Source organism: Spea bombifrons, chromosome 3, assembly GCF_027358695.1.
Source record: "Spea bombifrons isolate aSpeBom1 chromosome 3, aSpeBom1.2.pri, whole genome shotgun sequence".
In the NCBI taxonomy this organism is placed as follows: Eukaryota; Metazoa; Chordata; class Amphibia; order Anura; family Pelobatidae; genus Spea; species Spea bombifrons.
In genome coordinates, this window is record NC_071089.1 from 66,715,172 (window position 1) to 66,778,351 (window position 63,180).

The following is a 63,180-nucleotide window of genomic DNA, read 5'->3' on the forward strand; positions in this document are numbered from 1 at the left end:
ACCTGGGGCCTTCCCTTGCGGGACGTGGCCAGGACTACACAATGATGTCGGTGGGCGGCCCCGCTGATGTCGGGGGGTTCCCGCTGATGTCAGGGGAACACCCCCATGTAAAGGAAAAAAATGGGCGGGGAGCGGGATGTGTCAAGACCCCGCTCCTGTGACCCGTAGTATTCGGGTCTTGACCCGGAGAACCAGCGCTCACCCGGCAATCTCCGGGTCAAACCCGGAGAGCTCCCAGGTATGGTTATTAAGCATTAGTGACTATTCAAAATGAAAGGGCATTCCTTACTCACTTTACACTGGAATGTTTCTGTGATTACAAGCCCTTTAGTACTAACAGAACTGCCTTGTAAGACTCTCTGGCCTAACATATGCAAATGCAGTGTTATACATGCAATAACTATATGACTACATCAGATACACAACATAGTCCGGAATCTATGGCACAGTGATATTTATCACATAGTTTCACAAGGATTATCACATGCAAACAAATGTTCTTGTGGAATTCATTCCCAGTCAGGAACCCCAACACAAAAGTTCTTTAAGACTGTTCCCATGCATGCACGGACAGATAGTTATTGATTTGTTATTCAACGCAGATCTGTATTTCAGCAAATTAAATTATAATGAAAAATATTATAATGAAAAATGTCTCGGTTGATGTGACATTATCCTTTTGTTCCCACGCTTATTTTTTCCGAAAGAGTTGATGCTAGCTATCTTTCTGCAATTTTGTTCTTAGCTTCATTAATTCTTCTTCTAAGCTTTGTATGTGTTCCTGCAAGGCATCCTTATCTTCCTGAGCCTTCTGATTGGCTTGTGATCTGGCTTCTTCTATTTTCCTCTCATACCACTTTTCCATCTGAGTGGATACAGCCTCAAAAAAATATTGAGTAATTTCCAGAGCTTGTGATGTGTCTCTGGTATTTGATACTCCCTGCTCTCCAATACTGGAAGGAGGCTGATGGTGTTGGGCAGGGATTTGAACTCGCTGTTTCCCTTGACCATTTTTTGCACATTTCCTTGTCTGAGTGCCTCGATCCATGAGATTCCTGTTTAGTTTTTCAGCTTTCTTGGTTTCTGTTGAGGGCTTCAGGGTGAAGGCTGCTTTAGGATGCTTCTGTTTTGAACCTGGCTGGTTGCATGCAGACAGACGCTGCTGTAGTTGGCAAACATGAGGGCAGCTCAATATTTTTTCCTTGGGTCTCACTACTGGAGGGGCAGCAGCTACAGAGTGCTGTTCCATGGCTAAGGAGAAATGATGTAGACAGAAACTCTGAGATTATCTAATGCATTTCAGCTTGGTAGGACATTAGTAGGGTCTACAATTTTGTTAATGTCCAATGGAAGTAAAACCTTCTGCAGGGCAATGAAACAACGTACATAATACATTCATAACTTATACTTTGCCTCTTAAAATATGGGTGCTGCATATTGATTTTTGAGGATTCCATTCCATTAGGGAATACAGGTCCTCAAAAGTTTAGACTACGGATGACTAAGTGTCTCTGACACTTTAAGGCCAGTGGCACACTACTGGAACCATTGGCTGGGCTGGCAGTATCATAAGTATGCGGCTAAATCAGCCATCGGTCCACCAGGCATTTGACAGTGTGCCATATAGACAGTCCTGTTATCCTAACCAACAGGAGCTTTGAGGATTAGATTTATAGGTTGTAAGAATGGAAGAGAATGCAACTCCCATGCAATTTGTATTATGTGTAATATGAAATTAACACTGGCCCCACTTACTTGTACATGGATTTGATTCAGGTTGGGAAATCTTTTGGCTGCTGTCTTCTATGGAACTGACTGGCTCCTTTCCCGCTTCATCAAATAAGCTGCTCTGGGTGGCATAGGAAAGTTGCGTAGAGGACTGAGGAAGGACTGATGCTTCAGTGCTGTTACAATCTTTATTACTGCAATGACTTTCAGAAACAGGGTTATCTACTGACTCACAGGTTGACTGAGATGATTTTGCCTTGAGTTGTCTAGATTCTCCAGAAAGTTTCATCTCCAAAGTCTGAATTTTTAGCATACACCACGTTTTCAGTTCATTCACAACAGAAACCTGCAGAGAATGTTCAAATTGGCCATATTTGTCAGCAATGTGTTGTGAATAAAAACAGTAATCAGTAAAATGTCGTCTAAAATATTAATACATTCATGCAAATCCACATTGAAATGGGTATTGAAAATATTAAGAAAGGCCTGACATTAGCAGGTTTCAAATCTTGTTGAAATATGGACAGTATTTGATGCGAGAGTAATTTTTATTTACCTGACGTTTTTCAGTTTCGTTTTTCTGTACATCTGTATGCTGTTGAAGACGGCAAATACAGTCAGCCCTTTCTGCGGACATCCTTTCAATCATCAGCTTGTCTAGAACCCGAAGCTACAGTTTAAAAAACAAAAGTATCAAATGTGTTAATGACAGCACATGCCAAACAAATTGGTGAAACCGTCATGTAGCTTAAAAAAGGGGCTCTTTAGGTGAGTGACTAGTTTTCTAGATCATAGCATTGTTAAGCACCCCAGGTCTGCTGTATGCAGATCTGTCACTTTTCCAAAACCCTACACTATTCATTTCCTGACACTGAATACAAATACTAAGTACTGGTGTTCATGTATCAAAATAACTAATATATACATAATAGAATCTCACCTTATGGGACATCAGTTATTTTAATTCCCTGTTCTCAGGATGTACATGCTTACTCCACAACATTAGGTTATCTCTCCCCTATTAAGTTACTGCCCTGCTGTAGCACAATCTGATTGTCACAGCCTTTTCAAGGGTGTTGGGAAGAGAAGAAAAAATAAGTCAAGAACCACTTGATATAGTTTTCATACATTGTGTTATTCTAAAAAAGTTCACAGTAACTGCTCCACTTAAAGTCTTACTTGTAACAGTATGTACTTTCCTTTGGCAGTTATAAACCCAGTGTCTTTGCTTGTTTCTCAAAAATGCACCAACATTATCAGAAGGGATAGTTGAAGACCTACTTTATGGCTCCTACTTTATGTATTCTCAGTTTGTTTAACAATAAGTGATTTTCTGGAGTCATAAACATACAAAACAAAACTGATTTGTTACTAAACATGCAATTAAATGGATACTGTCACCAATATTTAATTACCTGACAGCCTAGTTGCCAGAACTCCAACTAGTGGAAAGATGGCATTTGTCAGGGAAAATACTGTTTCTAAAAGGCAACCTGCTTTTCCTTCTAATTTGCGGGTTTCAAAGTTCCCACTGAAATCACTTTCTAGATTTTACCTCCACTGTGTATATTAAATGTAAGGAATATCTGTTGCTCTTAGTAGAGGAAAATAACACGTCAGCTGATCATTTTGAAGACTTGTGCAGCAGAGGTATAGGACACACAGCACAAAAGGTGTGATTTAAGAGGTTTTCAGGGACAAAATATCCCCCTAAATCAAATTCCTTTTTATATGCAGCCATTCGCAAAAGCAAAAAAAATTAGTTTCTCTTTACAGCAAATAAATATATATTTTGTTATTTAAATTCAGTGCCCTGATTACCTATTTAGTATACAAAGTTTTCTGATTGTCCTTGTTTAGATATAAACCCCTAAAAATTGCATGCTGTGGGTCTAAGCAAATGCTAGAAGCTTCAGTTTCATGACCTCAGGGTGAATCGCATTGTAATGCACCTGGTGCTGGGTTTTGCCATCCATTTGTCCTAGTTTTGCATTCACTTGATCCTGCACTGTAACAATCTCGGCTTTTATCTCCTCTTTGGTGGCTTCCAATTGATTCTCCAGCTTATTAATGAGTGGTTCACAGCGACATCCATTGATTGGGGCCTAAGGGAAATAGACTGGGATATATTATCTTAACCAAAAAAACAAAACAATTTGAAGCCTTAATACTGAAGCATGGATATTATCATTAAAATGTACTTTTTCATCTAGCAAGAAATTGGATAATCAGATAATCCTTACTAAAGCATGTTCAAGGAATAGTAATAGTTTTAAATTAAAAATTATTCAGTGTTTTTATTGAAAAACTTTGTTCCTTGTAATAGTGAATATAAGATACAAATTGCTTGTGTTGAGCCCTAATGCCCATTACTCCCTCTTGATGTTTTACTGAATGTCATTACATAAAAAAATATTTTATAGCTAATCAAGCCACAAGGGTAATTCACCAGCAAGGAAACCGTATACAAGATTTTGATACTTACCTCAATCTGCCATATAAGTATTCGTGTTGTGCATTTAATTACAACTTTTATCTTGCCTATAGAATATATTCACTAATGTGGGGGTGTATGGTTCAGGTACCTGATATCACTGTGTATTATGTAGGCTCAGCCCTACTTACAAGTACATGAAGATGTTAATAAATATACTAATAAATATATTTTTTTTGCTATCCCCTTGATTATGATTATAAAAGCTAGTGCTGCAAAGACCATACATCTCTCCAAGACAACTACATAAGAAAATATTGGTGCCAACACTGTGTGGAGGAAAAGACAAGTGAACGGTAAAGGGTTAACTCGACTGACCATACTCAACTAAAGATTCTTGCCCTTGCATGATAACTGTTGCAAAACAAAAAGGGAACTTTTTATATACCGTATTGGCTCGGATATAGGCCGCCCCCGTATATAGGCCGCACCCTAAAAGTTTGGTGCTTTTTTAAAGAAAAAGTTTTTTTTCTTTAAAAAAGCACCAAAAAAAACATGCTGCCACTGTCCTCCCCCCCCGAGATATGCTGCCACTGTCCTCCCTCCCCGAGATCCGCTGCCGCTGTCCTCCCTCCCCGCGATACGCTGCCGCTGTCCTCCCTCCCCGCGATACGCTGCCGCTGTCCTCCCTCCCCGCGATCCGCTGCCCTCCCTCCCCGCGATCCGCTGCCCTCCCTCCCCGAGATCCGCTGCCCTCCCTCCCCGAGATCCGCTGCCCTCCCTCCCCGAGATCCGCTGCCCTCCCTCCCCGAGATCCGCTGCCGCTGTCCTCCTCTGCCCCCCCTCCTCGACTTACCGGAGCAGACTCCCGGGTGTCTTCAGGGCCGGCGAGGGACATCTACGCAATACGCGTATGCAACTTCCGGTACCGTTACCGGAAGTTGCATTTGCGTATTTCGTAAATGTCTCCCGCCGGCCCCGCAAGACACCCGGGAGTCTGCTCCGGTAAGTCGGGGGTGGGCAGAGGTAAAACGCTTAGATAACCTCCCGTGCCAGCACCCCCCCCCCCCGTGGGAAGTGCTGGCAGGGGAGGCTGTCTGAGCGTATCGGGGAGAAGGATGCAGGTCCCCTGCACCGCTGCGGGGGATCTGTATCTTAACCCCGCTGCCTGCCCGGCGCCCGGGACTGCATGTCCCGGGCGTCGGGCGCTAGACCCCGAATATAGGCCGCACCCCCACTTTAAAAACTTAAAGTGGGGGAAAAAAGTGCGGCCTATATTCGAGCCAATACGGTATAAGTACATTTTTGACAGATAAGTCTGGATAGGCAAACAATTTATTTATGCATACAGGAATGGAAGCACACTCTAATAAGCATTCACATTCATATTCCCAGGGGTTGTACATATTGGTCATTTTAGCAGCAACCCAGGAATCTGAATGTGTATGCTATGTCGGGTGTGATCCCCTTTCTGTATAACCGAACCTTACGGTTGAGCAGCCTCTACTGTCTTGCAGGTTCCTCATTAATGGTGTCCAGAGGGAGCTTTAAATTGCTTGAGAGTCTCAGGGGGTTAAAAGGCAGTGCAGTTGCATAGATTCAGCTCCATGGTAAGCAATATAGCTATGAAACATTAGATAGGACTTCCCAAGGGGCACTTTGGCATAGTGGTGGGTTAAGCAATATATGTCCATATATTGCTGACAGGATCCCCAATATTTATGCCTCAGATATGTGCTTCTAAATGGTATTTACTGGGTGTGTATTGATTTCTTGCTCAACTAAGGAATATGCGGCTCATTCTGTCAGTTTCAATATTTCAAACTTAACGTTAAAGACAACAGCTTAGAACTGGTTGAATGTACCTTGGCCATTTGACTTGACTCATAGTGGTCTCCAATAACGTTACCTGCATGACTTTGCCATCTTTCCCCCTGTATAAAGTGTAAAGTTGGTATGCCCTGGCCTCATGAGGAGGTAAAGTTGGAGAAGAAGCTCTGTGTTTGCTCCTTCGTCTATGATTATGACTGGCCAACTGGACACTGGAGAGGGGCTGTTGGTCTGCTGGAGATGTAGGGTCTGAAAGAGCAGAGACCTGCAAAGGATGAAATGGACAGGAAAAGACTCATAAATCTAGAGTAGCAGGGTTTGAATCCTGGATCATCTATGAAACTAGACATCTAAACTAGATTCTCTTGGTCAGCTTTGTATGACTTATTTTTTAAAATATAAACACTTTGGATACAGTTTTTTTTTAAAATTCCACAGGGATACCCAGCATTGCTGCCTGTGAGGTAAGCACCAAAGCATGCTTTCAGGGAAAGGCTGCTTGCCTACTGCACTGAGAACTGTTTTTATTCACATTTATCAGCATTCTAACATGCTAAATATGGCAAAAGCAGTGGCGGAACTACCGGGGTCGCGACTGCGACCGGGCCCTGGAGTTCTGCCAGTCAGGGGGGCCCAAGGGGTGCCGAGCGGTCGTTTTCAGCAACCGCTCGGCACCCCTTGGGCCCCCCTGACTGACAGAAATCCAGGATGCCTCTGCTCGCTTCCGCCGCCGCTGCTGCCGCCGTCGCCGCCGCCTGCCTCAGCGCTTCCCAGAGTGCAGTGTTGGGAGCGTGAGGCATTTGTCTCGGGTGCCGGCGCTTCACACTAAGCGCCGGCATATGACGTCATATGCCGGCGCTCAGCAGTGAAGCGCCGGCACCCGAGACAAATGCCTCACGCTCTCAACACAGGAGTTGACGGGAAGTGACCTACAAAGGGGGGGGGGGTTGGGAGGGAGTGGGTAGATCGTGAGAAAGGGGGGTAGGGAGGGAGTGGGTAGATCATGAGAAGGAGGGGTAGGGAGGGAGTGGGTAGATTGTGAGAAGGGGGGGTAGGGAGGGAGTGGGTAGATCGTGAGAAGGGGGTAGGGAGGGAGTGGGTAGATCGTGAGAAGGGGGGTAGGGAGGGAGAGGGTAGATTGTGAGAAGGGGGGGTAGGGAGGGAGAGGGGAGACTGTGAGAAGGGGGGGTAGGGAGGGAGAGGGGAGACTGTGAGAAGGGGGTAGGGAGGGAGAGGGTAGATTGTGAGAAGGGGGGTTAGGGAGGGAGAGGGGAGATAGTGAGAAAGGGATAGATGGGTTGGGGGTGGGGGGCCCTTAACAGATTCTCGCACCGGGGCCCTGAGGTTTCTAGTTACGCCCCTGGGCAAAGGCAACACACCATGATCTATTCATAGCTATATATGTAAGAATTTGATCTACACTAATTCAGTTTTTTTTTTAAATTCCACAGGGATACCCAGCATTGCTGCCTGTGAGGTAAGCACCAAAGCATGCTTTCAGGGAAAGGCTGCTTGCCTACTGCACTGAGAACTGTTTTTATTCACATTTATCAGCATTCTAACATGCTAAATATGGCAAAAGCAGTGGCGGAACTACCGGGGTCGCGACTGCGACCGGGCCCTGGAGTTCTGCCAGTCAGGGGGGCCCAAGGGGTGCCGAGCGGTCGTTTTCAGCAACCGCTCGGCACCCCTTGGGCCCCCCTGACTGACAGAAATCCAGGATGCCTCTGCTCGCTTCCGCCGCCGCTGCTGCCGCCGTCGCCGCCGCCTGCCTCAGCGCTTCCCAGAGTGCAGTGTTGGGAGCGTGAGGCATTTGTCTCGGGTGCCGGCGCTTCACACTAAGCGCCGGCATATGACGTCATATGCCGGCGCTCAGCAGTGAAGCGCCGGCACCCGAGACAAATGCCTCACGCTCTCAACACAGGAGTTGACGGGAAGTGACCTACAAAGGGGGGGGGGTTGGGAGGGAGTGGGTAGATCGTGAGAAAGGGGGGTAGGGAGGGAGTGGGTAGATCATGAGAAGGAGGGGTAGGGAGGGAGTGGGTAGATTGTGAGAAGGGGGGGTAGGGAGGGAGTGGGTAGATCGTGAGAAGGGGGGTAGGGAGGGAGTGGGTAGATCGTGAGAAGGGGGGTAGGGAGGGAGAGGGTAGATTGTGAGAAGGGGGGGTAGGGAGGGAGAGGGGAGACTGTGAGAAGGGGGGGTAGGGAGGGAGAGGGGAGACTGTGAGAAGGGGGTAGGGAGGGAGAGGGTAGATTGTGAGAAGGGGGGTTAGGGAGGGAGAGGGGAGATAGTGAGAAAGGGATAGATGGGTTGGGGGTGGGGGGCCCTTAACAGATTCTCGCACCGGGGCACTGAGGTTTCTAGTTACGCCCCTGGGCAAAGGCAACACACCATGATCTATTCATAGCTATATATGTAAGAATTTGATCTACACTAATTCACTGCAATGCAGCACATGTTACCACTCTCAGAACTCTCAGTATATGCCATTGGCTGTTAACACTAAACCCATTGGATTAGGGGGGGGGGTGGCAGCCTAAAGCCTGGTGGAGCAAGTCTAGTCAAGTGGCCCATTGCACCATTGAATCAGCCCACCATCCATGTCCATCTTTTCCAGATTTTCTAACGCATATTGATGTAATGTGATGGGAAGTACATCAGTACACTAAAAAAAGTCATCATACATGGGATGCCTGAAGCCACAATTTAGTGCCACTAATCCCTTTTAATAAAATATGGAGATTGAAATAAAGTAAATAACACAAACCCTAGAAAGTTTTGTCCTCTTAAGTGACTACAAATTCAGGAGGGGTTTTTTATCTCTGGATAAGTAAAAATTAAATAGTTCAATTTATTCCTACAGAAAGTAAAGTGCCAGAAAACAGATGACCAAATACATACACCAGGACAGGCTCTGCCACACCAACACCCAAACACACAGACCAGGACAGGCTCTGCCACACCGACACCCAAACACACACACCAGCACAGGCTTTGTCACACTGACACACACATCCAGACGGGCTAAGCTACAACGATAAAAAAAATAAATGTTTTCCACACTGCTTTGTCATTGACCCCACCTTTTGTGTTTTTTGCCCACTTGTGTATCGCCCCCTGCCAACACTATATGTATTTATGCCCCCAGCCTGCCCCTTGCTTTAGTATTTATTTATGTAATGGCCCCAGCTGCCCCCTTGTGTATTGATGCCGCCAGCCCAGATAAAATGCTACCCTGCAGTATCGAAGATGTATATCTGACTAGACTCATAGAATGAACCAGATATACATCCCCCTTACTGTATGGCAGCACGTTATCTGGGCTGCTCAGCAATATGTAAAAGTTAAGTGTCTTGGAAAACATGGCTCATGTGGCCACCCAAATGCACCCACACCCTTGTGTATTGCCCCCAGCTAGCCCCACATTGTATATTTATCCCAGACCCCCCTTTAGTACTGATTTATGTGATGCCCCCAGCCAGCACTCCCTTGTGAATTAATGCCCCCCATTTAGTATCATGTCGGACCTGGCACCCTGATTGCATTCACAGGATGTGACCAATACCCAGATTGGAAGCATAAGGCTTGCCACCTTTCCCCCCAAACAGCCTGCCTGTGGCATCCTAGCCTCAAACTGCCTCCATGTAGCATCCTAGCCTCAAACAGCCTCCCTGTGCCATGCTTTCCCCCCACTTACACATCCATGCTATCCATTCACTCATTCATATACTCATTTACAGATACTCATTCATTCCCTCAATCACGCATACTGGTCCAAAACCCTCCTCCACCCCCTTACCTGAACTGCAGATCTCGGTGCCGCACGCAGACCTCCGCAGACTGCCCCTACTTCCCTCTGTGCGAACAACTTCTCTTCCCAGGGGAAGCAGGAATAGAGCAGGGTCATGTGACGTGAGATACATTAACACGACTCCGCTGGGTTTTTGCTTCCCCTGGGCGGAAAAAGAGACATTGCTCACACAGTGTGTATGTGCAACATACAGGTAAGCAGCAGGCCCCTTGCAGAAGTCATGGTTGCGACCTCTGCAATCACGGTCGCTGCAGGCTTTTGACCGGCATTAAAGACGGCCATGGCGGACATGCAGCCGCATCGGCCACCTTAGTGTGCGGCTACACGGCCATTTTGTTTATATTAAGTGCAGCCCTGGGGGGCAATTACCCCTGCATTGGGTGCATCTTGTGGCTTTATTAGGGATCCACATTGGGACCCATAATCACAGATATTGTTCTTATTATATATAAAAATACAGATATTAACACCGTCTATTTTCAATACTTAATATTTTATTAGAAACCAGGATATATGCATAGCAGGGAAGTAGAAAAAACACATAGCACATAATAGACTTCACCAGGGGCTAAATTAAATGCTATATCACAGATAAAGCATTGAATTTAGCCCCTGAAGAAATTGGTTAACCCCATGGAACATGTAGGGCGTTGACAATATGTCTTGATTTTACGTGCGTGAGTTCCGGTTAAGGACACAATATATTCCCTCTGACAATGCAAGCGGGGTCTCTGATACACACTTTTTCTTCTGCTGGGAAAGATTTAAAGGTGTTCAAAACATTGATATCCTTTGCTTAAGTGACAGTGTACTGGTAACCTGCACTTGAACTGGATCTTATGTTATTTGTGAGTGTATTTGGAATAAAAATCATCTTGCTACCGTACTTCTGTACTATACAGTGCTGTGCTATGATTATTTTTCTCCTCCTATGCATATATCCTGGTATCTGATCAGATATTATGTCTTGGAACTAGACGGTGATAATCTCTGTATTTTTTTCCTTATAAGGAGTATATTTTGCCTCTGGTTTTCGTTTAGTCTAGCCCAGTTTATGTTAAATATTTTTATTAGCCATATTACAAAAGGTCTTAATGGTAAGGTCTGCAACAGGCTACAGTGGGTCAAAAAAGTATTTAGTCAGCCACCAATTGTGCAAGTTCTCCCACTTACAAAGATGAGAGAGTCCTGTAATTTTCACCATAGGTACACTTCAACTATGAGAGACAGAATGAGACAACAAAGTCCATAAATCACATTGTCTGATTTTTAAAGAATTTATTTGCAGATTATGGTGGAAAATAAGTATTTGGTCAATTACAAAAGTTCATATCAATACTTTGTTATATATCCTTTGTTGGCAATGACAGAGGTCAGACGTTTTCTGTAAGTCTTCACAATGTTTTCACACACTGTTGCTGGTATTTTGGACCATTCCGCCATGCAAATCTCCTCTAGAGCAGTGATGTTTTGGGGCTGTCGCTGGGCAACACGGACTTTCAACTCCCTCCAAAGGTTTTCTATGGGGTTGAGATCTGGAGACTGGCTAGGCCACTCCAGGACCTTGAAATGCTTTTTACGAAGCCACTCCTTCGTTGCCCAGGCGGTGTGTTTGGGATCATTGTCATGCTGAAAGACCCAACCACGTTTCATCTTCAATGCCCTTGCTGATGGAAGGAGGTTTTCACTCAAAATCTCACGATACATGGCCCCATTCATTCTTTCCTTTACACGGATTAGTCGTCCTGGTCCCTTTGCAGAAAACAGCCCCAAAGCATGATGTTTCCACCCCCATGCTTCACCGTAGGTATGGTGTTCTTTGGATGCAACTCAGCATTCTTTCTCCTCCAAACACGACGAGTTGAGTCTACCAAAAAGTTCTACCTTGGTTTCATCTGACCATATGACATTCGCCCAATCCTCTTCTGGATCATCCAAATGCAGACGGGCCCAGACATGTACTGGCTTAAGCAGGGGGACACATCTGGCACTGCATGATTTGAGTCCCTGGCGGCGTAGTGTCTTACTGATGGTAGCCTTTGTTACTTTGGTCCCAGCTCTCTGCAGGTCATTCACTAGGTCCCCCCGTGTGGTTCTGGGATTTTTGCTCACCGTTCTTGTGATCATTTTGACACCACGGGGTGAGATCTTGCGTGGAGCCCCAGATCGAGGGAGATTATCAGTGGGCCTGTATGTCTTCCATTTTTGAATAATTGCTCCACAGTTGATTTCTTCACACCAAGCTGCTTGCCTATTGCAGATTCAGTCTTCCCAGCCTGGTGCAGGTCTACAATTTTGTTTCTGGTGTCCTTCGACAGCTCTTTGGTCTTGGCCATAGTGGGGTTTGGAGTGTGACTGTTTGAGGTTGTGGACAGGTGTCTTTTATACTGATAACAAGTTCAAACAGGTGCCGTTAATACAGGTAACTAGTGGAGGACAGAGGAGACTAGTTACAGGTCTATGAGAGCCAGATATCTTGCTTGTTTGTAGGTGACCAAATACTTATTTTACCGAGGAATTTACCAATGAATTCATTAGAAATCCTACAATGTGATTTCCTGTATTCTTTCCCCCCATTCTGTCTCTCATAGTTGAAGTGTACCTATGGTGAAAATTACAGGCCTCTCTCATCTTTTTAAGTGGGAGAACTTGCACAATTGGTGACTGTCTAAATAGTTTTTGTCCCACTGTAGATATTCCTGGTGGAACAAGCCAAACGGCAAATAATTTAAGTAAAAGAACGGTCGATAGCGTGACTGCTACAGTTTAACCCCTTCACATCAGGTGACGTACCAGGTACATCATGCCCAAGTGGCAGTGGCGTCGGCAGGGGAGGGTAAAGGGGGGCCATGCCCCCCCACATCATGCTGTGCCCCCTGTGTGCCCCCAACTGAAATGGCCTTTTTTTTGTATAGCCATGATTGACGCGGAGGAGAGAGAGGGGCACCAAGAGGTCGCTCAGGAATAAGTTTTCAGCAACCGCTTGGCGCCCCTCACTCTCCTCCGTGAGACCTCTGTCTTGGTAGCGGTGCTGGCATTTCTTGCTGTCATATTCTGGCGCTCAGCAGTGAAGCAGAGCGCACCACGGCAAGACAGAGGCCTCGCGCTCCCGCGGCAGGACTTCAACAACGTAAGTAAACTACAAATGGGAGAGCGAGTAGATAGTGAGATGGGGGGATAAATAGTGAGAAGGGGAGGGGGTACATAGTGAGAAGGGGAGAGGGGGTAGATTGTGAGAAAAGAGGGTAGTAAGAATATTTAAATGAAGAGTCAATGAGTGAGAGAATGAGTGAGAGAATGAATGAATTGTGTGGATGCATTGTGTGAATGAGTGAGAGAATAAATGAATTAATGTGTGAATGAGTGAGAGAATTAATGCTTTCCTGGGGTCCAAATTTTTCAATATAAAATATATTGGCAACACGGTTTAATATTTATATATATATATTGTCAGCAGGGTCTAATATTTATATATATTGGCAGCAAGAGCTAATATTAAATATTTTTATAGGCCCTTTTTCCTTATTTTCCCCCACATTTTTAGATATTTTTTATACTAAATGATGTTTATATACAAAATTATTATTTCATAAGAAAGCCCTACTTGTGCTTAAAAAAGTCAATATATATGTTGTGGGGGTAAACTAAATGAGTTAGTGGGCAATCACAGTTGAATAAAGACATAGCAAAAACACAAAAACTGCTCTGGTCATTTAGCGCAAAGGGATTAATGCTGATAAATGTAAAATAATCCACTTGTAATATAAAAAGGGAGAATATAGCACTCAGGTCAAAATGTTGTCAATGACAATGTAAGAGAGAAACAATAATTATGTCTTCAGATTAAAATGTAAGCAGGCAATGCAATAAAGTATTGGGGAAAAAACAAGCAGGGTGCTGGGTCGTATAGTTGGATGAGTTAGTAGCAGTAGATTCTGCCACTTTACAGATCTCTGGTCAGACTTCATGTAGAGTATTGTGTACAGCTCTGGAGACCTCATCTCAAGAAGGATATTGAGGATATTGAAAGTGTTCAGCGGAAATGGTTCACAGGGAGGTAGACACATTTAAATTCTTAGTAATTTAACAAAGCATAGAGGTAAGTTTGTTTCAAAGTAGGAGGAATGTAAGAACAAGAAGCTATAATCTAAAACTAGAGGGTTAGGGCTAAGGAGATTTTACTTCACTGAGATGGTGGTAGATAAATTAAGCAGCGTCCCAGCAAAAGTGATAGAGGCTAATGCAGTGAGAGATTTTAACCATGCCTTAGACAGGCAAAACCTATCCTGAATCTAAGACAAGACCAAGGACCGATTTAACCCTGAGTGTTTACATCAGGAAAATGGGAGGACTCGCTCTTAGCTGCTGTCAAATTCTTTGTTTCTATGACACAGAAGAAAGGGAACTCACATGTGGTACCTTTTCTTTTGGCTTTCCCCTTCTGCCTTTCCTTTGTTTAGACACTGTGACAGCGGATCGATGCTCATCTTTCCCTTCAGTTTGTTTGAAAGCCGCATGTTCGCTGCTTTGAGTATCATCAGCTGCTGATATACTTCCCTGCAAGGATCATTAAATATCACAAATCACTTTGGGCTATGTGTTTCAAACTTTGACAAAAGTTATTTCTTTTGTGAGGAAACCCGTATACAATCATAAAGCCAATTAACTTCAATATCTTTCAATAAGTGTTTTGTAAGTGTTTTACAAATATATTATGCATTTTGTTTTTAGATTAAGTAGAGATATTATAAATGGACCCACTGCAAATAAAAAAAATCAAGCCTATTTTGTATGGCTGTAAAAAAATATCTGGTCCAAACATACACCATACAATTCTCCTACCAGCTCAGTAAATGCCAACAGTATCTACTCAATACAATTACAAAACAAAAACTAGGTAGAATGTTACTAAATTCCTTCTATCACCGTTTAGTTAAGGAAAGAACAAAAATATCACAATCTCTAGATGAAGCCTAGACCTATAAAACCAGAGCAGCGTGAAGGGGTAATGGGGGGGGGGATACCTCCTCAGCCTGAATACAATTTAACACTAATAAAAATAGATATCCAAATGTTCCATGGCAACTCCAATTATTGGCCAATAGGTGGCAGCAACACAGCATTGGGCAACCACAAGAGTTGTATTACACAGCTAGAACAGTATTGCTATTCAAAGCAAATATAGGCATTTTATAGTACACAGTCTCAATCCATTCCAAGAACCACTTAGCTGACCAATCTATAAGGATGTTAAGGTTTTTTTTTCATAGAAGCTTAAAGGAAAGCTATAAACGCGATTGCATATTCTGAGGTGGGACAAAAAAGGATTTTCATTGATTTAGTACTACGGTAACATGTGGGGGATCTGAAGTACCAAGCCCTGTAACATTAGTAAGTCATAAAATGTGTTGCAACGTTATATTTACAAAACAAGAAACAATTTTTGTTTTCTAGGTATTTTCATACACCTACTGGAAACTTCTATCAAGTTCTATCAGCACTTCTCCTCAACTGCCCAAACCCTGTCATTCAGGAACAGAAACACAGAGAGCACAAATTATTTTATAAATACTATTTTTACTCTTACAATAATGAACTTTTTTTTCTTTAAGACTATAAGATGACATTGAGTTGTTTCTCAATACTAGATGTAAGCTTGTGAGCTGGGCTCTGTGCACCTAATGTGTCTGTCTTAGTCTGTCAATTCTAATTTTGTCATACCCTTTGAATGCATGTAGACTTAAAAAGTACTATGTGAATTGTTGTCATTGTATAAATAATAAGTAATAAAAATGCTCATACCTTACTCTCTCCAAGTTCTTCTCGGGGCACAGATTGAGCCCGTCTCTCCTCTTTTAGTTTCTCTCTTTTTTTCCTTAAACTTCTGCCACGACTAAAGCGCAGAACCTACATATTTTCCAAAAGTTAAAATCACTGAAAACATGCTTGTTCTCTGTATAAAGATCACTTTTGCATGTAAAATATGATTGATAATCATTTTGTCTTGCATATACATATACTGCTTTTATGCTATTTCTTGCATACTGGTACATGCAGTTACTGCCATAGCATAACAAGCTATTCAGGGATTTAAATTGAGTTGGTCTTTGACCACACAGGACCCTGCAATGAAGAACAGGGAGGAGGCTCACAGTAAGAATTGAACATTGCCAGATAAGTAGGAGGCTTTTTCCCCACTTCATCTGTGAATTGAATTTACAAACAGGACCAAACATATGAAACCCATTAATTTTTTTGGGGTCCTGTGGGATTTGAAGAAGGCATTTGATAGTTAAGCATATCACCCCGGTAAGGGAGACAGAGTGGAGGAAAGCAAGATAGGATAGTGCCAGTATAAGCTATTTTCAGCAGGCAAGTCTGCTCTTCAGAGCTTTCAAGCTATTCTATAACAAGGCAAGCACAAGCTTTCTATAAAAAAAAGTGGCAAAACGCTTTTTATTCATATCATAATTCAGGAGACGTCATAAAAGACTTGGTGTGTAGTAATGGTAACATTACACAAAATGTTAATAACTCAAATACACCATTCACACGCTCACATAAACACTATATCCTCCTACACACAATGTATTCATAACAGACACTGCATCTCAGAGACATACGCTACAAACATAATGTATTTTACAAATGTCTTGGACTTTTTTATGAGCTAACATCAAAGGTATTCTAGAGGGAATGTGAGGCAGAGTACCTGGGGTGCCTTGGTGAGCAGGAGAGCCACATCACAGTTATTGTTGTGCCTTGCTGTGTCCAGGGCAATCTGGCCAGCCTATACCAAAATGAAATAATTTCACATAATCCATTTTCAATATTTACAATTTCTTCTTTTAAACTTAACATGTGGTAACATGAATATTATATATCTTGCTCATTTGGACACATTTTATCTGTAAGTCTCTATTTTTACTTTGTTTGATCACTAAGTCTTTAAACATTTCTATCATATACCATCTCTATCTACCTTCTTCAAAGCTATACATATTAAAATACCTTAGGCTTTCTAGACATTTTTTATCGATGCAGCAACACCACAGATGAGTTTATTGGACAGAGCCAAAAAGACAGTACATTATAATACATTTGCACCAGAATAATTTTGCATGAAGGACCTGAAAGTTATTTCTAATGTACCAATTAACTCGAATATGACCCATGCAAATCTTAAAATATCCTGAACTGGGCAGAGCCGCACTCACATTATTCAGAAGACTGGCATCAGCTCCTGCTTCCAGGAGAACTTTGATCACTTTCCTATGGTTGAGTGCTGCAGCAACATGAAGTGGAGTGTCCCCGGCCTGTGAAATATTATAATTATTACATTTTATTTATAGAGAGCCAGCAGATTCTCTAACCTATAATAAAACACGAGGGAGTATAAATCAGCAGTAAAATTAAAGTATAAAATATTTATATAAAAACTTTACCTGGGAAAAAAACTCTAGCATGCCACTGAATGCTGATCCTTCTCAGTATTTCAATAGATTTAAATGTATTTGTGGCCCACAAAAAAGAGAAATTTTCACCCTTTGTTGTCTTTTAATAGTTCACACATGTTTTCTACATTCTTCTCACACAAGTTGCTGAGTAGCTCTTTCAGTAGGATCTTAGACATGAAAAATCACTGACCTGATTTTTTTCATTGACGGAGCAGAATGCGCTGAGTAGAACTCTAATGATGGACAGGTGATTGTAACGAGCCGCCACATGCAAGGAAGTATCTCCTACCTGAAATTCACAACACGTTGAAAGATTTCACCTCTAAGGATACCGCATTCTGTCAGCTGCTAGTTGTTAAAGACTATGTAATAGTAATAATACAGACAAAAACCTAAATATTTTCCCCCTTCCTTGCATGACCTTTATCAGTTTATCTGTGCCATCTTTGCCCCAAACGGCTGGTCTGTGCCATCATTGCCCCAAACAACTTGTCTGTCCTTTCTTTGCCCCTCCCTTCCCAACACAGACTCTGACGCACATTAGTAAACACAGTTACACAAATTACATACACTTACTCATACTTACTAACATAGATTCATTCTAACACATATACCATCTCACGCCACCTTCACATTTATGCTCACACACAATCACACATCCATGCTCACACACACGTACACAGCCTTATTCACACACACACTTACACATCCACACTCACATACATACAGCACATACAAACAAACATACATATTCCCTTCCTTCTCGCGTCCGCCCTCACCTCTCACTGCTCCTGCAGCTTTCTACCTGGCTGCTCGCAGTGTCACGTGAGCACGATTCGTCGCTGTCTCCCAGTGCCGGTTCAAAATAGTTTAGAAAGGACCCTTCCGACCTGGCCCGGTGTGGTCCAGGTCAGAAGGGCGCTTTCTATACATTATTGAACCGGTAAGGGGAGATGGAACAAGTGGTCATCGCCCCGGGACCCCTAGAAGCAGTTGTGACCACTGAGACTCAAGTATTAATGCCACTGGCAAGGAATATAGTTGTAAGGAATGTATATTTGCCACAAAAAGTTGCAAAATTAACACGATTTTAATAAATTCCTATGTTTCAAGTGAATACTTGCCTATCCCAGATCCTCTTCTATTTTGGAAGCTTGTTTTTGTGTGCTGGAAGCCTCTTGGAGGGCAGAATACAGCACAAATTGAAACCACATAGGGTCTAATGTAATCACTTAGACTCTGTAGATGAAGTTACTGTTCTACTACTCTGTTTTGTATGGACTCTTCAGGAACTCACATAGAGAAGTGAAGATGCTTGGAGCCTAATGTGTTGTGCTTGATGCTTTTTGGTTTGCGAGTACACCTAATCCTGAGTAGAAGTGACTGCCCGAGACTGTTGCAGGCTGATCCGCAGCTTGTTCTAAGACTACTCCCATAATCCTGTATATTAGGAATGACTCAAAGTCAGAAATGCTGGGATGCAAGACGGCAGAGCCTGATCCCCAGAGACAATCTAAAAATGCCAAGATGCAAGGGGCCAGAGCCTCATACCGACATAACGACAGTCAGAAGTGTCAGAATATGCAATGTCAAAACTTCATTCACGCAGGCAATCTGAGATGCTAGGGTGCCAGAGCCTCATCCGCAGAAGTTTTTGGGGATACAGTGGGAGAATTTTACATGAATGTAGTGCATCAGAGAAAGTAAGGAGATCCTGGGCCTGGTAATGCAAGCACTGCATTTCAGTGGCCCCTCAATGAGCATGGAGTATAAGATTAAAAAATATGGATCCTCAATTTACGCTTACACTGATGACACTGACAGACTTGCTACACATCTGTTTAAAATCTGTAGTCAGGTCTGTCAATTTTGAAGGCGTACAAATGTAACAGATACTGGACCCTCATTTGAGGAGGATTATTCGGACTTTGAAGACTGAGTCTATCTTCTGTGGGGGAGCAATTTGACTCTATGAACAATAGTGGCTACCCATCTACAAGTAAGGCGGCAATGACATCTAGGGACATTTGAAAAGCAGAATTATCACCAAAGCCCATGGCTCAGCATTAAAATGGAAGCCATGGAGGGAGACAACTGGAATTGCTGCCCCAGTTCCGAGATTAGCATACCTGGGAACTCTCAAGGTTTGACTGAAGGAGCAAATTTGGCAAGTCACTACATAGAATCTTCACGGTGGGCTACTAAGGGTTTAATAGTTCAAGAGTTTATGGGTCAGCATATCCAGAAAGTTCCCAGGTATGCAGAAGAGGCACAGGTTAGCGCCAAACATGAATACAGTGTTAGCCATACTATTCAAAGAAATGTTGCAATTTACACAACCTTTTGATTAGTTACTTTAGTGATCACTTTCCATTTTTTTGTTTTACATACATGTCTCAAAGTAGTCCAGCTTTGCTTTATTTTATTATGTTAAGTGCACAGAATGAGACTATGGACTGAAAAGGTTTCCTTATTCATCAAATCTACATGCTTTACAAACCTGGAATTTTAAGGGACACATGTCCTTGTGACAGCTTGCCACCTTTTGGTTTTGAGGTTTACTGAAATGGAATATAGAATAGCATTGCTTAAAACTAAATATAAATCATTTACTCACATTATTTTTTAAATCTGCCCGAGATCCTGCAAGCAGTAAAATGCGGCAGCTCTGAGAGTGGCCATTTTGGCACGCCAGGTGAAGAGGTGTGTTACCTGCCTTATGGAGACAGCAAGTAAATATTCTGACATTTTTTATGAAACACAGTGTATATGTGAAAAATATAAAGGACACTCTTGGGCAGGGTGGGCTGGCCTAGGGTGACAATCCCGATTACTTCTGCACAGTGAATCTGTGTGAGCGGCAGTTGTGTGGATGAAAATGCCTTCTGATGTCAGAGGAGAATGGGCAGACTGGTTCGAAACAGGCAACAGTAACTCAAATTACCACTTGTTACAACCAAGGTATGCAGAATACTATCTCTGATCGCAAAACACATTGAACCTTGAAGCAGATGGGCTACAGCAGAAGACCACATCGGGTGCCAGTCGTGTCAGCTAAGAACAGGAAGCTGAGGCTACAATTTGCACAGGCTCACCAAAATTGGACAATGGAAGACTGGAAGAACCTTGCCTGGTCTGATGAGTCTCGATTCCAGCTGCGACATTCAGGTGACAGGGTCAGACTTTGGCGTAAACAACATGAAAGCATGGATCCATCCTGCCTTGTATCAACGGTTCAGGCTGGTGGTGTAATGGTGTGGGGGCATTTTCTTGGCACACCTTGGGCCCCTTAGTACCTTAGTACCAAATGAGCATTGTTTTAACCCGACAGTCTATCTGAGTATTGTTGCTGACCATGTCCATCCATTTATGACCACAGTGTAGCCATCTTCTGATGGCTACTTCCAGCAGAATAATGCACCATGTCACAAAGCTCACATCATCTCAAACTGGTTTCTTGAACATGACAAGGTTCCTTGAGTTCACTGTACTCCAATGGCCTCCATAGTCACCTAATCTCAATCCAATAGAGCACCTTTGGGATGTGGTGGAACGGGAGATTTGGATCATGTATGTGCAGCTGACAAATCTGCGGCAACTGCGTGATGGCATCATGAACATATGGGCCAAAATCTCTGAGGAATGTTTCCAGCACCTTGTAGAAAGTATGCCACGAAGAATGAAGGCAGTTCTGAAGGCAAAGTACAACCCAGTCCTAGCAAGATGTACCTAATAAATTGGCCAGTAAGTGTATGTGTTAGTCTGTGCATACGTGTGCAAATGAATCTGTGTTTATTTTAGAGTTAGTTCCTGGGGGAGTTGCAGAGGGCCACTTGGCTTAACTTGCCCCCTGAGCCAAAAGGTGCCAGCCCAACCCTGCTATTGGGTCCATAAGAACTTAATCATTTCACTCTCTACTCATTTCACAACAAAAAATAAAAATGCACTGACATCATGGGATGGCCAAATCTATTAAGCAACCTATGCCATAAAACACAAGTTTCAATGTAAATTTTATCTTTAAATCTAATATAATACTGTAATCCTCTAGTCCAAAATCTCCTTAAAAAGTAACATTTCACACATATACTAGTAATCCTGCCGAGAAATGATTGATGTGTGACACAGTTCTTACCTTGTTCCTGGCAAGGACATTAGCACCCGCTTTAACAAGCAGTTTGACAGACTGGCTGAATCCATGCCAGGCAGCTTCATGTAGAGCAGTGTTACCATCCTAAATGAGACATGACAGCAATGAAGTCACTGCAGACCAGAGAAATGTTCCCTTAAAACCACTCATGGAGTATTAACTATTTTCATGATGCACCCAATACAGTTTACTATTTTACCATTATAGATGAGGTGGAAATAAACACTGTAAAAGGAAACCTCCAGCCATCTCATGTACTTTAACACATATGATAAAAAGGTCCACTTCAATTCATGTTCCCCTTTGCAAATACATGGGGGATTCTGCATAATCTGCTCATATGTATTTCCCATTTCCTCAGCTATTTTCTGTGCGGAAGATGTGTTCCGCCAAGCACACTTCCTGACATGTAATGTACTTACTGCCAGCCATCTTCAGCGCAGGCTCAGTGAATATGTGCATGCATGGAAGGTGCTGCCATTGATTACATTGATTACTAAGTGCTCTTGTTTTTATTTTATTTTTAAAATGCATATCATGAAATGACACCATGACCGTGATAACTAAACTGTTATAACTGTAAGGTTGAAAAACATAAACCATTTAAAAATAACCACAATACTGAAACTTATGATCATGAGAACAATTAAATAATGGGTTGTGACTCGCACTAAATTACATATAACACTAACTGCCCTTAAGAAACGCCTGTCAGCTGTTTCTTGACATATGTACAAGTAGCATGTTCGTAACAATGCATTCTCCTCTGGCTGCTGAGAATTTAATACATCAGCACCATGTCATGACCCTGGCATCCTAGCCTGCTTAGCAGGTCTACCCACAGAGCCAATCTGCAGGGCTCGATTTCTTACATTATGTTAAAGAATGCAAACAAACTCACTCCTGGGTCCACAGCTAAATGCCAATTCCATTGTATCCAAACACTGTTCACTACAAATGGAAATAGAATTGTTCATGTGGAACAAATAATGATAGAAGATACTTTTTGATTAGTTGATGTAATTTAACCTAAACTCACCACCTACAATAGGAAATGGAAAAAATGTGTTATCTCCCAAAATCTGTATCAACAAACAAAGTAAAAAATTACGTTTCTAAAAGCAGAAGAAAACAAAAATAGATAAAAAATCTAAGTATATTAAATCTTAATATAGACACAATTATCTGACTGGATTATACAGGACCAGTTATATGTGTGTGGTCCTTTATAATACATAGTGAACTCCTAAATACAAAATAATGTATTCCAACATATAACATTCTCTGGCTGGCTGGTGGTTCTAAGAACTCAGAACTGTAGTACTTCTATACCTTATCTTGTCGGTCCAATGCACAGCCTTCTTGTATCAACAGTGCAAGGATGTCACTGTTTCCTACAACTGCTGCCCTGTGCAGGGCTGTCTGATGACCCTACAGGAAGAAAATATGAGATTTCATTAAGTTGTACTTACAAAAACTGCATGTGGATTATAGATATATTCTTTCCTAAATAGAAATGATAATCATATCAGTGTCAATATGACACAAAAAAAGTTAAATGTTGTTAAATAATGTGTGAGAACCATATAAAGGGCCAATCAAACCATTATATGCACTTTAATGCATTTGACAGATGCGTTGTCCATTTATGTGGTCCTCCTTGCAAGTGCATGAGAGATTTCGCAGAATCCTCCCATATCCATTTGCGGAGGTGTATTTAGCTCGGGCACTGCCCTATATTGGAATTAGTGTAGCACCACCACCGGCCACCTCCAGAGATGCTCTCCTCACTGTGGAGTGCCAGGATATGACATCTCGAAGCAGCACCATTTAATGCAGTCTATTATGGTCCTGCACAGCCACAATAGTGTAAATGGGCCAATTGGGGAGATCAGAGATCCCCCTTGCAACTTCCGCCATTGTTCAAATGTTTTGAATTTTCGATAATAGACTCTAATCTCAGATGCCCATGGGCCAACATCTAAAGCTAATTTGGGGGAATTATTGTCTTAATAGCTGGGGAGAAGCGATATCACTAGGACCCATCAAGTATGATCTTCAAACTACTAATCATCCATGAGAATTGTTGGAAATACATGTTAATTCAGTCACACAACTAAAACTGGTTATGCAAAACAGGCAAATAATTGGCACAAAATTACAATCGCTTTAGTATCATAATAACTTTACAGGTCCTGAACAAAATACAGAGTTTATAAAGAAATGTTTACTGTTATGTCTCGCGTATGTGCCAAGTCAGCTGATCAATCAAGAGGGAAACATGCCAAGCAGATATAACGTATTACATAAGTTAAACAAATCCACTGCCAAAAGCTTAATAAATTGGTTATAAGTAATTAGGCTAAGACACTATGTATTGATTTTTATCCATTTAAAAGACATAGAACATAATATTCCTCAGAATTTTGTCTGCAAAATAAAGATGACATAATACCATTCAGTGGCTGTCCAATTAAAGGTACAGTCTACTTTCCCACGTAGCCCCACCAACAAAGAATATTAAAGCACTTTGGCACATGTACAAATTTGTATTATTAATATGGTTTTTTTTTTGCATTTAAATAATTTGCTATTTCCTCTGAAGAAAATATTAGAATATTTTGATACTTACATCATCTTGAATGTCAAGATCACATCCTGCCTTCAGAAGTATCTGGACTACGTTAAGGTGCCCTTTGTTAGCGGCAAGATGTAATGGGGTTCTTCCATGCTGTGAAAACCAGCAATCAACACAATTAAACAGGTGGAACGTTAGTTAAAATAACAAACTTAGTAACTGAAATATTAACAAAGCCAACCAAAATAACAATGTAACTGTGTCTTTATAAATGCACAACTTCTATTTACTCCATACATTTTAAGTGACTAGTAGGAAAAGTTATATGTTTATAGTCTTTTAGATCATAAAACATACTTAAGTGGTATAAAATGTGGTTAAAGAAGGATCCATTTAAATAGCAGGACTGTATATATAGCATGTCTACAAAACTGGGCCAGATTACATTCATAGTGGGGTGTTCATATGTAGGCAGTTTATTCATTTTAACAACGAACAACACGAGAAATAGTCACACTCCAGCTATATGTAGTAAACTAAGGTAACTAGTTTTCCTAGGTAACATAGAAAATACAATCTGGTTAATGAATTGACCATCGGAACTATACTGTAGATAAGTATTCAGACAGTTTTCTCAGTGTAGGATTGAACACGATGCAAAAACTAACCATAATAAAAACAAAGATCCTTTACTTATCCCCACTAATGTACATTTCTAAACATACGCTTGACTTTTTCATTAAAGTTTAATATAGTTTAGTTAGATCATGGCAAAAATGACCACAAATACTTAAGACTATTCTGTGTTCGTTTAGTGACAAGGTCCTGCCTAGATGGTTCAACCAAACATTTTTCCACATGCATAATGTATGAGGATTTGAAAAGAAATGGTTTCTGCAATATCGTACACATGTATGAATAGAATGTATGCCAAATGACATACACCTGATTATAAAATGCTACTGTATCATTCTACATGGCAGCCTTATTAGGATGTAGAAAATGTAAGTGGTTAGAACACCAAGTTTAAGTGTATTTTTGGTGGTACTGTTGTACAGTCCAACACCGAGAAGGTACTCTTTCAAAACATAAAACCCATGTTAAAGCATAAGCTAATCGATTCGAAAAAAGGGGAGATACAAGCTTCATGTACATTCGTAATTCCTCAAACAATGACTTCCCGTCTAGATCCTAATTCTACACTTAAAGCAAAAACGAGCTGGATATTTTCCATTCATTTAAAATCCACCTTTTACCACAACCCGTACTTACGAACAGATGGCGCATTCAGCCTCTAATACTCCACATATTTTCCATGATACCTGGGCTGCCTGGGATGAGTACTATACCGCTACATTCTGTCCTATGCCTAGCGGTTTTATCCTGAAAGATTTGCGGACCATTTGGTATCGGAAGGCGACTCTAGCAACCTGATTGACTTTCGGCTTCTTCTCTCCCTCCTACTTCTTTCTATTTCTCCCCCCCCCTTTCCCCCCCATCCCTCCCCCTCCCGGTTATAAAAAAATAAACTGAGATCTTTATGGCATATTGTAAATTCAATATACCGATGTGTTGATTACGGTTTTTGTATTTACACACTGTACGGCGGTATATTTACTGTGATGTCCGATTGTAATACGCATTTATTTATTTTATTTTTATTTTTTCTGTTTGTTTCTCCATATTACACGGATGTTCTGATCTCAATAAATATTCAGTCATAAAAAAAATAAAACAGGGCTTGACAAATCCCAGGCGCCAGGTCGCAATGGTGACTGAGAATTTTGTCCTGGCACCTAGGTAAGGGGTGTCCAACATGCGGCCTCAATGTTCGGCCCTGCTCACGGTGCAGCGCGGTGGCAGTGCCTCAGTGAGGCTCTTCATCCCGCCCCTTTCAAGATGTGACGCTCAAGGGGGCGGGCTCACAGCAAAGTTCCTTGTGACGGGGAGAGGAAGTCACGCCGGAGGAGAGCGGGAAAAAAAGAAAAGCCAAAATGTAAGTATTTGAAAAAAAAAGTTAGGGGTTCGAGGAAAGTGGACCTATATTTAAGGGAGAGGGGGGAATTCCCTTGGGGCATCATTCATTTTTGTCGTTGAAAATAAATCTTTGTTAGTTAAAAAAAAATCCTGGCTCCTAACTTTTTTAGCTGGCTCCTAGATTCAAAACAAATTTGTCAAGCCCTGCCTTAAAACACAGAAATTCTCTCAAGATGGAACTTTGCTCCATTTGCAGTTTAAACATTGTTTACAATGTAGGTATGCAAAATCTAGTGGCGTATGCAAAATGTAGTAGAGTGTCTTTCCTTATTTCAAAGGCCAAGGCTTACAGGTGGGTATGAAATCCACCTTATGTGGAATCATTTCATAAAGGATATACATGTAGTCCTATTAGCACCTAGCTAGATAACGTCTAAACAATTAAAGGAAGATGAGAACAAAAAAACCCCCACAAACTAATAAGTACCACAAAGAATAAAATAGGCACAGACAGTATTTTCCAACCAATCAGCCAAAAGAGCAAATATCCGTTTGGAGTTTAGCGTAAGGATGCTCACATGCGGGCAGGTGGTTTTGTTTCTTTTCTTTATCATTTAGTCCAGCTGTGGGCAAGCAGCAGGAGGACGTTGTGTGTATTGCGCAAATGCAGATGTCCACTGGCTGCCCGAGAGGAGGATCCAGGTCCCCCGCAGCGCTGCAGGGGACCTGGATCCTCCTCTCGGGCAGCCAGTGGACATCTGCACATGCGCAATACACACAACCTCCTCTGCTGCCGGCACTTTCGACCAGGCTTCTATAACGGAGCGCCGGCATAGAAGGCCTGGCAGAAGTGGCGAGCAGCAGCAGAGGTTGTCTACCGGCTGCCCCGGCTAGACACCAGGGAGTCTGGAGATCATTGGTAAGTCAGGGGGGTTACAGTGGCATATCTGGGAAGCAGAGTGGCATATCTGGGGGGCAGAAAGCATATCTGAGGAGCAGAGTGGCATATAATATGCATTATGAATTAAGGGGGGGACCTTAAAATGGCTTTTAAATTGTTTTTTCAAGTTTCTGTTTGTATATAACATATGCTAAGGCTCTCCTCCTCACTCATCACCTCTTCCTTTTCCCGTCTACAAGATTTCACTCGAGCTGCCCCATATCTCTGGAATCTGCTCCCAAGGAACCTTCAGAATTCACCCTCCCTCCCGACATTCAAGAAACATCTAAAAACCCACTTCTTCAGAGAAGCATACCATCTTAGCTGCTAGAACATCCTTGTCATTGATACCCCCACAATACCTCTCACCCTTTCTCTATGCCTTATGTTTATCACCCCATTTTCCCTCTAGATTGTAAGCTTGCGAGCAGGGCTCTCTCCACCAAATGTATCGGTTTGTCTTAGTCTGTCAATTCTTGTCTTGTCATATCCCTTGAATTTATGTATTGTATTAAGCGCTGCGTAAACTGTTGGCGCTATATAAATAAAAGATAATAATAATAATAATAATAATGCTGACTAACTGCATAGTAGATACCAAAAATGTTAAAATACATATATTCCTGTTCATTAAGTAAAGTACTGTTTTACCATTCCACTAAAGTGTATTTTTTCTTAAAAAATATTTTTTTCTTCAAAATAGCACCAAAAAATTCCAATTTACAAGGGACAGAGCACTATTTCTGAAATATTGTTGGGTGTCAAATCAAAAATGAGCTGCATGGTCCAGTTGCCAGAAAGAAGCCTTTAATGCGCCAATGCCACAAACAAACCTGGTTACAATATGCCTGACAACAACTTGACACACCTCACAGCTTCTGGCACACTGTAATTTGGAGTGACGAGACCAAATTGAGCATTATGGTGACAACCATAAGCGCTATGTTTGGAGAGAGGTCAGCAAGGCCTATACTGAAAAGAATACCATCCCCACTGTGAGGCATGGTGGTGGCTTACTGATGTTTGTTTTTGGGGGGTGAGCGCTAAAGGCACAAGGTATCTTGTGAAAATTAATGGCAAGATCAATGCAGCATGTTATCAGAAAATACCGGCAAACAATTTGCATTCTTCCGCACAAAAGCTGCGGATGGGGCAATCTTGGACCTTCCAGAACGACAATGACCCTAAGCACGAGGCCAAGTTGATCCTCCAGTGGTTACAGCAGAAAAAGGTGAAGGTTCTGGAGTGGCCATCAGTCTCCTGACCTTAATATCATTGATTCTCTCTGGGGAAGTCTCAAAAGAACTGAGGGTATGCAGACATGGGACATTTCATGTCTTTCTTGGTTGCCATGTTTTGTTTTATGATTGTGCCATTCTGTTATAACTTACAGTTGAATATGAATCCCATAAGAAATAAAAGAAATGTATTTTGCCTGCTCACTCATGCTTTCTTTAAAATGGTACATATATTACCGATTCTCCAAGGCTATGCAAACTTTTGATCACAACTGTATATAAATCAATACATAATCTTAAGTACTTATCAAAGATTTTATAAGCTTTGCTATTTGAGTTCTTTACGGCTTAGTTGCCCTTCTCCTGCTATATGAGTAGAGCTAGCCAGAATAACTCAACTGTCAGCTTGACATGACATGGCACAGCAAATAGGTTTTCAAAGACAACTGATTGATATATAGGTATATTTCACAAACATATTGACCAGCCACCTTGTAAAAAAAAAGTTTTCCTGTTACCTTGGTAACGGCTACCTTGGCACCTTTGTTGATAAGTTGTACCACATTATCAACTTGGCCTTTGTAGGCAGCTACAAGAAGGCGTTCTGAAAGCACAGCGACCACATCCTGCTGGCTCATGAATCAGAAGAGGGAGGTCCTTCAGGGAAGTTTAATTTCTGGTGTTCTTCTTTATTCACATAAATCTGGTTCCAGATCGTACATGCTTGATAATAAAATCATAACAGAGACACTGGCATCATCTAGGCCATCTCGTGAACCTAAGCAGACAAAAATAAACAAAAAAGTTGGTTGCTAATAAACTGAAGTTGTATTAATAAGTAAACAATCTTACCATTCAGAAATTTTTTTGCTCAAAGTACACTTTAGTTACCAACAATAATTTGCTTACAAACACCTCTGGTGCAACACAGCACAAATACAACAAGTCCTTCCCACAGAAAATAGTAAATATTAATATCATTATGGACAGCTATCTAGTTTTGTCTCAGACACCTGCAGTTTAAAACCCATGTTTGATTGAGTCCTAGAAAGTTAACAAGAGTATCAAATTAGAAACATGTTTTTTTAATATAATGCTTCACTTTTCATATAAAAATTATTCAAGATTTCATATAATGTGTTTTCTGAAAGTTGATTACCGTATTTTTCATGTGTATGTGTGCTTTGACGCCTTGTAGCAAACAATAGCATATCTTGGTCTTACTCACCCAGACAGACCCTCTGACTAATGCGAGTCTATGATAGAAAGGACTTCATTAGCATTGGCCTAAAGAATAAACTTGGGGCAGTTTTTGAGGCGTCCACCAGAAGAAGATACGTGTAGCAGCAAAATGTTTTTTGGGGCTTTTATATTAGCCCTATTACCTCTCCTTAGTATTAGGCCAGTTTTGCTGCCACTAATTGGAAGATCAGAGATTTTTAGTCTTACACAGTGCATCTCACCAATATACTACTCTCCTTAGATCAGGATATCAGGGTGCTAGGTTTTGCTGGTGTTTAGATGTAAGATAGAGTACTTATTAGTGATTGAATATAGGACACAAATAAGCTATAGATATCCATTATTAAAAAGTTAAATTTTAAATTTAGTGGGGATTTTTTTTTTAAAAAAATACTAAAAAGCATAAACATTCTAGGGTGCTGCTGAAAGGACCAACATGTACACACAATAAAGCAAGATAAGCGCACACTCTGGTGACCACTTGTTCCGGACTGCCCGAGACAGTCCCACAATGGAAGTTTAAATCCTAGGTCCCGGGCAGCTTCAATCCAGGACAATGCTGATTGGCTGAAAGTTCAGAAGCCTCTCCTCATATGTTGAGTCCCTCCTTTACACCAAGCTCACAGGACCAGGTATGTGTGTGACTGTGTTTATGTGACTGTATTTGTCTAAATGTGTGACTGCGTGTGAAACGTCTGGGTTATGCTGCATTTTTGTCAATGTCTGGCTCAATGTATAGTGATAGGTGTTATGCTGTACCACTGCTGTTTGTCTCAGTATATAATAATAACAGTTATCCTGTACCACTGTAAATGTTTGCCTCAGTATATAATAACAGTTATGCTGTACCACCGTCAATGGTTGTCTCAGTATATAATAACAGTTACGCTGTACCACCGTCAATGTTTGCCTCAGTATGTAATGATAGCAGTTATGCTGTACCACCGTCAATGTTTGCCTCAGTATATAATGATATCAGTTACGCTGTAACACCATCAATGTCTGCCTCAGTATATGGTGATAGGTGTTATGCTGTACCCCAGTCAATGTGTGCCTCAGGATATAGAGATAGGTGTTATGCTGTACCACCATCAATGTCTGCCTTAGTATATAATGATAACAATTATGCTGTACCCCTGTCAATGTTTGCCTAACGATAGAAGCTATGCAGTTTTAAAGTGTATGTGTGGGGGGTGCCACATACAGGCTCTGCCCCAGGTGCCAAATACTCTAGGTACGCCCCTGACTTCACTATAGATTAAGAAGGGAAACCAAGATGATCACTTGCTGCAGGAAGAGCTTGGCCGGCCCTGTATAATTCATAATGAAATCAGTGAGATTGTCTCATAATGAATAGTTAACTGAGAGAGAGTTAAAACCACAACTCTCATAGCAAATCTCCTTTTAGTGAATAAAAACCAAAGACAGGCTGTTTCTTTAGCCACGGATCTCGTGTTCACACTGCTGTGTCATTTCTTTTGATGAAGGTATGTGTTACCAGTGTTAACCTCTAATACTTTCTGACTAATACAAGGTATTGTCATGTTCTTAAAAAGAATTTGCCTTGTGGCTCTTTCACTGATCAGGTTACATACATGAATAAATTAATCAGCTGCAATGCCTACAAGTGTACATTGCTGTTTTATAAACACTTGACAAGGACTGGAAGGCAGTGGGCAATCATTGAGTTTTCTTGTTAAAGCCCAGGTCCTCTGTAGATAGATTAGACATTGATGACAAAGGTTCTACCTTTTCTTCGGGATCTGTTTTATGCAGCACTATTTACACTGATGACACAAATGAACATAAACAACCCCTGTCAGGTTTATGTTTCTAGGCTGTTAACACCCTGGTATGATTTATTTACTTTTTTACACAGTGATGTTTGCCATGTAACAACACAGAATTAAATCACTGGTAGGGTGCTCCTTTGTAGGAATTGTTGGTCATGCCGGGAAGGGGGTTAAAGCCAAGTGCAACTATACATTTGTGCTCTGATTAAGGTCTGGTGGTTTGTGCAGGAAGGTGATAGGGTTGTCGAATAGTGTCCAATGAAAGGGTTTGCCAGATAGTTTTGTGTAAAAAGGCTGCAAGTTGTGGCCTTATGTTTATCAATATACAGCTACATGTAAGAGGCCTCAGATGTCACTGCCCTATTTGGGGTGTGGTGAAAGCTAGTACAGACAATTCTGGATCACTAGGTAACTAAGCAAACACTAGGTACCCTGTTGACTACAGATTTATACCTTCACCAAAAACAATTCCACTTAAAAACGCAGATTTATAAATACAATTGTGCCAAGCTTAATACTATTGAGCTGAACTCCCCATCAACTCAAGTCAAATGGATTTAGCCTGGTAAAGCTGCAGACCCAAGTGCCTGATATAGCTAAATGGGTTCAAGTGATTAGAATGGGGGAGGTCTAAGTAAGATCAAGATATATGCAACTCCACCCTTGTATAAGTCTTTCATACCCTTATTTAGAAAGTAAAACATCTTTCTAACATTAAAAAAGGATGCTCTAATCAGTAATAAAGAGTTCATGGAATATAACGTCTAACAGGGATAGTAGCGTAGATCAGCTTTCCTTAAAGTGGTCTACGCCAATAGTACAAACCAATTCTAATATCTGTTTATATTTCTGTACAGGTTCGCATTACATTAAAAATTATACTTTTGACATTTCATTTACCCACTAATTATGAATGAGTAGTCCTTGGACTGAACATAAAGCTTACCCCAAGCATGAAAACTCTGAGCTTCAGTCATATCTTATTGATTCCCTGTCATTTCATCATATTCCTGCTTTTCTTATTTCAAGCACTCTTTAGCTTAATCAAAGTCTACCCACCCCCCACTTAAACTGCTAATTAACCAACAAAGGTATAAATGTACTACTGAGTGTATGGTGTTTCAGTGTATATTACTTAACAACACTAGAGTGTGGATTAGTGTATGGTGTTAGCATGTGTGAGCCTATGATGTTAGCTTAAGTGTGTGTCACATTTGGTGTTAGCATGTGGGTGTAGGTGGGTGTTAGTGTTTACATAAGTGTGTCAGCATATGGTGCTAGATTGTGTGTGTGTATGTCAGTGTATGATGTAAGCATGAGTGTCTGCATATGGTGTTAGAGTGTCAAGAGTGAGTCTAGAGTTTTTTCATGCTGGGGAGGACAGTCTGTGTGTATGCATTAATATGTGTGTGTATTTAAGTTAACGGGGGCATTGAAGAAATACTGGACTGATTTTAATTACCGACTTCAATTGACCTACCTCACAAATATGCACATGTTAGGCCTCTGAAGTGTCAAAGGTGGATGGTTTTAATGCAGTAGCTTACTGTGCTCTTCTGTAGCGCCTTAAAAAAAACAGGTTGGCATATTGGTGAATCTTTATTCTAAATATCCCCCTATACACTACTATATTGGCAAATAGGAAAAAAGGACAAGATGTGAACCTAATTATATTAATTATATTAATTAAATCACTTGCAGGTGGTATATGGGCAGAAACTGTAAAGGGGGGGGTTATCACAAGAGGTCATGACAATAAGCCTTCTGCTTAACTGCCATGCCATTAAAAATGAGAGTGCTAACAGAGTGCAGAGCTTGGCATAAGAAAACCATAATCTAGATAAAACCAATTTAATAATATATTATCCCGCCTCTGGGCAAGCTCGTATGGGCTTCAGCCGAACATCTGAATTAGTCTTAAATAACGTGTTGCAAATTTTCATTTTATATGAATCTATAAATTATGTTTTCTGGCCCACCTTAAGCTTAAAAGTTCTATGCTTCAGCAAATCATGTTTTCACATTCTTACCTTCTGAATAAGTTTGTTCATTTAGCAAGTCAATTTGTCATTAAAGTTTACAATCTTAGAAATTATTCCTAAAATTTCAGGACACATGGTAACAATACTTACAGAGTCTAGTAAATTTGAATTCTAGCACATTCCTCATCTTCCCTCACAATTAATTATTTAGAATCTCTAAATTGTAAGCTCGTTTGAGCAGGGCTGTCCTCACCTGTTGTTTCTGTAAGTGACATTGTTATAATACTACTTGTTATGTCCTGTCTACCCATTGTGCAATGCTACAGAATATGATGGTGCTATATAAAACAATAAATGATAATAAAAAATAAAAAGTGAGAGTAGGTGAGCTTAGAAATACTAAATGTGTATCAAATCACCATATGTGTTAATAATCAATAATAATATACTTATATATAAAAGTGTATACTTTCTTCTTGTATATTCAACATAAATGATAATAAGTTCAATGAGCTTCCCCGTTGACACAGAAGATCTGGAATGTGCTATGCCACAACACGGATTTAACCGGATTAAGCTGGATTTAACCTTTTTCTCCAAAAACAATACCATGATTTAGAATAGAAAGCTACTTCCTGGGTATACGGGGAAGAAACATGAGACATCCAGAAAACATAACTCAAATTAAAAAGTGTTAATATATGAAAACAATCCCAGGGGCAAAACACACATGAATTACTAGCAATTAATCACATTTTGACAAGCCTGGTTTAGAAAGCCCAGGTGACTTTATGGCCTTCAATGAAATGAGGCTTGGTCTGCACATGTAAGAAGGTCTTTCAAGGGGGATCTTTTTACTAGGAAAGTTACTTGCTGCAGAATTAAAGACTTCATATACTATTAAAAGTAGTGTTTTCCCAATAAACCCAGATGCACAGTCATAAAACACATCGCCCCCTTTTTCCCCCCATAAGGACTGTGTGCTCTGCATTGACCACTGACAGAAAGGGACTCCAGTCTTTCAACTACACAGTTGAATTAGTGTCAGTAAAGGCTCTGAAAGGGAGCATTAACAAGTTATATGCATTTTCCATAAACTGTGTCTTTTTTATTTTAACATATATTTTCTGTTTTCTTTAATCTGTGTTTTGCAACACCTGCCAAAGCATGCATAATTATTTTTTATTAGGAAAATTAAATTAAATTAAATTTGTATAGGAATTGTTCGTAAAGTTTGCATGTAGCAAAACCATAGTCTTAGTTGCTGCCTAAATAAGAAAAAAAAACGATTATTATTTTCTGGATAACATAGTGTCAGTGTGTAATCTGCATATATGTATGACCACATATTTTATTCATTTACTAAGGAGGAGGTGGAAGCCTTTAAGGAGATATTTTGTCTTTTATGAGGAAATAATTCTGTTAAAGTCTATTTTTTGTGTTTGTACGTTTACCACTATATCATGTTATGTGTATGTTAAAATATAAACTATATCAAATATAAGTTTCCATATTGAATGTGTAAGATGCTCCTAAATGTTAATTACAGCAAAAATACCAAAAAAACTGGTCCAGGAAAAATGAGTCCCAACCCCTGCAACTCAACGAGTTAACAAAACAAATGTCTATCTGCAAGCCGGTGTGATACCTGTATATCACATGGTGTTAAAATGGTTTGCAAGCCTTTGTCTGATCTAGCAGGAGATAAATCAGGAGCCAAATTGTATGGAATCATATGCAGAGGACATTACATTAAAACAAGGGGTTTCCCAGCTCTGACTACTTTAGTATTTTGCTTCTGCATTTCTTATACAATATGTGAGCAGAGTGAAGTTGAATCTTAACATTTTTTAAACAATACAGAAGTTTGCAAATAACGTCTGTTTTTTTTCATAGAACATTTTTTAAAATATGATACGGTCTGATCGAAGCCCCAAAGGGCGAAACATGTAGAGATACAGGTGTTGTGCAATATTTGGATTTCTATGGATATTTGATGACCTTTTGTACTTCTACATCTGAGAATTGTTTGCTTTGCATACAAAGTCCTATAATTATTTAAAAAAAATGTCTGAAAATTTGGTATGGCCTTTTCTTTCTATACCCTGTTTATCTATTTGGAAGGGATTTGTTTTAAACTACACAGATAATACCATCAAGTTGACACAGTATTACACTATTGCATTTTAATTGGTGTTTTCTTCCATACATACTGCAGAATTGTGATACAAAAGAGGCCTTGCTCCTTTCACAATAAATTATAAGGGGTAACTCTTACCTTACAACATATAAGTAGAATTTTTGCAATTAAGTGCACTTTAGTACATTTTAATTTTTTGGGTTTATCATATTTGTGTATGTGTGGGGACACACTCTGAATATTGCTGCTGGGTATACAGTGAGGCACTGAGACATAAAATAACTTTTTTCATTCATCACAAACAGAAAGCCCTATTGATCAGCAAGAGTTAATGCTCTGAGAGGCTGAATTATCTGTGGGATGGAAAAGGCATGGATTGGCACATCCCATTTTAGGACATTCAGTGTGAGCTGCTTCGATGTCCATGGCAGTTGCTAAAGGAAACCCCACTAAGGGGTTGCCCATCGGACTTCTGCTAGAACATTTTTGAAAACCTTCAGAACCACCAGGTCCATGCTATTCTACCCATCAGCTGTTGCTAGGTGTCTAGCCTCCCAAGGAACAACATTGAGTTTGCAGAAATCTATAAACTGCTCGAGGAACCCAATCACAAGACCACTTGTTGAGCTGCGCGCTTTACACACACAAGCTCTTCAGGGCTCGGGAGGCTGCCGCTTAACCCATCTACTCTTGGCGATTCTACCCCTAGAACAAAGTTTGCAGATTATAGATTCATACAAATTATTATATTACCCATAAAATTTGTTTCCTTGAATCGAGTGGCAGTATTAGTTGCATCATTCTGTTATCTGGGTAAATTTTTAAACACACTGGCTGTTAATTGAAGGTTTCACAGATAAAAGAAGAAGATTTTACTTAAAGCAATTTTGTAATGTATTTGGTTTTTTTAACTCAAGGTAGGACAGCCCTAGACCTCAACTGCCGTAGGACACAACACTTGTATCTACATCTGAAGGTTACCCACCGTGCTGGCCATCTGTCTGTAACCTCTGAGGATTCATTTATAACATGAGTTCTACAGGTCAACATTTGCTAGTGATTGCTCGAAAAAGATTTCCATTACAAGCATAAGCCCCCTGCCCTCTCCTCTCGCACATCTCTACAATTGGGAATTTATTTTTACAAATGAAACATAGATCACTGAAATATAGCAATAAATCAGAGACAAAGTAACAAGTAGGGTATAGAATTAAAAGACCATTGGTTTCAGTGGTGATTCCTCCACATGTATCATTTTACCTCAGAATGGCTTTCATCCCACATTATGACTTCCTCCCGTATGAGTCAAATTACTGGTATACAGTATGACCTTATACAGAGATGTTTTTAAGGTTGCCCCATTTAGACCTAGGAATGCTACTGTTTATACAAAGAGTACCAATAAGGTAATCACAACTATGAAAGCAGAAAATGGCCTGATCCATACAGTTTACAATCTACAAAAAAAAACATTTCTAGACAGGGGACAGATTAAAACTGTTCCATTGTACTGCTGATCTGTTAAATGTCTATAAGCCAGGGGTGCAAAACACATTTTTGCACACTCCTCATTACATCTCTGTTTCTTAATAGCACATGGCTATCCACATTTCAAAAGTTGATCCACAACTCAAGGAAACATTTTTTCTTCATATTTTTTGTGAACAGCTCAATACATACATAGAAAATAAATAAATAAATAAAACAGACAATATTTGCTACGAGTCTCACATTTTCAATTAGTAGTGTGTTCATTGCATTTGAACCTACTGAAAGCCAAAGACAAATGAACACAATAATATCTGGCAGAAATAATGAACACTGATGAATAAATTGTCACCAGCACAGGCACTGTCAGAATTAATTGTAGTTTCTGTACTATGACAGCAGATCTTCACATATTGATTGGTTGTACTAATTGCTTGTTCCTACACAATGAATACAAAAACGAGGGGGATAGAGGTCAAACTTCCATCCTAATCATCTACAACAAAAGTTTGATTGAGAACACTTACTGTATGAACTGCTTAAAATCAAGTAACTGAACATCTGAAAGCAGAAGTTATCCATATTCTAGTAGCTATTTCCTAAGAAAACTAGATTTAACCTATATATATAGTGTTCTGCCAATTACAAGGGTCATAAGCCCTTTGATCCCTGAGTGTGACATAAGAATTAACATACAAATAAAAATTAATTGTGTTTATATATATGTATATATATATATATATATATATATATATATATATATATATATTTATATAACTATAATCACAATGTTATGAAAAATACTTATATCTGAATTATTACTATATTTCTAAAATTCTACTACCCTCACTTATATTCTTTCACAAAGGCATGTTCCCTGGAAGGCAGTTTTTTCATCTGTTTTTCAGTTGCGGCTGGTTACATCATGAACATATCCTATTACACGGGAGATGAAAGTTTCAACCCATGGACTTGAATACAGAGACTAAAAAAAATAAATAAAAGTAGAGCCTTCAGGCAAATCAGGGAACAAAATATACCAAGTTTTCTTCCATTATAATTCTACACCTGTTTCTCTTGTGCTGTGCTGCTTTTTAAAGTCAACACAATCTATCTCCTGCATTCAGTAATGTTTTAAGAGAGATTAACTAAATCTGGCTCCGTGTTCTTGTTTTCCCTAAAGTGGGCACCATACTAGCATTATATACCCTGGTTAGTGCGATGTGTTATCCATTGTCTTATTATTTTCCATCTTATTTTTGCACTCATTCTCTTTTACTAGTAAGATGTTACGATTTCCTGGTACCATCACCATCAGGGTATTACAGTATACAAGGAGAATATATTTGCTAATTCTATAGCTAACCATATTTTTGTAGAAGAGTGTATTAGAGCATACTTTTAGCCATCCTGATAAACAGGGGACTCTTTCAGTTTTATATCCAAATAATGTGAATACATCCAGGAACAAGAAAACCGAATTATCCCAACGGTCATATATATATATATATATATATATATACCTGTTTGAGCAAATCACGTTACTACATCATTAATGATGGTGTTTTCATTAACAAAAACTGAAGTAACAAGCATGAAGACAGTACCCTTGAGCAGATGTATAATGTTTCTGGTGGAATAAGCCAGACTACACAGATCAAGGAGAGGTATTTCCCAGCATTCTGCATCCTTACATGGGATATTGTTTAGGTATTACAATTAATACCTTAGACTTGTGCAAAATCAAATCGGACAAAAAAATATTTGTTTGTGCTGCAGCAAATGTTCAGGAACATCAGGAAATTCAGGAACATTTTCTGATCCAGGAATGATATTCAGGAGGTGTTCCCAAAGGAGGAGGTCCCCAACATCTTTTGGACTCACCTTTCACCTACTGCAGCACCATATCAAGGTTAAGTAGGAAACCCCCACTCAATTTTGAACTGCAGCACCACTGGACTCCACCAACAGAGACACATATCCAGCAGCATGCTATGGGACTCAATACCTCCAAAAATTAGACCAGTGTTATTAACTGATCCCTCAGAGTAAGGAAAGTGATATGGCAGGGCATTTGGGAATGGGAAGACACTGGCATATATTCAGCCCCACTGTACAGATCACTGAATTTCCACCAAAAGGAGTAAAAGGGAGAAAGAGGTGTGCTGTGTATTATGTGTGTTTGTACTAATATATAAGATGATTACATTTTATAAGCACTAATTCAGCTGTACAGCATACAAGATAGTTTAAACAAGTCCAGGTACATGCCCCAATAAATATTTATGGACATGAATATGGTTTAATATGAAACCTTAAAATAATAAAATTATTGGCAAGTACACTAAAATACAAAAAGAGGAATACTAGTTAAACATATAAGTTTGAGTCTTTTCATGAAGAGGTTAACAAAGTAGTGCAGGACTGAAGAAAGGTGTGTTTTATGTTGAATTGCCCAATACAAATCCTTTAACTGCAGACAAGGGGTTTTATATATGAGAATAAAAATACAATTGGGGAGGAAAAAAAGTTGATTCGTAAATTTTTGGCTGGCTCTTAGAGCCAAACCAAATTTATCGACCACTGGCATAGTTTATAGCTTTAGTCGTTTGACCTTAACCATATCACTTCTTGTCCATGCCCAGAAGACCTCCCATTTAGGTCAATGGGTACAGAGTTCTTATTGAACTGTTTGTTATCAGGACACTTATGTTTTGCTAAAATAGGAATGTGAATGACTGCTGCTGTAGTAAGTCCAATGGCATACATCTCGAAATTCCTTTAAACTGTTCTTTTTAATTCACCTTACAATAACAAAGATGTCACTTTCTACAATAAAGTGATGTAAAAAAGAAAGATAACTTAACTTCTCTCAGTTTCTCTGTGCCCTGTTTCAAGCAGGGACCATGCTGTCCCTCGGTATACTTCCTAAATATGCTCAGTAGACCTCCCATTCTGAAAGAAGGAAACAATGGAAGAGGCCCACTCACAACAAACCAAAGTCCTCCTCTGTAAAAAGCAGCAATGTCTTACAGCTGCTGCGTGGTCACAGGAGAAACCCCCCTCTTAAGACGTTGTGATTTGGAATGCATGAAATGTGGGGGAGTTTATTACCCCTGACAAACGCCTCCAAGAATCTGCTGTATCAGTCTGTATTGAAGGAAGAGTGTCTAAACAAGATCATTCTTCTGTGCACTATTAACTGACATTGATATTCATCATGAAAGTATTATGGCCCACTTACCATTTTTTTGTAGGGGGGGGCAGACTAATATTCCACAATTTGTACAGTCTATAATGGTTGATGATGTCATCTACACATATTTATTTTTACATTGCTTTCTCGAAAAACAAGACTGGCTGCATTACAGTCAGATAGAGAAGATGTCCTGGTAAAACTTAGACTGGAGCATGTAGTATATCATTTTCCAGAAGTTCTGGTGGAGTCAATTGTTTTATGCAGCTTAATACTCCATATTACGTGCCAGTAGGGGATGCAATGTATTACTCAATGCATTGGAATTTTAAAGGAATAAGAAATGCCAGTACAATTAATATAACATATTGTGGTTACAGGCTAAAGGTTATCTGTATAATTAAATAAGCCAACTATAAAGGCTGGAATGCATACTCTATAATTTATAAAGTCAGAGTGGTATATTTAGCTATATACCACAATAATAACTTGACTAACCAAGTGAACACAGTCCCATGAGCCAATGTATATATATATTTCATAAAAATGTATCAAATCCAACCTTTTGTGAAGGATACCAATGAAAAGAGATTAAACCATCAGCAGTGTAAAGCTGTAATCAATTTGCTCTAACCACAAAGTATGTAAAACAGCCATCGGGTCATGATTCTCACAATGGAACAGTCTTTATTGGGTTTCAGAAAAAATAACCACCAAACACTGGTGTTTGGTGGTTATTTTAGATACATTTGTATCGTATATACATGGTATTTCATATCAGTTGCTAAACCCTGAGTACAGCCTTTTTTCTACATGTTACATTTTTGGGACCATTAGAACTAAGCCACATCTGAGTTAAAACCATAATTAATTCAGCACTGAAATCCACATAAAACTTGTGTATTTTTTTAAGATTTAAAATACTGAGGAAATGTAAACATACATCGGCTAGGCATAAGGTTGTCCTGAATATAAGACAAGACCAAGGACAAAATGGGCAGAGTAGATGGGTCAAATGTTTATCTGCCATCAAATATTTTTTCTATGTCTAAATATTAGACTTCTGTTCCTGTTGAAGCATTTTTCTAAATGACTACAACAGATGCAAACATAATGCTAGTTTATTGTTAAACAACTGCGACAGGGTATGCCAACATAATATAGTTCCACTAACTAAACATGGCTGGTTTGTGCATCTGAGTGTGATAAAGTTTGATTAAACATGCAATCACACAACTCACTAAAGGAATTGTTTCTATACAAAAGCTTAGGTATTATAACTTGCAAAGACCCTGCAGGTTCTCTTTGACATGGAAGAACCCATCAAGTCACACAAAGGTTTTCTTTTAACATGATAATAAAGTATGAGTTGGTATACTCTATGGAAAAAAAGATGAATGGATTGTGTCAATATATATGATAGAGATTTCACTTACACAACTGAGTAACTGTTTGTTTTGTATTTCCCTTCAGTGTGTTAACTAAAAGAATTTTACTTGATTGAATGGCTGAGCCTTAATGATGTGAATCATTGTATCTCCTCTACCAGCTGGCCATATCACAAAGAGAAGCGTTGGGGTCAATGCTGTATTTGTTAAAACAACCAGTAAAAGGAATCCTATATTCTGTATAAATTGATATTCATTTTTTGCAAGACGAAAAAAAAGGATTCACAGGCAGCGCTTGCACCACGTAACATAATTGTTTCCCACAAACACAATATAGGAAGAAAAAAAAAACTCACACGGAAAAACGTGTTCTTGAGCATAAAATACAATGCTTTACACATTAATGTTGGTTAGCATTGAGAACATTTTGTTTTATTTCATGTTATCCAATAAACTTCACCCATCTACAGAATTGGAGTGATTCTCCTTGCTCAGTCACCACGCTGACCTAATTCCTTATAGCAAAGCTAACATAGTCTGTTGTAATTGTGGTAAAAAGATACTTGTTGAAAAACTATGTTTCAGTCAGATACTAGTAATAAACATGGTAGCTCCCCATTAAAAAAAAATAAAAAAATGAAAGGGTTTGTTCAACAACAATACAAATTCTGTCCCACTAGACCTACTTATTTTCTGATGCCATTCCACAGGGGCGTTTATATAGTAAATGTAAGGTTTTCGAATTTTGGACATCAAGACATTTTTTTGTAGGATTAGTGAATGATTCTATAGTCTACAATAGGTGTTGATCAATGCAGTGGATACTGTTTTGGCATAAAGTGTCTCAAAAACTCTTCACTTACAAATACCAGCAATCCTTCTGCAGAAGCATTAGAAAGATAGGTTAGGCCATATTTCTCCTTAAAAAAAAATAATAACTAAATAAAAAACCAGTGAACGCGTGCAAAGGCTAGCCTTATCCAAAACAGTACCCAGCCAAACGTTTTGACACATGCCCTGTTTTTGTCAAACATTTTTGGAGTACCTTGAGGTGAAGTACTAAATAAATACCCTCACTGTAGCTAAATATCCAAGCAATCTCATACCAAGGAGGTTTTTAATCTATGATACGTTACGATCTAACTGGAGAGAGGATTAACAAACAAAAGCAAGAGCTAAGGATTTGCACAAGAGATTTGCACCCAACTACTGCCATGGCTTACACCTAATAATGGAGGTCCCTTCACTGAACACTAAATGAGAACAAATGTTCCTCCTTGTTTGCCATATGCCACTTGAATATTAAGAGCCTAAACTAACTCCAGCCAAGTGAGGCTATTTTTTTCTGGCAGACATCGGCACATCACTGAGTCACATTATAAGAATGTACAAATTGTACTAATCTTATCCTCAGTATCAGGATATTTGAGGGAAAAAGAACCACTTCAATTGTCAAAACAACCATTTATTTGCAATGTACACCATAATGTCAACAGAGCTCCATGAAGTAAGTTATAAGGCTCGAAAATAACTGATCTGCATCTCCGAATGTTATTTTTTTTCCAAGAGATTAATTTAAAGTGGCTGCAAGCTTCAAAATAAAATACATCAATACAACACAAACTGCTTATATGTTATTTTTAACTAATTTAGCAGTTCCTAAGATATCTGTTATATGACCTTTAATTTCTCTTGCTTGGCTGTTAACTTAACACATTTAAATCGCTATAACATTTTTTCTTGTTGACAAAAATAGGAACCAGAGGGGCTTCAGTGTGTTCCAAGCATACTCAAGACAGAAAGGTTGGAATATTTCCCATTTTATGGTCTTGAGATATTAGTGACATCAGCACACAATTACTAATCAAGTTTTTTCCCACTCAGACTCCCACGATGGAAAGTTACTTCTTCTGGTTCTGCTGAACAGTAATATAAAGTCAAAATTTCCATAGGATCTCAAACAGCAAGTTTTTTACCGTGTGCTACTGCACCTGTGTGGGCAGTGTAAATGAGGAGGGACCGGCTAAAAAGATGAAAAATTCCTCTACAGGTTTCTGCCCACATGATGTCTGAAACCTGAGATGCAGAAGAAAAAAAAAGATTTTCTTTTAGCAGGAGTGCCACTTTGATCTTTTGATCCAGCTCTATACTTAAAGAAGATGATGGCAACAGAGAAGGAAAGCCCATACAAAATAGACTCCAAGGGTCTTCAAAAGAAACTTGCTCTGCAAATCTACAGCTTGTAGGTTGTTAAGTATGCATTTTTCTATGATTAAATTCATTCACTAACCACATTATGTACTTATATATATATAAATATATATTTTATAGGGATGCTCATTTCATTGTCTTATGTATCTTTGAAGCCTAGCTGAAATGTAGTTCTTGGTATCCATGGTTACTGGCAGAAAGCACAAATGGCTGATAGTGGCATGCATCCAAGGTATCTGAGTCATGGGAAACATCCATGTTATGCACAGTAAAAACTCAATGTGGGTGATGCGTTAAGGGTACTGTTCTACCCACGCTGATGAATTTAACAAATATCTTCATAAAGTTTATGTGCGTTTTTTACGTGACTAATAAAAAATAAATATCGAATATAGGGTGAGCAAATTAAAGCAACACCATGACCAAAATTATTGTAGATAGTTATGTAATGTTGTAAACACAAATCTCCTGTCCTGAATTGGGTGAATTTTCAAAATTCCACCATGATATTTCAATTCACATAAAAAAGAAAGAATATATCATAAAACAGAGAAATCTGTGTATGTAAATTGAGTCAGAAAATTCAAGGGATCTCACTCACATGGGGTAGAGCATATATACAGATCAGCTATAACATTATGACCACCTCCCTAATACTGTGTAGGTCCCGCTTTTGCCACCAAAATAGCCCTGATCTTTTGAGGCATGGACTCCACTAGACCTCTGAAGGTGTGCTGTGGTATCTGGCACCAAGACGTTAGCAGCAGATTCTTTAAGTCCTGTAAGTTGCAAGGTGGGGCCCTCATGGATCGGACTTATTTGTCCAGGACATCCCACAGATGTTCCATTGGATTGATATCTGGGGAATTTGGAGGTCAAGTCAACACCTTGAACCAGTTGTTGGGTTCCTCAATTCATTCCTGAATCATTTTTGCTTTGTGGCAGGGCGCATCATCCTGCTGAAAGTGGCCAATGCAAACACGGAATATTGTGAAAGGGTGTACATGGTCTGCAACAATGCGTCGGTAGGTGGTCCGTGTGAAAGTAATATCCAAATGAATGGCATGACCCATGGCTTCCAAGAAAAACACCACCCAAAGCATCCAACTGCCTCTGCAGGCTTGCCTTCTTCCCATAGTGCATCCGGTAAGCGACACATACGCACCCGACCATCCATGTGATGTAAAAGAAAACATGATTCGTCACCAGGCCACCTTCTTCCATTGCTCCGTGGTCCAGTTTTTATGCTTGTGAGCCCATTGTAGGTGCTTTTGGCAGTGGACAGGGGTCTCCCTTACTGGTCTGCAGCTACCCATCCCCATACACAACAAATTGCGATGCACTGTATGTTCTGAAACCTTTCTATCAGAGCAAGCATTAACTATAACAGTAGCTCGTATGTTGGATTTGACCACATGGGCCAGCCTTCGCCTCCCACGTGCAACAATAAACCCTGGCCGCCCATGACCCTGTTGCTGGTTCACTGCTTTTTCTCCCTTGGACCACTTTTTATAGGTACTGACCACTACAGACCAGGAACACCCCACAAGAGCTGCAGTTTTGGAGATGCTCTGACACTTTCTAACCATCTCAATATGGCCCTTGTCAAAGTCACTCAGATCATTACGCTTGCCCATTTTTCCTGATTCTAACACATCAACTTTGTTCATTTGCTGCCTAGTACATCTCACCCACTGACAGGTGCCATAACAAGATTTGCAGTGTTATTCACTTCACCTGTCAATGTTCATAATGGTATGGCTGATCGGGGTAATGCTCATATATAACACTTCTAAAGCGTTAATGGTGCAGCTTGCAGGTAAAAGACTCTAAACACTTATAATAAACTATTAATTTTTATTGCTCCAAAACAAACATATCAAAATAATAATATGCTTCCTAAACTGAATGGTGAGCACACCTCACAGAGACTCACAAATACAGCTTTGTTCGGCGCAAAGCATTTTTAACCCTCTAGGATCCTTCTATGCCTGAAATGTGATGAAGGTTTTAACGGGTTCATCTGCATTCTTTGTTTGTAGGAAGTGTCCCTTTAATCTTTGAGATAAGGAATAAAACAAGGTTAATTTGCTAATTTATACTACAGAGTTCAATTAACATTCTCTGTCAGTGGAATAGCACTTTAAGGAAGGACCAATGTTTTCATAACAAATGTACACAAGAACACAGTGCATTCATTAGGATATGACAGATGTTCTCACTTTTAGCTAAGTACATGGGATATGTCAGTGCGGATCTGCACTTTACAAAAAGAGGAGGCGTTGTTTTGTTGCATCACAATGTATAGATACAAAAGAAGCGGCTATTTAGAAATGTTTAAATGTCTCCAGTTATAGGCCACAGTGTAAAGAAACACATACTAAATCTTATCCACTTCAGAGTGTTGTTCCTATTATATTTTATTTTATGGCAAATACAACAGATAATTATAACCAAACATATTTCAGATTTTAGTAAAGCTACTTGTTTCAGGAGTTTCTTGATCACAAAATGGGATAAGCGACTGTGTAGTTTATTTAACTATTTAAAGGCTGCTTAATCAAACTAACATTTACCAACTAGTTTGCTAACTTAATTGGACTCTTTACTAAACCAACATAAATGCTCCTCTTTCCTACATTAAAGGGACACTTCAGCCATTTTATCCACCATAATATATGTGATGGCTGAGAGATCCCTTTAAATGTATGTAGCATTCCCCTTGCAAATGCATGGAGTGATTCTGCAGAATATGCATTTGCCCTGTTCCCAACCCCCACACCTGAACACATCTCCTGACAGATGTTTTACTTGTCGTGTCAGCTCTAGCACTGGATCACCAATAGTCATGTAGGGCTAAAGAGACCACCTCCATATGCATTCACTAGGGGGGATCCCCAGACTACAAAAAAGGAAGGGAGCTGCAAGCTTCTCCCTAAAGTACTTTTATTATTTTTTAACTTTTTTAAATAAACACATATTAAAGTGCTCATAAACTGTCCCTATAAGTGTACTTCATAAACCAATATTCATCAATCAAATATCTGTCTTGTTTGCAGCCTTGTCACAGGATTTAAATGATTGCTCATCCCTATAACGATGCGCCTCTCTCTCTGATGCGCCCGGATTGGCTATCCTTAGGATAGTGGGTTCAGGACACAAAGTAAGTTATGCAAGCTTTATCATTAATTTCCACTAAGCTTAATGCCCCTTCCCTTCTCTGTTGTCAATACTGAATATTGATTTATAACTGGGGGACGATGTTATACTTTTTGATGTAAAATAACACAAAAAAACCAAACACCTCAAATATGCACTGAACACAAAAAAGCAAAACATTTTGAATTTTATATGTATATATACATACATATATATAAATGTACATCCACACATACGTTTCTTAATCATTATCTAAAGGAAAAGATACAGTACTGATCTGTATTGTTCTAGATCTCCTCATAGTAATCAATCAAAAATAACAAACGCATTCTCCCTGCGTATACACTGCAAGTCAAATAATAAATAATCAGTTGCATTGCTTGATCCGTCTAAAGGGATTTAGCAATCACACATTACATACTTTGTTAGTAATATATCTTCTCTTTTGGTAAACATTTCTATCTAGTTTATGAAAAGAGTCAATCTGCAGTAAGTGATTACATCGACTGATCAAACAATGGATGAAGAGCATTGCAAACTGAAATATAAAGTACCTGCAATCCATACCAATTATATTTGCATGCAAAGCTAACTTCATTTAAAATTTAATACATCAGGTGTCATCATTTCATAAAGAATGCTTCCTGCATAGACACAAAAGCGTGTTAGAATAAAGAAGCATTACTTCTATAGGAATAAAACACTGAAGTTGAGAAGAAATGCTTTAACTGTTAAAAGCAAGGTCCAACATGCAGTTACTATACTGTGTTCCAGTTTCATAGGGTATCTCCATTAGAACATTCTAGTTTCCTTTTGCTGATGTACTGATGTGAGCCTATTTAGTGTACTATATGATTGTTCTGCCTATATTGTTAAATTACAAGCAATTAAGAAAATACATTTGGGTTTTAACATTAGTTAGTGATATTAACGCCATTACAATATTTGTTGTCCACTTAGATAACCAATAAATGACATATATTAAATGTGACCTAAGGGCGTGGAATTGAAGTGGCAAAAACCAGAATAAGGGTTACAAATCCACCATCCAGCAGACTGGATTATGCATGTGCCCTACGTCCTGCTTTATGCCCAAAGCAAGGACATCCTTTGAACACCAGCTCTATCGTGTGTGACTGAACACCCTGGGAGCTTCAACCTAGATTTCCAATGAATGCGTAAAGTTGATGTCAGGGATGGGAAGGGTACACACAGCTATATCACAGTTCAGCCAGCATGGCTTGAGAAAAATAATGTTATTTGCGCTAGAAATCGTGAAACTTAACTGAAAAATACAATTTAACGGTATACCAATGACATTACTAATTACAAGTAAGATACAAATCACTATGTTTATTCAAATGTTACTTACACCAAGGTTTTAGGGTCGGTAGTATTCCTTCGTGTTAGGAGTACATATGTAAGGAAAATAACAGCAAGATATCCTCACACAAGGGAACTCCAGAGTGAATGGTGAGTCAACAGGACATCTGCGGTACCCACAGGACTAATCCTTTACAAGCCAACCAGAGGACAGTTCCCATTTACATGTCAATGAAGGCTTTCATATGGGCCTATTATGTATGTAAGGATGGTTTCCAAAGCAGCAGTCTGGTCTATGCAGAGTTTCTGTTATTTGTGGGAAGAAGCTACTCCATATAACCCCGGAGAATCAGCAATAACACGCTATTAGAAGAAAAAAAATGCTTTAAAGGTTAATTGGTTAATTCACCCCAAGTTCAATAACGTTATAAAAATGCACAGAAAGAAGACCGTAAATGCTTCTATTTTCTTCTGCATTATTTTCCTTTAGTGGGTCAATATTTATGAGAAAGTTCCCTTTTTGGTATATTGCAACAAATGTTCCAGTTCTACCTGCTACTCTGTAAAGACAGTGCAGTCCATTAGACAAATTGATCATGTTGTCTCTCTAGATCTTAATCTAGACGACTAGGATTTTATTCTGTGTGAGACTGCAGGAAGCAGATGCAGAGTGGTTTTCTACGTCCTTTGTCTTCACAATGCCCTTTGCCCATGTTGAGCTTTTTTGTTACATTTTGCACAGTTTCACCATAATTTGGGTTAATTGGTGATTTTTATCCAGCTCAAGAACAAACAATTGATAGTTAACCTATGAAATCAACCAGTGAAGTTTTAATTACCATAATTGTGATTGTTTTACATTTACACTTATTGTAGCTTTTCAGAAACAGTTATGAATGTATTTATTTTTCCCTCTAGTTTGTGGAAATTTTGTATACAGGACTACTGAGGTGGAAACCTGTTCAAATAGATACAGTACACAATATATGCATGAACACATATTGTACACATATCTAATATATATAAAATAGTGGTGGGAATTGTTGGCCACGCTGGCAGGGCTTAAAGTAAGGTAAGTGCTGCACTCTGATTGGTCCCTGTCCCACCAGCATTAAAATTCCAACATGGACAAATGTCTCCTATCCTCTTATCCTCCCAACCCCTTCCTACCCCTTCTGCTCTTCTTTGGTCCCCCTAGCATCCTTCTGTTCTGACCCGACAGCAGGACTAAATCCCTTCAGCCAAAGTGGTCCAAGGAAACAAAAGCGGTGAACTGGCAACAGGGTCATGGGCAGCCAAGGGGGTGAAGGCTGGCCTGTGTAGTCAAATCCACCAGACGAGCTACTGTTATTTAAATTTCTAAAAAAGTTAATGCTGGTTCTGATACATAGCTGTAAGAAGTGCATTGCAGTTTGTTGTGTATGGGGCTGCATAGTCAGGGTGCCCATGCTGACCCCCGCCCACTGCCGAAAGCATCTACAATAGGGCACACAAGCACAATGTGTATATGTTTAGAACATTTCAACTATACATGAGAACAGTTACCCCCTTTCCTCAAATGCAACAAGATAAAGAAAGTGCTTACAAAACAAATTCTCGTGCTCACAAGTATTTGTGGAAGAATAATAATTCCCAGATGACTGCTGCAACCCAAAAAAACACTCTTCCTCAAGGTGTAGATATACCAGTATACAGACGATTGGGGTGCAAATACATACAGTGCAATATGTATAAACAATAATCAGTGCTGCGTGTGATGTGATATGCACTCACAAACGATCTAGATGCATCAGACCCATCAGCATATAGTGAAAAAATCCTTTTAATAATCTTCGTTAAGAATCTATAAAAAAGCAGACTAAAATAGTGCAGTATCTTTGGGCAAAACAGATGGGAGGGATTGAATTACACTCACAGTCTGTATGGGCACAACATGAAAAGATGTGCATAAAAGCTCGTACCGCCACAAGTCCGCAGCAGTGTATGGACGTAATAACCAGTAGTTGGCAACGGATCCTGACGTCAACCCGTTCTTCTCACGGACTCTTGTAGCTGCACTACTGCGGACTTGTGGCGTTACAAGCTTTTATACACATCTTTTCATGTTGTGCCCATACAATACATGTATACATGTGAGTGTAATTCACCATTGCACCATTAAGCTACCGCTGAAATCAATGGAACAAACCTTTTAAGGAATGCACCAGCCACTAGTATATGTACCTTGACTATCTTCTGAGAATAATGATGTCTGGATTGCCTTGTTAAATTTACTAAAAGCAAATACCTGGTATTACAAACTATCACTTTAATACCACTTGTCTCCTGAATCCACATGCAATACTATAGCACATTCTGGTAACAATTTTAGAAGATTACTCTTTAAAGACATAAGTTGGACCTGCTTCTGCTTTGAAGGTCAGCCACTGCACGGAAACAGTAGGTCTATATGCAGATATTTCAACAATGAAGCAAATCCTTCCGTATCTTTCATGTCTGCGAATGTGCAGGAAAATGAAAACAATTAGAAGCTAAAAGAGCCTTTTATTCACCTAGTAACTTGGCTCACATATCCCTTCCTTATCAATGCAGCTGCATGAGGGTCAAAACAATAACATCATAATCTGGCTGCAGCTGGGTTTCGTTTGATAAGAAATATTATAGGGCAATCGCCACTACTCCTTAAAATGTGTAGCGATGTATATTTAAAGCATGAACTGGAGAGCACACAGGAAAAGCCAAAATCACACCAACCAAGTAAAGCCACAGCACACAAAACTTGTAAGAGATTACGATCAGCACATCCAAACAAATGCAAACATATGGCTTTAATGAATGTATCAGCATTCCCCAGGTGTCACCCACAAATTGACATATATAGCACAAATTGATATGGAGACCAGAGCCAATGCTGCTCAAGAGATTGGCTCTGAAACGCCACGGCGCACATCGCTTGGACAGCCCCTCCCAATTCTTCTAATAAGGTGAGAAGCTGTGCGCGGAGGCGCTCCCTGTTAAAGGGAAGTGCTCAGTGAGACCTGGTCAGAGGAGTTGATACAGGGGACAAGAGAGCAAAGAAAGAAGACAGAAGAAGAAGAGGCAAGAGAAGTAGTGGAGCTGCGGGAAAGGAGACAGATACACTGTCACTGCGAGAGAGCGCGAGTGAGAGCGTGAATTAAAGTGTAAGGGAGCGTGAGTAAGAGTTAATGAGTATGTGCATGTTTTTACATTTTTAAACTGAGGGGGAGCAAACACAGGATCCACTGCGGTACGCCTTTATGAGTTCCCACATAATCCATGTTCATAAAAAAACTAAAAGCAAACACTAGAACAGAGAGTGAGTGCATGTATAAGCTGGCTGACTAGCTTGTCAAGATATCAGTTCCCTCATGTAGAATAATTAAAAGAGCCCAAATAGTTTCCTAGGACCCAAAATAGTTCTCTGTGCTGTGTGGCAGCACTCCTGATGACTGGATTTGCCCACTGCTGTCATCTCCCCGTGTTCTTAAACTGTAGAACCTTTGTTTAGAAAGTGCATGTACCCAAAGAACCGCTGAGCTCTTATTACAGTTATTTTTTTAATACTTTAATAACCTTAATTGTTGGGATAGAAAGGGGAGGGAGGTAAGGAGGTTCTAGGATTATGTTTCAGGAAACATTTCTTGTTTTGTGCAGAGTAAAGGAGAACAATTAAAATGTATGTCTTTTAAATGCCTTTGCTAAGAAATAAAAATGTTAAAGACTATGATATCAGCAGCTGTTTTCGTTTGGTGTAGATGTGTTGATGTATGTGAATGTGCCTCGTGCATCAGGACTTCTCTCTATATACCATAGAGTTAAACTGCATTGACTTACAGCCAGTGGGAATAGAAACTGGTCTCCTGGTGGCTTCTCCTGCCATTTACTTGTCTCTGGCCCCTCAACATTGTTTGAAGTTGCGTGAGGCATGAAAACAAAAACCTCACTAAGCAAGTATTTGAAAGGTTATCACATGATCTCTGGAACAATCCCAGACACTGGGCGAGGGAGTACTAAAAGCCTCTGAGAGGACAGGGCTACATTCGGCCTGCACATAAACATGCAGTGAAGCAGGCTAGACATTATACAGTGTCACATCAGACAACATTGCAGAGAAGAGGCAGTTATGCAAAGCTTTGTTGTTAGGTAGAACGTGTTAAGAAAAAGTGAGGAAATAAGGACACTGCCAACTGGTTACATAACGGCTCTAATCAACAACAAAAAAACACTAGGCAAAAAGAGACATCAATCCCAATATTTAATGTAAAATGTTTACATTTTCTGTACCGAGGCCAAATCCTTTTAAATTGCTTAGTGCAGGGCTCAACAAGATCCAGGAGTCAGGTTGCCATGGCTACTAGGAATTTCATTCGGGCACCTAGGGTTTCACCTGCTAAACACTCAAAGTGGCTCTATGGATTTTTGTTCTTTACATGTTATGTGCTGTCAGAAGAAAAGGGCTCAGCTGGGTCACAAGATGCAATGTTGCGTGACCTTGTAGTAGTAGCTCAACAACTCCTGGACCCTGCATTTTTTGGTTGGTGCGTACATTGTATACAAAAAACAAAAACTGTCTGCTTTTCTTGTGCTTCTCACCCTAATAAAGTTGGCAACAAATATATAAACATAATATAAATGAGAGGTTTTGGTTATATGAATTGGCCAAAACATAATTAAGCTCACCTGCCAGACCAAACTATGCTTTAGCTTTTTGTTTTAAAGCCTAAAACCTCTTTCTAAGGTCACTTAGGGAAATACCTTTACCATACTATTCAAGCATTTAACTTAATGTTACTTTATTCCACTGTAACTCTGCAGCTAATAGCTATAAGCTTGTTATGGACACATCTTGGAGATGATTGCAGTGTTCCACATATATGCATCCTGGTGGTTTCAAGTATGACAGAGTAGGCAGTAAGGCACTAAGTTTAAATTTACACATCCGAAGGCTGACACCTGTTTAGTACCAGAGCAGGTGCGTGAATGACACCAACAGGCTGTACTGTCATAGTCTTACCATCTATTCATTCTTAATAAAGGAGTGTAGTACTATATATTCAGTGGCACATTAGTCCTTTTATGTTAGGGCTTTAAAGCTCACATTGGCAATGCATGCAAACTTATCCTGGACTGTACATAGCCACAAACTGTACCCCTGGAATTCTAGACTGTTAGACTAATGTGCCCTGTCACATTCTGTAGGCAGAGGAAGGCTGCAGGAATGAAACAGTAAAGGAAAAAAAATATCATACATCTGAAATGAACCTTCCCTTAAATACTATGCCGTATGGTGACTAGTTGCTAAAATCTAGCAAAGGGCCCACTGAATAAGCTTTAACCCCTTCATCGAATCCCCTAAAAGTCCTTATGTGGCTAGAATGCTAGACGACCCTCATATCAGTGTCATGGGGTCAGGGCTGATTTTGACCACACTGATGGACATGCCAAGCATTACATTCCTTTTTTGCAGCAGGCTACAGTTTATTTTCTAAGGTCTTAAAAAATGGGTCTCAGGACAAAGCCATGGGGGACATTGCACAATTCTCACATTTAAAAATTTGGGAATAAATAGCTGATTTATATGTCAACTCTGGGTTAAATAACCAAGAACTGCAAAACACTCTCAGATATGAGGCCCAAAATTAATCTGTGTAAATAAACGTATCATGTAGTTAAAAATGCACGTCTAGTGCGTATATGTGATATAATAAAGGGTCTTGCTGGGGGCATTAATACAAACAAGGATGTGGGGCACCACATTAATCAATACTAAAAGGGTGCTGGCTGAGGCATCAATACACAAGGGGCAAAAACACTTAGGGGGGTATAAACGGCAATGCAGTGTGGAAAATCCATCCTGATGTAGATGTCTGTGTCATAGATAGTGTCCTGCTGTTTGTGTGTTTTTGGTTATTAATGTAGCAGAGCTTGTCCTGGTGTGTGTGTGGGTGTCAGTGTGGCATAGCCTGTCCTAGTGTGTGTGTTTGGGTGTCAGAGCATGTCCTGTGTGTGTTTGGGGGTTTGTGTGGCAGAGCCTGTCCTGGTGTGTGCCTGGGTGTCAGTGTGGCAGAGCCTGTCCTAGTGTGTGTGTTCGAGTGTCAGTGTGGCAGAGCCTGTCCTGTGTGTGTTTGGGTGTCAGTGTGGCAGAGTCTGTCCTGGTGTGTGTGTTTGGGTGTCGGTGTGGCAGAGACTGTCCTGCTGTTTGTGTGTTTTTGGTTATAAGTGTAGCAGAGCCTGTCCTGGTTTGTGTGTGCCTGGGTTTAAGTGTGGCATAGCCTGTCCTAGTGTGTGCAGGGGCGTAACTAGAAGCCTCAGGGCCCCGGTGCGAGAATCTGTTAAGGGCCCCCCCAACCCAATCTACCCTCCTCTCACACCATCTACCCCCTCTCCCCCCTTCTCAGGCTACATTTTTGGTTTTTGTTTTTATTTCCTTTTATTTGCCCCCCACCAGTTATGCATATCTGCCCCAGGCTTGCCACTCTGCCCCCTGATATGCCTTTTAACCTCTATATGACCCTCTGCCTCCAGAGCGCCGGCCGGCGCTACTTTAATACTTTTTTTTTAATTTAAAAAACAAAAGTATTAAAGTAGCGCCGGCCGGCCGCATCAGCACACAGCGGCCGTTTAGATTAGATTTCGGCCGGCCTGGGGGTCAATTGTCCCCCTGCCCAGCCCGCCCCTTCCAATCCCGCTCCACCGGCCGCAGGGCCCATGAATCTGCGGGCCCACCAGGAAATTTCCCGGTATCCCGGTGGGCCAGTCTGGCCTTGCTTGGGCCCCCCTGAGTGGCAGAACTCCAGGGCCCGGTCGCAGTCGCGACCCCTGCGACCCCGGTAGTTCCGCCACTGAGTGTGTGTGTGTTCGGGTGTCAGTGTGTCAGAGCCTGTCCTGGTGTGAGTTTGGGTGTCAGCAGAGCCGGCCTTAGGTGTTCTGGCGCCCTGTGCGGACTACTCCTCTGGCGCCCCCCACCCATCACCTTCTCACTGCTATGATTGAACTTTAAGGCATGCTACTGTGCGATAAAGCCCTTGGAGGGATGAAATAACTGAACCTTTACATTTAAAAGTATTATTAAATGTTACTATGGCTTCAGAATACAATATATCACTATATACTTGATTCCGTTCAGTGAAGAGACAGTTAAAATGCTAAAATACACATTCCACAAGTTGTGTAAACATAAAACAGGGTGCAATCAAACCCCACATTTTTTTTCTGGAATGTTTTAAAACTATTACACAAACACCTATGTTTGTTCAGAAGCAGAGGCGGTCAGGGAATAGTAATATAATATGCCTTTCATTAAAAAGGAAGTGGAACTGTATATATGAAAATTGCAGAAAGAAGTAGTGGTGTTTTTAGATCCAAGCTGACTATTTAAAACTCTGCTACTGATATAGACTATTCATGGTTTTGCTGCCAACTTTACTGGATTTCCTATACTCTGGTCTGGAAGTGGGGAGATTTGCGGCAGGAAAGCATTGCTCCACCTTAAATTTTATTTACAAACCATCTATCATCTTTTTTTCTAATTCACATAGAAACCATTTAAAGGATGTTCTCCCAAGCCCTCAAACCCCCTAAGGCTTTTTTATTCCAATATCCAAATATAATGAAATCCTTCAAAATGCAAAATTTCTATTGCATCATAAAAACATTATCTGCTGTGAATAAAGTGTCTGAAACAGGAATGTGTGGAATGAAAAGTCATCAAAAAGTTGCTTTAGTTCATTTTCTAAAAATGTTTAACCCCTTAATGACAAAGCCCGTACATGTACGGGCTCAGAATGCATTGTTTTCAATGGGTTTAGGAACCGCCCATTGTCCTTAAGGGGTTAAGGAGTAAAGCATGCAAAATAATATATATTTAAGAAAATACGTCTATTACATGCATAGAAAGACTCAAAGAGTAAGGACCATACTTTTCGTGCCTGGATGTTAAAGCATATATCTTCAAACATTAAATAAAACGTTAAAGAGGTTTAAAGGGACATGTTAATGTGTCAGATAGCCTCACCAAGGCAGAATGCATATAAAAGTTATTTGTGAAAATTTTAATATACAGTATTAAAAGTGCTTACTTTAGGGAGAAGCTGCAGCTACCTGCCTCCTCTATTGCCTGAACACATCTCATGCACAGAAAAAGTTGGGGGGGGGGCAAATTCATATGGGGGATTCTGCAGAATCCCCCCATGTATTTGCAAGGGGGACACAAAAGGGCACCTGATGGTTGGAGTGTCCCTTTAATAAAATATGGGAAAGCGAGGTAAATCCGGAAACTGTTGTAGTTGTGACTCTTGTGGCTGAATAGAAGAAAATCTCCTCAGCAACTCTCCAACATCTACTGGAAAGCCAAGACAGTGGAGGCAGCATCAAAGGGTGTAACTTCATATTAATGTCCATGAAAGTAGGATACACAAGTCTGTTGGTTTTCAATGCATCGCACTGCAAACAAAACTAAAGTGGACTTCAAATGCCTTGGCCTGGCAATTGAGTACATAGGAAAAATGTTTTGTGGGCCACCAGGTTCGTGCAAATGGTGCCCCACATTAAACCGTTTGATGGCTGAAATGCATCTCAATGTTTGGGGCAGCAAAAAAATACATATTTTCTTCTCCACGTATCAAGCACTGATTACTATTTGCCTGATTCACTCACACGTTTCTATAGCTAAATCTCATTTATATATATATATATATATGTGTGTGTGTGTGCCTGTGTGTGTATATATATTATATATTAATTATTTTTATTTGCTTCATCCACACCATGTTGCTGGAGCTGAATTGCATCATATATACTTATTTTATCGGCTTGATCCGCACCACATTGCTTAAGCAAAAATTCATCACATTACTAAATCTAGCCCAATTTGCCCCTTCTCTCAATAACAGTTTGTGTATTTTGAAGAATCCCAAGAAGCTACACTCTCCATGATACACAGCCTGTGTTAAAGTGATTAAAGGGGAATATTATTTACTTTAGAACTTAAATAAAATCTATATCTAGATGGTGAAGTTATTGTAATAATAGTGATGATGTGGAGTGTTTTGATGTATTAGGGGTAAAAATATTTTTTCAATGATCTTCAATTAGATGTACTTTCTGTACATTTTGGAAATGTCCACACCAATAAGTGCTGGACAGGTAGAGTTTACCTTTCACTGAACCTGTACACGGAATATTTTCTGCTTTAGAAATAAAAAAAACAAAAGCTAAATCCAAACACAAGGAGAATATGATCTGTGAGCTTTAATATTACTTATTAATTTTAATTATTAATCAAATGAGGCCCCTGCTGCATAAAACAGGCCTTGAAACATTATAGTAATGCAACACTGCCCCAATTAATAATGTTGCTGAGTTTCATTGTGAGTAAAACGTACAATTATGAGCGCATTATAAATAATGGGTTGATTTCATAATGCAAAAAGAATAAAATCCTTGGAATAATACTCAGATATGGATTTTAACTCTTGTGGTGCAGGCATGTTCTGCAATGCAACACACTTCAATCCCATACCCTGCACACACCCATCTGGAAAACAAGGGACCACACTGATCTGCTACTGCCATACTGATCTGCTATTGCCATACTGATCTGCTACTGCCATACTGATCTGCTATTGCCATACTGATCTGCTATTACCATACTGATCTGCTATTGCCATACTGATCTACTATTGTCATACTGATCTGCTATTGCCATACTGATCTGCTATTGCCATACTGATCTGCTATTGCCATACTGATCTGCTATTGCCATACTGATCTACTATTGCCATACTGATCTACTATTACCATACTGATCTGCTATTGCCATACTGATCTGCTATTGCCATACTGATCTGCTATTGCCATACTGATCTACTATTACCATACTGATCTGCTATTGCCATACTGATCTGCTATTGCCATACTGATCTGCTATTGCCATACTGATCTGCTATTGCCATACTGATCTGCTATTGCCATAATGATCTATTATTGCCATACTGATCTCCTATTGCCATTATGATCTATTATTGCCATACTGATCTACTATTACTATACTGATCTGCTTTTTCCATTCTGGAGCAAAGTGCAAGCCATGGATCACTCACTTTATATGTCACTCATTGCCCCACCTTTAGGATACCACAATACAATTAGTGCAAAAATGGTTTGAAAAAGGCGCATTGAGATTTACTTTGTTGCAAGGCATTAATCCACTAGTTAATCTCGGAGACCTGTTGCTTTTCAAGGTTCGTACGTTTGTACATACGGGGATTTTCACCCCAGTTCTCCTGGCTGCTCCCCTGAGTTTCTCAAACTGTAGCCTCTGGTGTTGCCCACCCTGTACTCCCGCCCGGTTACTGCCTAAAAAGCTATGGCATATGCCACATGGCTAGCAGGAAAATCCCATGGCCAGGACGAGTTATATGCCACGCCTGGCCTCCCTTCTGCATCCCCACTGTACTTCATAACAACAACATGGCATGGAGACACTGGACGTACCTGTTGCCTTTTTCACAAGTAGGGGTGGTTATCAGGAGTACACGAGATCCTAACAGCCAGGTAGCCTTCCAAGGGTACAAGACAGCCTTTCACCCCTCTAATAAGCTTCTTTTTCCTTCCAGCACATCGGTCTGGTGCGAAGAGCTAGCTGTTACTTCCTATACATCGCTGGCGTTGGCTTCCAGGTACTCCAGTGTTTCAACACGCAGCACTGCAATATCATCCAACTGTATCACTAGCGACACCTACTGGACGAGCTTTGAATCACCGCACCAGCTAAACACTGAGCTCCCACCCTCCTGGTCAAAGAAATACTATATCATAGAATTACGTTTTGTTTTTTGTTTCTGAGAAGGCTGTTATAAATGATATATACAACAATAATATACACAAAATAAGAACAAAACTCCAATTTCCATGAGATTTGTTTATGTTTTCAAGGTATACATTACATGTACAGTACATTATATCTATTTCTTTATATCACTTCATGTTTTCAATGTATACATTACATGTACAGTACATTATATCTATTTCTTTATATCACTTCATGTTTTCAATGTATACATTACATGTATGTACATTACATCTATTTATATCAGTTCATGTTTTCAATGTATACATTACATGTATGTACATCACATCTATTTCCTTATAGCAGTTCATGTTTTCAAGGTATACATTACATGTATGTACATTACATCTATTTCTTTAAATCAGTTCATGTTTTTAAGGTACACATTACATGCACCCCGAGGCAACACTTTGCAGGGACAGCTCTTACCAATCTCTCACAGGGGCACATTTGGTTTAGGGTGTAGTTATAGGCATGGTTAAGCGGTTTTTATGTGACGTATATTCATGTAACTGAAGTATTTAGAAGAAGATGATGTTTTATTGACACAATTTATAAACACATTTCTATACACATTATTGTGACTAATGATCTACACTGAAGATGGTGATAGCATTTAGCGATAAAGCGCCAGTCGTGGGGGACATGGATATTGTTATAAAAAGTAAACATTCAAAATAAACAGGAGATACAGCACATTTACAAGTGTTAAAACAGCAAATACACTTTGAGATATTATTGTTTTGAAATAATTTTAAAGAGGAGACATTTTGTTTAAAAAATAGGGCTATTCTCACCCTCTTTGCACAATGTTACCATATTCTGCAGTGCTGTGCATACTGACTCAGCTGACAGAAGGAGCTGGGGAGATGTAATTCTGGAGCTGCAGCTTCTCTTTAACTCTCTTTAAATTCATAGTCGGGTAAATAGGTATACCTCAAACACAAAATAACAACCCACAGCAGAAGCTCAAGAGGTCTCAAGAGTCACTGAGCAAGGAATACAGGACATAGGTAAATACATTTGATCAGTATTCACTGGCTACAGGTGGAAATACTGTGTGGTTAGCAATAATGGAGAGCAGACGAGAAGCAGCACAGTGTGAACTAAAAACCTGCTTAGAGCTACGAGGCTCCCAACTTCAAGTCCTGTATCAGGCACAATCCTGATGAACTGTTTTCCGGCCTGGGATGCAGATTGGAGCATAACCATGACAGATAATATGTTGTGGATAATTGTTTATTCATTCTAGATCAAATTTGAATACAAGGAATAGGAGAATTATAGCTCACATTCTGTTTGTTTTAAAGAAAACATGTTACATCCCTGGGTCTATGAACAGATTTCACCCTTTAACAGAGCTGGATATCTGGCAGAGATCCTGAACAAACTAGTTCTCTGCTCATTTATGAATAATCACCACGTTTATGAATAATTGATAACAATAAACTAAAATTAATATTTTGTAGTCGGTGCGGCCTATATACCACACAGGAATAATGGATTAAAGATTCTCCTTGGTAGTAGAAGCCCAAGGTGCTAGTGCTTCAATAGCTCAGGAACAAGTGGGGGTATATCAAAATCTCCAGGAGTTATAGTGAATTGCAGGATCTCAAAACATCTTCTTCTGGGATTGTACTCATTGAAGGGATAAGGGCCCTATCCCATTACATTGCAAGCAAAAGGCCTGCAAACCTGGTGTTGACTCGCATGTTCTTACCAGCTGCTTCCATGTGAAGTGATGGCTGTACCAAACAATCTTCTCACAGTGCTTCCATGTTGGACCTGCTGGTGGTCCAAAAGCACCTTGGGCATCAAGCTGTCTTGCCCTTAAGGTCAGCGAATCAGGCTTTTCTCCTCACTTGATCTATATCAAGATCTATATAAGAGCCACTGTGGGTCACAGGATCCCCAAAGCTTTATCTCCATCCATGGGAACTTTCTAAATGATCTGACCTGGAGACTCTTGAAATTTTAACCCTTTAATAGCCCAATGCGAGAATTCTATGTATTGACTCTAAAATCAGTCCTCATGGAAACCTTCAGTTGCCATTATTTAAAGATACCCTTAATTGAGCCGCCTGCATTCAAGCAGAGATATGAACCTGTCAGGGTCCGAAACCCGAGACTCACCCGAATACCCGCCGACCGCAGGTACCAGCTCCCACGCCGTTGCCATCACCACTGTCATCGCTCCTGCTCCATTGGCTGTCCTCGCGGGAGTGTCTAGGAGCGCATGCGCCCCCACCTCTCTTTATTCATCCCTGAATGTAGAAGGCGGGGAACACACGTCGCCGAAGCCACACTGCTCTCTCCGATCCTGACCCTTGGCTATTGATTACGCTGCTCTCTCCGATCCTGACCCTTGGCTATCGATTATTGATTACGCTGCTCTCGACGATCCTGACCCTTGGCTAGCAATTATCGACTACTTGGCTAGCAATTATCGACTACACTGCTCTCTCCGTTCCTGACTTCTGGCTGTCTTCATCGGGCATAGCTGTGTTTTGCTGATCAGCCCCTGCCTGTTGTGTATTATCCTGCATACCGGGTTTCTCCTCCTGACAGAACCACATACAGGTAGCAAAAACATCAACTAGTAATCTTATATTTATGATCACAGCTATGTAGAGTAGGAAGAAGTCAGCTGTGACCCTGAAATTCTGTCCTTCACCCTGAGATTGGGACAAAAAAGTATGTTTATCTCCTGGGGCCACTCCCTCAGAAAAGGGATATATTAACAATTCATCCCTCCCTGGCCAAAAATTATGTTAGAGGGCCAAATCTTCTTGGTCTTCCTCTGAAGAAGGGAACCACTGGAGCCTTCAAGGGGAGGCAGGAGCCATGTATTAAATTACATTCAATAAAAAAATATCAATAGGCACCCATGCATTTTAAAAAAGTGCAATATGTGAGTTCAATCTTCTGTTTGGACGCTAGATGGTGACCAATCAGTACTAAAACCTGCGCAAATGTTTCTATCACAAAGAATTTCTAGGTTTTGTGCACCTTAAGGGGATCATCACATTCACAAGTTTCAGCTTTTGTACTTCACTAATAAGCACATTGCGTGTCTGTAATATACATATATACACACATATACAGTATATAACACATGTAAGAATGGACATATAAGAGTTTGTCTGTGTACCTACATTTGAGTGTATCATAACAGGTGTGAATTGTGTGAGGGTTTGTGTATATGTGTTTGTTTGAGTGTCTTTCTATGGCTTTTGCCCTAGGCATCTGATGGCCTATGGCTGACCTTTACACATCCCTTTGACAGTAGAGGTTAATAGAAGAACGTAGTCAGCATGTAAAAGGATAGTACTATGTCAAGATAGAGGAAGGATTAACCGTGTTAGCTTAGGCAGTAAAACCGGAATGTGACTCTGAAAGTGAGTATGAGGCATGGGGATGATCTTAAACTAAATGACACCCCAGGCAAGAATAATGTCTACTGGCCACCTTTTTTTCACATTTTGAAATTAAATGAAATTTAAATTGATTGAGGAAACATTCTGTTATGGATGAATATGTCTTCACAATAAAACACATGATTCATGATTCTACCTTACTGTATATATTAAACAGTAATGTAGAATAATGTGAATGTGTTTAATGCCCTAGGACACCTTGGCTGTCTTTATGAAACCAGCACAGGTGCCCACCTTCTCAAATGCCCCTCTAACTAATGCATGACATGCCTGGGATGCCTGGTACCAAGTCCTGATGAGGCGCCTCTGTGATATAGCATTTCTTTGTTACAATTTGCGTTTTTCATTTCATCGAGCATTGCTTATGATGGGTCATGGACCATGGGTCAGGGTACCCAGTAGGCTGTTCTTTATTTCTGAAAATCTAAAGAACAGACTGAAAGAGTACTCTCGGGGAATTTAAACATGCTCGGGCTAGGCATAAAGCCATCCTGAATCTAAGACATGACCAAGGAATGAAGAGTCTTTACAACAGGAAAAACAAGCAGATATATGGGCCAAATGGTTCGTATCTGCCTTCAAGCTTCTCTGTAACTCCAATAATACGCTCCTAACAATAGATTATACATTACTGCTATCTGAGCATCATCAGAATTCTAGTGCCAGAACAGGTCCCAAGCATCTGGTTGGACATTTCATGTCCAGGACAGCTTCCCTTCCCAAAAGTTAGCAAAGTAACCAGACATATCAGCTACATACCATGGGGCAATAGTCCTACTTATATACCACCACACCATATTATATTAA

At 40.1% G+C, this 63,180-nt stretch overlaps 1 protein-coding gene across 3 annotated transcripts; it reads right to left on the reverse strand.

The window, feature by feature from the left end:
- Window positions 1-700: 700 nt before the first annotated feature.
- Window positions 701-58,750, reverse strand: ANKRD6 (ankyrin repeat domain 6). Of its 3 annotated transcripts, none has more exons than XM_053461323.1 (16): window positions 58,582-58,750; window positions 28,663-28,922; window positions 24,044-24,142; window positions 22,744-22,842; window positions 21,397-21,495; window positions 19,879-19,977; window positions 17,452-17,550; window positions 17,022-17,120; window positions 16,517-16,594; window positions 15,607-15,711; window positions 14,215-14,361; window positions 6,072-6,257; window positions 3,681-3,833; window positions 2,285-2,398; window positions 1,756-2,074; window positions 701-1,251 (listed from the first exon to the last, which is right to left on the reverse strand). In XM_053461323.1, the coding sequence occupies exons 2-16, from the start codon at window positions 28,780-28,782 to the stop codon at window positions 716-718; spliced, it is 2,352 nt and encodes a 783-aa protein (XP_053317298.1). In that variant the 5' UTR covers window positions 28,783-28,922; window positions 58,582-58,750; the 3' UTR covers window positions 701-715. The 3 variants fall into 3 exon arrangements, with proteins under 3 accessions (XP_053317298.1, XP_053317300.1, XP_053317299.1); XM_053461325.1 differs by having other exon boundaries at window positions 14,224-14,361; window positions 58,582-58,749; XM_053461324.1 differs by lacking the exon at window positions 58,582-58,750 and adding an exon at window positions 48,116-48,192.
- Between the last annotated feature and the right edge of the window lie 4,430 nt (window positions 58,751-63,180).

Coding starts and splice junctions, on each gene's coding strand:
- ANKRD6 (XM_053461323.1), bottom strand. CDS start 28,782: ATGAGCCAGCAGGATGTGGTCGCTGTGCTTTCAGAACGCCTTCTTGTA. Junction 17,121..17,451: donor CCGTCAATGAAAAAAATCAG/GTCAGTGATTTT, acceptor AATATTTCACAG/GCCGGGGACACTCCACTTCA. Junction 6,258..14,214: donor CAAAAGAAAAGGTACCACAT/GTGAGTTCCCTT, acceptor CATCCTTTGCAG/GTCTCTGCTCTTTCAGACCC.